The sequence below is a fragment of the Alexandromys fortis genome, unplaced genomic scaffold (assembly GCF_014885135.2).
Source record: "Alexandromys fortis isolate MF-2015 unplaced genomic scaffold, M_Fortis_MF-2015_v1.1 scaffold_31, whole genome shotgun sequence".
NCBI lineage: Eukaryota > Metazoa > Chordata > Mammalia > Rodentia > Cricetidae > Alexandromys > Alexandromys fortis.
Genome location: NW_026067974.1, coordinates 11,920,635 through 11,987,170, shown reverse-complemented (window position 1 = coordinate 11,987,170; position 66,536 = coordinate 11,920,635). Strand labels below are relative to the sequence as shown.

The 66,536-nt window shown below is 45.8% G+C and overlaps 4 protein-coding genes across 4 annotated transcripts; all 4 read left to right on the top strand.

Annotated features, from left to right (window-relative positions):
* The first annotated feature begins 22,158 nt into the window (after positions 1-22,158).
* LOC126510471 (keratin, type I cuticular Ha1) lies at positions 22,159-26,664 on the top strand. The gene is made up of 7 exons (XM_050157032.1): positions 22,159-23,219; positions 23,500-23,582; positions 23,911-24,067; positions 24,797-24,958; positions 25,050-25,175; positions 25,344-25,564; positions 26,229-26,664. The coding sequence occupies exons 1-7, from the start codon at positions 22,653-22,655 to the stop codon at positions 26,380-26,382; spliced, it is 1,470 nt and encodes a 489-aa protein (XP_050012989.1). The 5' UTR covers positions 22,159-22,652; the 3' UTR covers positions 26,383-26,664.
* Positions 26,665-30,849: 4,185 nt separating this feature from the next.
* On the top strand, positions 30,850-34,840 carry LOC126510475 (keratin, type I cuticular Ha4). Its single transcript, XM_050157035.1, has 7 exons — positions 30,850-31,197; positions 31,301-31,383; positions 32,198-32,354; positions 33,198-33,359; positions 33,451-33,576; positions 33,745-33,965; positions 34,456-34,840. The coding sequence occupies exons 1-7, from the start codon at positions 30,850-30,852 to the stop codon at positions 34,538-34,540; spliced, it is 1,182 nt and encodes a 393-aa protein (XP_050012992.1). The 3' UTR covers positions 34,541-34,840.
* Positions 34,841-44,010: 9,170 nt separating this feature from the next.
* On the top strand, positions 44,011-50,895 carry LOC126510473 (keratin, type I cuticular Ha3-II). Its single transcript, XM_050157034.1, has 7 exons — positions 44,011-44,358; positions 47,284-47,366; positions 48,200-48,356; positions 49,282-49,443; positions 49,535-49,660; positions 49,837-50,057; positions 50,778-50,895. Exons 1-7 carry the CDS (start codon positions 44,011-44,013, stop codon positions 50,893-50,895), a joined length of 1,215 nt encoding a protein of 404 aa, XP_050012991.1.
* A 9,971-nt stretch (positions 50,896-60,866) lies between these two features.
* LOC126510472 (keratin, type I cuticular Ha3-I) lies at positions 60,867-65,448 on the top strand. The gene is made up of 7 exons (XM_050157033.1): positions 60,867-61,217; positions 62,165-62,247; positions 62,752-62,908; positions 64,383-64,544; positions 64,636-64,761; positions 64,923-65,143; positions 65,331-65,448. Exons 1-7 carry the CDS (start codon positions 60,870-60,872, stop codon positions 65,446-65,448), a joined length of 1,215 nt encoding a protein of 404 aa, XP_050012990.1. The 5' UTR covers positions 60,867-60,869.
* The last annotated feature ends 1,088 nt before the right edge of the window (positions 65,449-66,536 follow it).

Below are 66,536 nucleotides of genomic sequence, written 5' to 3'. Positions count from 1 at the left end.
ATAACTGGGAAGTAATTACTAATAAAATAATTCTCTTGCTGGACATGGTAGTACAGACCTATAGTACCAGAACTTGAGAGACAGGCAGGAGGATTGTGAGTTGAAGGCTAGCCTGTCTTAAAACATCAACATCAGCAGCATCTACAATATTATCAACAACAATATTATCATTATTAACATCATCATCATCAACAACAACAATAGAAATAGTAACAACAGCAGCAGCAGCAACAACAACAGTAACAACAGCAACAGCAGCAACAACAACAGCTACAGCAGCAACAACAGCAGCAGCAGTAACAACAACAACGATAACAGCAACAGCAGCAGCAGCAACAAAAACAGCAACAGGAGCAACACAATAGCAACAGTAACAACAGCAACAACAGCAACAGCAGCAACAACAGCAACAGGAGCAACAGTAACAACAGCAACAACAACAGTAATAGCAACAGTAAGAACAACAGCAGCAGCATCAACAACAGCAACAATTCTCCTTTTGCTTTCCAATGCAATGGTTTCAATTGACTAACTAGAAAGTGCTTTGTATCACTTGATGTCTGTTTTTTTTTTTTTTTAACAATTGGTTAACTGTATCTTTTATAGCACTAATAAGGAAGCACATATACAATAGCCGTCTTGACACAATGGAGAATAACAATGGCTTTGACTTGAGATCCTGGGCTAGAATATCAATCTTGCTACTGCTGAGCTGTGTGGACTTGGTAAATCTCCTAGTCTCTGACCTCAGCCTCCAGGCTAACCATACCTGCTTTGTAGAGTCCCTGGGATATAAAGCCTACAGCAATACTTAAGCTCAATGAGGTGGTTATAGACAATCTACTTTGGCAGCAGTCAAGTTCCCATCTTCTGATTTCCTCCAATGACAATGACAGCTGGTTTATCTTTTGGAGTCACTCTGAGTCCAAGCTCCAAGAGCATCAAGAGCAGCCCACGGGCAGCCTCACATTGCTTTAGAACACCAAGATGTCCTTCCAGTCTTGTTTAAGAGTCTGGCAGAGTAGAGACCCCAGCATTCTAGCTTAGGGTCTGGTTCTGGAAACTGACTGGGTAAAGACCAAGTGTCCAGGCTCTTCCTTGGCCTTCTGTCACCACATCAGACTGAAGGTCTCCCACATACTCTGAAGGACCTGATTTTTCACCCTTACTAATTGTGCTGTGTAGAACAAGGGGCTACAAGATAGCGGATTCTCAAAGGCTCCTCATGTGGGTTCTGGTTAATGGAATTATCTGGGAACGTAGCCATAGCCTTCTATTCCACATTGCCTGTGCCAGCTCTGTGCCTTGATGGTGGAGTTGAGTTGCTGCAGTGCCGAGACTGTATGGCGTGCTACCTGGCTCTTTAACAGGAAACATTGGTTCATTATGGTATTGTGGAAACAATGCCGGAGTTAGAAGCCCAGAGAGCAGCCCTGGCTCTATCAGTATCTTTCTCCAGGCCCCCGAGGAATTTACAGCTTCCTGTTGGGTTCTGAAGCATGAGTGGATGCAACGGTTAATCCTGATTATCAGTTTTGGGTGGGATTCAGGATCACCTAGGAGACACACCCCTGGGGGCAACTGCAAGTGTGTTTCCATTGGGGGTTAATTAAGACCCGTCCTGAATTTGGACAGTGCCATACCATTGGCTGGAGGCCCGGACTGAATGAAAAGGAGAAAATGAGCTGAGCAGCCACACTCACCTTCACCTCTCGGTGCTTCCTGACTACGGATGCAATGTGAGCAGTCATCTCACGTTCTTGCTGCCAGGCCTTCTCTGCCATGGTAGACTGCACCCTTGAACTCTGAGCCCAGATACGCCTTTCCTTTCTGAAGTTGTTCTTGTCTGCTGTATGGTTTCAGCAATGAAAATGGCAACTCTCGTGGCTGAATGGGTTTTCCAACTTCATAACCCTTGTTATTGTGCAGGCTCTTTAGGGGTTCTCTCCCCGATACCAGAGGCCCCTGTGTTTGGGTTGGCAGAATGTCCTTCCAAGGGAATGCCACTAGACCTTAGAAGTGACTCAAAGGACACAGCTGAACTTCCTCAGTTAGAATTATCTTTAAGCTGGGCAGCGGTGGCACCCACCTTTAATCCTAGCATTTGAGAGGCAGAGGCAGGCAGGTCTGGGAGTTCAAGGCCAGCTGGCTTACAGAACAAATTCCAGGACAGCCAAGGCTACACAGAGAAATCCTGTCCCCCAAAACAAAAACAAATAAACCAAAAAAGAAAAGACAAGAGAAAAAAGGATTATCTTTAAGGAGATAATATGATAACTTTAGCAAGAGAGAGAAGTAACAGCGAATTCGGATGCTGGTACCTTCTTTTTATGAGCTAGGGGGCTATGACTGCTGAAGAGTTGTTCTGAATATGCAGTGTTTGGCGGTGAGTCTTGAGTACTGAACCGGTTCACACAGTGCATGAACAAAAGCTTCGGGATGCCCTAGCTGTTTGAACACTTGGCTCTTGTAATCCATCTGCATATCATTTTCCTAGGATCGTGGCTCTAGACATCACAAGAATCCCTCCTCTGCAAAGAATTCTTTGAAGGTTCTCCTTGCAGGTAGTGTTGGACAAAGAGTAACCCCAGAACTCTATGCATTGGTTGTCCAGCCTTCAGCACTGATACCCGTTTCAAAGACAGATACTGATTGAATTACCCTTGCCTCGCACCTGTGGACTCTGTCAATAAAAGCTGACATCTCAGTGCCTGGCCAGAGAAGAACAAAGAGAGAAGATTACTGATCAGAAAGCTATTGGCTGCATGTCTGCCTCTGTTACGGCAGATTCAGAGTGCGTCAGCTCGGTGTCAGCTGGCAGAGGCCCACAGAAACAGCTGTCTCAGGTGATGGAGGATGAGTCAGGTCTAGGTAGACAAGAGGCTCAGCAGGGGTCTCTGAGGGAGAAAGAACTGTGAGAAGTGGGTAAGCTGCTAGAAAGTGGCAGAAGCCTATTGAGGTTGACCAGAAAGAGCAACAGGTTTTTCTGGTTTGTGCTTGAGTGCTGTCCTCAACAGGCAGATCCTCTTAACTACCAGCTGACCATGCCTCCACTCCCAGACAATGACCTTGGAAAAGCAGAGCTGGGGAAGGCAGTTAAGGCTACGTAGGTCTCTAGCACGGTTCTGCTTAGTAGTGTGTTAAAGTAGATGGGACAGAGACTAAGGGGGGTGGACTAACTGTCCTCCCCCAAATGCTGCTCAGGACCCCATGGCTCCCTCCCTCTTGTCACAGGTGCCCAGCTATAGCGGTGCAGATGTGGCTCCCTAAAGAGTCCCCTGCTCTTCCTAAGTCCTTCTGTAGTCAATGATGCAGCAGAAGAATAGGATGAGGGGGAGCTGGCAGACAGGTGCCTAGAACATCTATGATGTCTTGGGCATGTGGCATGCTCCTATTGATTCCTTGACACATTATAAAGCTTATCTTGAATAAAAAGGAAATTCTCTGTGTGTTTGTGATGGACAGAGAGAAGGGAGACAGACAGACAGACAGAAACAGAGGCACTGAAGTGAAACTGAATGGAGAGAACCATTTTCACCTGAAAAATCAGGTCTCAATATGTATGTACGTACGTATGTATGTATGTATGTGTGTTTGTATGTGTATGTATGTATATATGTGTGTATGTATGTATGTATGTGTGTATGTGTGTATATGTTCTGAGTTTTGACATGCAATATATGGTTCTTATTTGAGTTGTACTCACAGGAGTTCAAGTGCATGTCTGTTCTGGAGCTTGCCTTCTCAGTCGGGGACCCAGGGTGTCTAGTTTCAGGCTATTTGCCTAGTGAGTTACAGAGCTACGGGCAGAACATTTACAGGAATGCCTCCCTCTTTAACGGCACAAATCCCCACTTTAGCCTGTTCAGCAATCCAGAGTGGGATGCTCTAACATCAAAGAAAGAAAAAAAATCCAGTCTTTCCTGCCTAGTCATCAGGTCTTGGGAACTGTCCCACTGGTCAAGAGCGATAGAGAACTGCTGGTGTCCCTGTGTGAAGGGTGGTGCTTCAGGGGACACTTAGAACCAGCAAAAGGGGTTCCATAGCTCGCAACTCTGGCTGAGGTGGCTCCCAGACTGCTTCTGAGTTCCCCAGACCTATCTCTTAGTTCTAGGAGGACTTGATCTTGTCTGAGACTTTCTCTTCCCAGATCCCACTCTTGTCTGTATGCAGGGTGTCATATTCGCCCTGCAAGACTAAGGAGCTCCATCCTCGATGCCAATTTCCTTGATGTCTGTACCAAAGAGGAGTTAAGCTGAAAGGTGCTTCCTCCCCCTCAGAATGCCTGTTCTCGGCGGATGATTGACACACCAGGTGAGTCTCTCTACGTACCCCAGGTGTGGGCCCTACCCACCCAGGCCTCAGTCATTCATCCAAATCAACACTCTAATCCTGGCATTCACGTAGAAGACATGTGTCCTACATACAGCAAAGGGGGGGCAGTCCTTTGCTGAGCCCCAATGTCTGGGCTCTATTCCAGACTTCCCAAGGGTGTGGGAAAGACCTTGTAAGCAAACACATTACTAATTCTTCCTTGGTGTATTGCTATTTATACTAGTTGGATAAATAGGCCCTGTCCAAAGACGAACGAGTAATGGGGAAAAAGCCTTTTGCTGTTCATCCATAAGCAGTTCCATTAGCAAATCTCACTCTGCGAGATGTGACTTCTCCCCATTATCTCCGAAACCGGGCTTTATAATCCTCATTTTCCCCAAGAGGAAAAAAAGAGAAATTCCTCGGCTTAAATAAAACCTTTGAGGAGGCTTGACCCTGCACTCAGAATCTCCAAACCACTGCTCTCCGTTCTAGGTCTTTCTCCATCCTCCTTTCTCAGCCTTCCAAGTCGCCACTTCTCAGCTTCCACTGGAGTCAGAGCCCTCTGAAATGCTGACATCTGGATTTTACTCGCAAGGATACTGAAGCCATTGGCCTTAACATGGCGGTATCAGACTTCCTAGAGGTTGCCCAGGGTAGTCTCATGCACCCCCCAGCCTGGAAGAGGTTTGCATTGCATTTTAGCAGGGAGCCAGGATATTTTGTTCTTGATGTTTCCACCCTGTATATAGGACTGTTCCCCGTGCTCAGAGAAGTGGTTATCACCTCGTATCACTAATTAGAAGTTCCTTGGACACATGTGCAAACCCCATCTGTTAGTCTCGACTTCACACAGTAGGTCCAGGTTGGGACCCGAGAATGTTTATTTCTAGCAAGTCCCCAGGCAATACTAATGCTGATTTCTAATGAGCATTGGAAATTCTGCCCTGGAGGATGACAAAGCCTGCTTAGAGAAGTGTCCAGACATGGGCCTTTTCCTCTAATGTGCAAAACCAAACCTACATCTGCAGTGAGTTCCTAGACTGTATTGACTTCGTCCTTGTAATGGTTGCTAGTGGCCTCGCATGGATCCATATCTTTCTGGAATCAGTGGCAGGATCAGAAATGGCGGGGGCTGGCTCAGGAGAGAAGTGGGCATCACTGGAAGAGAAGAACTGTTTCTAGTTGTGCACCAACTAACCAGTTGTTTCCACCATTTCCAGGGCAGAAACGACACGTATGTCAGAAACGACACGCGTGCCATAAACGACTCGCGTGCCAGAAACAACACATGCTCCAGGAATGGCAGGCGCACCAGAAACGACACATACGCCGGAAACGACACGCGTGCCAGAAAAGACACACATGTCAGAAATGACACATGTGCCAGAAACGACACGCGTGCCAGAAAAGACACACATGTCAGAAATGACACATGTGCCAGAAACGACACGCGTGCCAGACTTGGCATGCGTATCAGAAACAGCATGCATGTCAGGAAGCGACACAAGTGTCAGGAATGAGGCGTATGCCAGGAGGCCTCACGGTCGCCAGGAATCGACACGTGCGCCGCAAACGACACACATGGCAGAAACGACATATGTCAGAAACGACATGCGTGCCGCAAACGACACATATGTCGGAAACGACACGCATGCCAGAATGACACACATGCCAGAAAAGACATGAGCGCCCGAAACGACACGCGCGCCAGAATCGACACATATGCCAGAAATGACACGCATGTCAGAAACGACACACGCGCCACAAACGACACACATGCCGGAAACGACACGCGCCGCAAACGACACATGTGTCGGAAACGACACGCGTGTCATAATCGACACACGTCAGAAAAGACACGCGTGCCCGAAACGACACGCGCCAGAACAGACACATATGCCAGAAATGACACGCATGCCAGAAACGACACACGTGTCACAAACGACACATATGCCGGCAACGACACGCGTGCTGAAAACGACACATATGCCGGTAACGACACACGTGTCAGAACCGGCACGCATGCCAGAAATGACACGCGTGTCGCTTGCGGCACAAATGTCAGAAACGGCACGCGTGCCAGAATCGACGCACATGCCAGAAATGACACGTGTGCCCAAAATGGCACGTGTGCCAGAACCGAGACACATGCCAGAAATGACACGTGTGTCAGAAGTGACACGTGTGTCAGAAGCGACACGCGTGCCGGAAGCGACACGCATGCCAAGAGCAACACGTATGTCGGAAATGGCCCGTGTGCCGGAAACGACACGTGTGCCAGACTTGGCATAAGTACCAGAAACGGCATGCATGTCAGGAAGCGACACAAGTGTCAGGAATGAGGCGTATGCCAGGAGGCCACCCGCGCGCCAGGAAACGACACGCATGTCAGAAACGACACGTGTGCCAGAAACCACAGTGGTGCTGGGAGATGACGCTAAAGTCAGAGAGCCAATGCAGGGCATTACAGTAGTGGCGCCGGGGTCAAGGTGTGCCCATCTCTTAAGCTTCCTTCCAAAAAGACCAGACTGCCCTGGTGACATTTTCATTAAAATGCAAGTAGTAGTGTTGTTCCTTAAGTTTTATTGGAAAGACACTATTGTGGCAGGAATGCAGGTATCTTTCACTAAAGTTCACGCTGCTTCCAGTGTCTCTTCTGGGATGTGGGTTCTAGTCCGTTGTCTCAGCGCTTTTGAAGATGAAGCTGTGTGCCTGCATCACATGGCAAGTCACCCTGTGTCTCAGTTGCTGTCATTTGGGTGCTGCCATTCATGTGGTGGTCCTCAAGTTGTTGGGTCCTCATTGGCCTTGACATGCCATTGCAACTGGGGTCGGGGTCTTAAGTCTCTGGACAAACGCTCTTTCCTGACTCCGAATGTGCATTTTGTCTGTAGTTCTTTACAGACTGGTGGACGGAAATGATGCCTGTTGCCAGGCTTGAATTCCTTCAGAACAGCTCAGAACTAACATGTCCCTACCGTGCTTTTGGCATCTTCGGGCCTCTTGGTATTTCATCCAAGAGCAAACTCACCCACTTAGACTTCCAGTTTAGTTAAAAGGAGGTTGGTCATGTTGAGAATTGCTTTGGTCGAGTTGCCAGGTTTTATTTCTCACTCAAATTGGCCCTTTTCATGGACGCACAGAATTCTCCAGGCCTAGAGGCCCAGCGTGGGTACTGGGGACAATTGTCTTGGTTCTGGCTTGTTTCCCAGGTGTACTTTTTTAAAGAGACACTGCCACAGATACATCGATTCTCTGTTGTTATCTCACAAGTTCTGACTTTGAGGATTGCAGTTGCCGCTAGGGTCCTCTAAGCCTCATGGCCTCCCAAACAGGGCTTTGTCAAAGACCAAAGTGATTTCTCATCAGGCCATGATTGAACAGCAGGCATAGAAGCCATCTTGAAGGGCTGTGCTGATTTCTACACTGTGCCCGGCACGCCAGGTTTTTTTTTTTTTTGGCAGACACTGGGTATCTCCACAAGAACAAAATCTCAGCTCCTAGCTTACCTATGTATCTGGGTGTGAAGACCAAAGCAAAATTGGTCTTTCTTTGTGGCACCATCATGCGGAAGAAAGCGAACATCTGCTAGAGTCAGGCAGGAACTGATTTCAAATCCTGCCCTGGTGATGCGAGCTTGAGTCACTACAGCGATGCCCTCTGGACACCTGGTTCTCACTGGTGAAAGCAGATTTATCACAATACCTTTTCACTTGGTTGAGGGAGAACTCACACAGTGTTCCCGGCAGGTGGAAGACATCCAGTAGATACTGCATCTGGAGAACCAACGGGGACTGTCTTTCTCCAGCAGGAAAGAGGAGCTCCCGGGGTCCGTTTGAAGAGCCATAGCTGTGCGTGTTGGCGACCTTGGAGCTTAACCGTAGCTCTTGATTAAATAACCAGGATTGTTACTGGAACCTGAGTGGGCCACCTGACACCAGGAAAGGAAGCTTTTGTGTTGTCATAAGTCAAGAGTGTCTTGGTGTGTGTGTGTGTGTGTGTATCCATAAAGTACCCATCAAATTGCCTTACAAGTAATTGTGTTTATGCCCAGAGATTGATGTTCTGGTCAATTTTAGTCAGAGAAACTTCTTTGGCAGCGGGCAATGGTAACTACAGAGATTCATATTTGGTCAAAATGCCAGGAATAAGTGCCTTTTGAGTTCTCAGTCCTCAATGAGACATCTGTAACCCTAAGGCCCAGGAAGCATCGTAGAAGATGGGGGTGGGAAGAATGCAAGGGCTGGAGTGTTGTGCAAAGCCTCTTCTGGGCATGGCATAGCTGTGGCATCCTCATACCCCCCGGTTGCTGTGACTGCCTGCCCGAGTCTGGGCCCATTAGCACCTTGTCTCTTTGTGATGATCTATAGGCAGTTGATGGTTTCTGGGGAGACAGAAACACCCTCTTCAGTGGTGAGGTGCCGATGCTCCTTAGAACACCCCTGCAAACAAATTCTAGTGAGACTCATTGTATCTTTACTTTTTTTTTTTTTTTGGAGACAGGGTTTCTCTGTAGCTTTGGAGCCTGTCCTGGAACTAGCTCTTGTAGACCAGGCTGACCTCGAACTCACAGAGATCCGCCTGCCTCTGCCTCCCAAGTGCTGGGATTAAAGGTGTGCGCCACCACCGCCTGGCTAAATGTGTAGCCCAGGCTGGCCTCGAACTCGTGATCCTCCTGCCTCTGCCTCCTATAGCAAATCCTACCGGCGTGCGCCACCACAACCGGCTGTATCTTTAAAATAGACAAAAAGATGTGACAGTAGGAAAGGGATGAGTTGGGAAGAGGACCGGGGTCAAAGCGGGTGGGAAAGGGGGCAAGAAAGGGTAATGGAGGGTGAGCCAGGTCAAAGTGCATTGTATACATGCATGAACAGGTCATAAGGAAACCCATTACTATGTATAACACACTACAACAAACACTTTAAAAAAGTATTCTCAGGGGGCTCTTGGTGGGCTTCCTTCTAACAAGTAACCTGGAAGTATCATTTTAAGACACAGCCATGGCCTTTCCATGTTATGAAGAGCTACGGGATGTCCTTGGTACCAAATCCCAAACCCTTCTCTTCTTACAGGTTGACCGTCCCATCTGTCCATATGCCCGTCTCTCTGGCCTCCCTGTATCACGGCACCCACAGGCTGCATCTTCCTGTCTTAGGTGTGGCAGCAGGTATTGCTTTGACTCTGATGCTTGCAGCCTGCTGTTTTCAGGTGACTCTTATTTAGCTTCTCTGAGACTTTTGCTCCCTTGGTTTAGGATAAGGTCTACTTTGGGTCCATCTAGGGGTCAGGCCCATCAGCTTCAGGTCACTACTTCTGCTACTAGAATGACGAGTTACCATGTGCCTTGATGTCTCTTTCTAGGTGTCACAAGATAACACTTGTTGAGCCTTTCAAAGTGTGGGGGTTTGGGGGTCTAAATATTATTACCTACAAAGCCCAGTTGTGTAGAAACAGTGGCGCTGAAGGGCCTAAGAAGATCCCACTTCTGTTCCCACTGAAAAGCTAAGAACACTGACTTCTCTAGACTAGGAGAATTCCTAGTGTTTTTTTCTCCTTCCCACATCCCGTCTCTCTCCTTCCCCTTGTATTTGTATGTTCTGTGATGCTTCTGCCTAAGGCAGTTTTATATAACCCCTCACCTGTCTCCACTTTCTCTTTTCATCTTTCTGGCCAGAATACAATCAAATTTGTTCCCTCTCATGGGCCCTTACAGTAAGTTTCAGGGGCACAGCTTGGTGACTCGTTTGTAATCTTCTTTTTTTCATTCATTAATACTTCTCAACTATGCTTTCCCATTTGATAAATATAAAATAACCTCATCTTGCTTAATGTTATTTTAACTTTAAAAAGCACAAGTGCCAAACTCCTATCTAGGCTAGAAGACAGCTCACTCGGAATACAGGTTATGCCTGTTTTTAAGAGACACTCCCTGTAACTGAAATTTCTCCCTCGCCACCTGCTTCAGAGATTCTAAACATTACCTCCCCTTTGGGGCACAGGCTGTCCTGATGAGAATCACGGCTGCTATTCAGTTGTGAGCCCGTGGGCTATCTGCCTGCCAGGAGGAGAATGTCGTAGCATGGATGAGAGGAGAATTTCTCAGTGGGTCCAGATCTTCCCTAGGCACCTGTCTGGCTCCAGGCCTTCACCTCTGACCCCTGAGGGGCACATTTCCCTTCTGGCTGGCTTTCCATTGACCTCTTCTCTTCAAACACACGACTGTCCTCCAAGAGGGGTCCAGGCCCACTTTGATTATTCTCCCTCCTCTGAACCCCTATATTCAGATTGCTCAGCTCCAGGACATCTCCGGTTTCTGCCCTTCCTCCTGGTAGCACTGCTGGTAGCGTTGACAGGGTCTTGATAGGCAGCCTTGGCTAGCCTGGAATTTTCTATGTAGATGAGGCTGAATTTAAGCTCACACTGATTCTTGGTTTTCCAAGTGCCAGGTGAGCTCTGGGAGCTTAGGCAAGTTATTAAACTACTCTGAGTTTTTTCTTTATTCAACATTAATAACAATAACTTTTTAAATGTGTATGAGTGTTTTTCCTGAATGTATGTATGTGCCCTATTTGTGTGCTTGATGCTCTTAAGGTCAGAAGAGGGTTTCAGATCCCCTGGGAGTTACAGATGATTTGTAAACTGCCATGTAAGTTCTGGGATCCACACTGGGGGTCCTCTGGGAGAGCATCCAGAACTCTTAACCTCTGAGCCATAGCTCTACCTTCTATGTAGGGATATGTGTAGCAGGAGTGTAAGGCATGAAACATGTTCAGAGCACATGGTACCCAACTTGGTGGAACTTTGGAGGTAGTCAGCATGTCTGTGGTAGTATATGTCAACCTTGAGTTTATTAGGTAGGTATGGTGTGTGTGTGTGTGTGTGTGTGTGTGTGTGTGTGTGTGAGAGAGAGAGAGAGAGAGAGAGAGAGAGAGAGAGAGAGAGAGAGAGAGATTTATTCATGGAAATATTGCGATTCAATTCCCAGCACATAATAGATGTTAATAATATCATCTAGTCTCTATAAACACGGCTCTCTTTAACACCTGGCCTCCTCCAGCCGACTTAACAAACAGAACGCCCAGGCTTTTTCTGGTCCCTTCCTTCTTCTTTCATCTTAGAAGTTCTCATAAAACAAACCTTGGTCATGAGGCGTGAACTAGGGAAATAAACAGGCCGTGTTTATTATCCTGAAGACAGTTCACACACAGATTTTATTTATTTATTTATTTTTTGTGGTGCTGGGGATGGAATCCAGGTCCTTGTCCATGTTAGGTAAATCGTCACCCGCGAAGCTACACCCCAGCCCCTGAACTGATCATTGGTTCCTCATGGTCTCATCAGATGGCTCCCTGACATTTCGTTGAAGAGTCACTACTGAGTAGGCCTATTGCCACAGAGCAGTGGTCCCGCCCTCTCACTGTGGTCCTGAGTCCCGCAGCATCCTTGCTGGAGACTCTCGGACCTGACCTCAAATGTAGGGTGTGAGAAACTCCAGCCCGGCATCTGGAGCACTGCAAGTCCTGGCTGTGCCGACACAGGCGGAAGTTCAAGGGTCGCCGGTAGAGACGCTACAGAAATGGAAACAGCCCACATCGTCAGCACAGCCGAACACAGATTCTGATTGTACAGGACTTGACTATGCTGCTTCTACTCTGCTTTTTATATATATGATTTTTGTGTCACTCACACCTGTTTCTTCTGTGGGCCAATGATGGGCGTAGGCCAATTGCTTGCTGCAAACTTGCATTCTTAAGTACTCATATTTTTCACACGTTTTTTTTTTTTAAATAAAGAAAATCCTTTCTGTCTCTCTCTCTCTGCCTCTACAAGTTGTCTTTATCTTCAAGCTCCAGGTAGTCCCTTTGCTGCTTCTTCAACATTTCCCAAGCCCAGTGACCTTATGGGGCCCCATGGGTAGAACTAGGAAACAAATAGCTAAAGGGAAAGCCCCCCGACATCCTTGCCGACACACCACCTGCCTCCAGCATGAGCACCTGCCTGGTGAGCGCAGGCACTAATAAAGTATTTGTTGAATAAGCTAATGAAAGGACAAAAGAGGAGCAGGCAGAGGAAGCAAGGAGGCGGTTCGGTGTCTGCACGGAGGACTTACTATCCATTCCCAGGTACTGTGAGTGCCTTAAAGCAGGGCTTGCTGCTGGTTATTTCTGAATCCTAGTGTCTTGGTCAAAAACCTAGGAAACTGAGTCATGGGAAGTCACGGACCACCAGACCAGTGATTCTCTCTAATGCTGTTACCCTTGAATACAGTTCTTTATATTGTGGTGACCCCCAGGCATAAAATTATCTTGTTGCTACTTCATAACTGTAATTTTGCTACTGTTATGAATTGTAATGTAAATGTCTGATATGCAGGATATCTGATATGTGATCCACAGGTTGAGAACCTCTGGACTGGATATATGCATGGAGGGAAGTTATCAAAGGGATTTTAATGTCTGAAAGTCCGAGACTTGAGAACCCTGTGATCCATTCAGCTTGGAGATTTTTGCTGCTGTCTGAGAACCTACACAATGAATCAACTCACTACAGGAGAGGGGTCAGCAAGGTCTGGAAGCCAGCTGGCTACTCCTTTCCAGGATTTATTGGACAACTAGCCACTAGCTCTTTGTTTTAGAAGTAAAAGAATCTCATAAAGCGTCTCATGTTCTTGCGCATATTTGGAGACTAGGAAAATGGAAATTTTGTTGTTGAAATGAAAATTAAAACTGCTTTGAGATTCTATCTTATCCCAGTCAGAGTTGATACCAGCAAGAAAAAAAAATGGCTACAAATACTGGGGAGAATATAGGAAAAGGGGAACCCCCATTCCCTGCTGATGTGAATGCAAACTGGTACAGCCACTATGGGAATCAGTTGCAGGTTGTGAGCCAGCTGTATTACTACTGGTTATTCACCCAAAGGACTCCACATCCTCTTAGGGATGCTACACTTGCATATCCGTGTTTCCTTCTGCCCTTTCACACCAGTAAGGAAATGAGAGCCATAGAGACATCCATCAACAGATAAATGGATGATGAAAATGTGGTTCATATTCTCAACAGACTCTTACTCAGCTATAAAGAAAAAATTAGCAGATCCACAGGAAAATAGATGGAACTGGAAAACATCATATTAAGCAAGGAATCCTGGGTCCAGAAAGAAAGATACGGCATGCCTTCTGTCATAGGCACATCCTAGTTTTTAACCGATAAATACCTGTATCTAGGTGGGAGTAGATGTGAAACAGCAAGAAAAAGAGCCCATGGGTGGGTGGGTAGGTGGGTGGGTGGGGGAGACAGAGCTTCAGGGGAGAGGCCAGGGAGGACGGCAGTCCATGAGACATGGAAGTGGAAAGGTGGTAGACAGTACAGTGGGGAAACTGAGGCTGAAGGGTGGCGAAGGAGGGAACTAACTAAAACGTTTCAAATGTTGAGAAAAATTGCTACTTTGTGAGCTGACTAAAAAACAACAAAAATAGGGGCTGGAGAGATGGCTCAATAGATAAAAGCACTGATTGCTCTTTCAGAGAACCAGAATGCCACGCCCACGGCCCACGTGGAGGCTCACAAATGTCCCTGACTCCAGTTCCAGGGAACCTGACACCCTCTTCTGGTCTCTATGGGAACTGCATGCGTGTGGAACACATACATATATCCAGTCAAAAGAACCCATAAACATTAAAAAAGAAATGTTCTCAAGTTTCCCAAATAATGAACAAACTAGTTAGGTGCCCTAATGCAAGGACATTTCCAAAGAGACAAAAGATCAAAGTTGTTGAACGTGTACCATCTATCAGCAGGGCGAGGAGGAATCTGATGTAGTGAGAAGGTCAGGAGAAATGACTGAGACCCCGAGTACAGATGCCACAAAGCATTAGTTATTGCCCATCTTAGCATGTAGTCGCAGTAAAAAGGACCAGAGTTTTTAAAATTTAACTAAAAAGCTCTGAGGATTTCATACATGGTCCCACATGTGCATCGTTTTCACCCTTCCCCTGCACCTTCATCTGTGTACCCCAACTCCTTCTCAAATTCATAACCTCGTATTCTTTAATTATTGTTTCATACACATACATGTAAAATGCATATGTATACATAAATATGACCTGTGAAGTCCATTTTGTGTTGCTCATGTGTGCATTTGTTTGGGGCTGGATGACCACTTGAGGTTAGATAACTTATCAGGAGGCTCCATCCTGAAAAAGACCAATTGTCCTTCTCTCTTGGTTCTCTGTAAGAGTTGTCGGTAGACCACAGTCCTGGAGGCTGCTGGGAGGGGCAGACGCTGCTTCTTCACAGAGCCCAGAGAAGACACCGAGGAGCACAGTAAGTGGGAGCTGAGCTTTGAAAACAGCTTAGGGTGTCTTGGTTTATTGAAGAAGTTGGGGATTCTTAACCTGTTTCCCCATCTTCTGTGTCAGAACACCTTTGTGAGGCGGAGGCCCTGATGGTCTTATGCTGACCCAGATGCCACGTCTCATCAGGCCCACCGAGAGCAGAGACAGGATTATCAGGTGCTGCTGCCATCAAGGTTCAGCTCCAGAGCAAGACCAACACATATCAGAAACTTCTGGATAGCGAGGGCTGCCAGTACACACCCTGATACTGTGTCGATACCAAGTACGATAGCAGAGACCTCTTGGGAGTGACTTCAGAGTAGCCCTGGGTACCACAACAACCACAAAGAGTAGTGGCTGAGTCAAGTGTTGAACTCCAGTCTCTCTGAAGGAGGCCCAAAGTCCATTCCTTGGAAACTTTGAAGGGAGAAGTTATACAGAAGCTTTCGGGCTGGTTCTAAACTGTAGATCTCCAACCAGCAGCATCAGCATCAACAAGGACTGGTTGGGCATACACAGTTTTTGGCCTTTCTCAAACTCTCTGAATCAAAAGACTGCTTTTATCAAGTCTTTCAGGTGATTCTGATGCATACTCAAGTTTGGGAGCCCATGGACTAGGAACATGTTTAGAATAAGCCCCTGGTTGGCCAGACTCTATAGAAAGGTTTGGTCTTGTTTTCCCAATGCATCTCATGATGAGATGAGGAGACCATTGTGCCATGGAGATGGCGGGACTGCTGAGTCTCACATACCGTCAGTCTGGAAGGTTCCAAATACACTGCTGCACTCAAGCGCCCGGTGAAGTTCCCCTAGTGAGTTCTTCCGGCAGATGCCTTGGCTTAGAACGCACAGCTGACTGCTATGTAATCTGGAAGTTCTATATGAGGCAGCCGTGACTGAGAACAGACAGGCCTCCAGAACTCAGCATCACAGCCAACCAAAGATGAGACACATCTCTGGAGATATTTAAAAAGGAATTTTACAACCACTAAGGAGGGCATTTGGCAGGGCCGGGTATGATGGTGATGGCCAGTCTTCTGGCTCCTCCCACCCTCTGACTCCTGCTTTTGAGTTCTTAATCACCCACAAAACCACAGGCACTTGAGCAGACTCTGCTCCCCACCCTCTGCGTTGTAAACTCTACAGATTACAGTAGCTGGCCCGGAAGTGTACAAAGGACGGCTGCTGGTGGTTTAATCCAGCCCCTATCATGGCAGGGAGCTTGGGTGCCCAAGTGGCCATAGTCTCAAGCTCTATCTAATGGTAAAGGGAAGAAGTTAAATTCGAATGTGGCTGCTCTGCCTCTAGTTATTGTCTTCCTACGACTCCTGCCCAACAGGAACTATCCATGTGGACCCTGATTCGCTTGCAAGGACTTGGAACTTTTATCACGGGATGCTGAGGAAAGGTCAGAGGCGGTCACACCGTCCTCTCCACTGTAACTCTGTTCTATTTTCTAAGCGGTGGAGGGTTGCACAGGTAACTCATGCTTGAGGCTCTGACCAACAATAGTCTCAATAAGAGAGTGTGGTCTTGATTAGTCTTACTGTAGCGAGCATCTGGCTCAAACATCTTTACTCCTCCTTTGTACTTAAATAGCTCCTTTCATCTGGTAAGTTCAAAGCTGTCTAACAAAAGAAGCCATCTTATCCTTGCACTGGGACAGCATCAGTAAGCATCGCTCTGTCCATTTAAGGGAGAGAGAGGGAGGGTGAATCATTCTTCTGCTAGCGTGATGTGAGTCAGTGGGGCCTTGGGGGCATTGACCTGAGTCTATTAAGTTCATATCCAGTGACTTGACTGTCGCTTAGAATGAGACGATTCGGCGCGAGGAGGTTGTATGGGAAATGGTTTGGTTTCCTGGGAAGAAATACTGCTATCAGGGGTTATTATATGTGGTGTGTGTGTGTGTGTGTGTGTGTGTGTGTGTGTGTGTGTGTATGTGTGTGTGTGTGTGATGAAATTTCCCTGGAAATGCAACATCCATTATTACCAGCCCTGGAATCATGTTGGCAATGATGAATTATCCCTCAACTTCTCCTCCTCGTCAGAGGATACCTGCATTGAACCCTTATTATGAACTAAACACTGATCTAAGTGGATACGTCTATATAGAAAGCCCACTCAATCCTCAGCAGCCTCATAAAATCAAGATAGTTTTCCACTTTGAAGACGAGGCACCAAGGTTCCGCAAACATAAATAACACATTAAAGGTTATGTGGTTACTGAATGAAGAATTTACAAGATTCAGGCCCAGTTCAGGGGGGGCCTCTAGCATCTGTGCGCTAACCACTGCTTTCAGAAGCCGGGTCTCGGATTTTGTCAGTAGGATGGACAGAACCGTGATTGTGCCATTGCTTTGGTTCCTGTCCTTAGAGCAGTGGTTCTCGACCTTCTTAATGCTGTGACCTTTAATACAGTTCCTCAAGCTGTGGTGACCCAACCATAAAATTATTTTTTTTGTTGCTACTGGCTAACTGTAATTTTGTACCTGTTATGAATCGTAATATCTGTGTTTTCTGATGGTCTTATGTGACCCCTATAATAGGGTCATTTGACCTAGGAGGGGTCGTGACTCTCAGGTTGGGAGCCACTGTCCTAGAGGAAAGGAAGATGCTGCTTTACAGGAATCATTCCGAGTTGAGGACACCAAGGTGGGAGGAACAAAAGCTCCATAGCGTCTCCATGTAGCTTGAAACCTGGGCACAATTTTAATGAATAGAATTTGATAAAGACGCTTAATCCATGGCCACCCCACCTTCGATGCCATAGCCAAAAATCATAGCACATATTAGGGAAGAAGAAGCAAGGTCTGGAACCCTCATCTGTGTTCACCGCTTTTTACCATCTACAAAGAATATCATTTATCCCGTTTGAGTGTCAAACAACATTGAGAGAGGCAGGTAGGCATCATCATCTTTGCTGGGCAAGGGGGGAAAAGAGCTCAGGTCTAAAGAGGTGAGGAGTCTCCTTCCAGGCTCACAGAGGAGGGGACAACACTAGGTACTCAATCCTTGGCTCGGTTCTGGTCTATTGCTCTTTCTCTGTATGCAGCTGTTAGGGTTTTGGCGAAGGTATATGTGATTAAAACTTCACACTTCGATTACTCTTAAATATTAGCATAGACTTACTGGGGAAAAGACATTCATCCCAGGGCCCGGGACACCCCCCTCTCCCCCAAAGTTCATGTTTCCAGGGCCCTTCACACTCTGCCTTCTCTGTACACAAACTCAACATTTCAGGCCAAGCTTTGGCATTGGTCAGAACTATTGTCTTTTCTCAGCCAAGGACTATCCTTTATGTTGGTTATGATACCCAAGTTTCAGTGCCTCTCTTTCCCCTGGTTCGTAGACATCCTCTGTGTTGATTGCTCACGTTGGCTTCCAAGGTCCTTTACACCCATGAGATCTTTGGTCTGAAGAGGGCAGTGTGGTTTGTGCCCATCATCAGGTTCGTGGGCTGCCTCCCGCTTCCCTCTCTGACTCTAATTCCCTTTTTGGATTTCCTCTTTAAATGGATATAATTCACAGGGCCTCTTCTTTCTCTCTGCTGCCCCACAGGTTTTTTTTTTCTTTGTGTGTGTGTGTCCAGAGTATTTATTGTCAGATGCCCAGGGAAGTCTTCTAGGAAGAGCTAACATTTGAGGAGGGAAGGGTTTTTCTGGAAGCTTGGAGACGCAAATCAACATGGAAAGGTCTGTTGATTTCCACATTCATTGCATATAAACACCCGCTAAATACAGCATCATATTAGCCCAGCCAGGAGGAAAATTAAGGCAGAAAGGCTGCTGTTAGTGCTGGGTTTTCTCTAGAAATGAGCTCTTGGAGTCATGATTCATATGCAACAATCTGTACTCAGTCCAGCGACACAGTTCAGTGGATTTTGACAGTGTACACCAATCATTCATCACTACAGTCAAAATTGCTATGTGTAGTAAGCGCCCCTTCACTCTGTTCAACTTCTTGTTCCCCATCCTAACTAAGCATCCATCTGCATCCTCTAAATACACGTTAGTCTTGCCTGTTCAGAAAAAAAAGTTCTTAAGGGCATTAGAATTTTAATGCGATCAGTTCTTTGAGTCCTGCCTACACATCACCTTCAGAGCAGAGCACAAATGGGCCTTTGAAAAACTGGCAGCTAGGGCTTGAAGGCTGTCCAGTGGGTAGTTGTGCAAGCATGAGGACCCAAGTTCAAATCCCTGTGGATTCTCCTAAAAAACTGGGTTTGATCACATATGCCTGTAACGGTGGAGGCAGTGACAGGAGTCACTGGGTCTTGCTAGCTGTAAGCCTAGCTCCAGGTTCAGTGAGAGACCTTGTCTCAAGAGAATAGGGTGAAGAGCTATAGAGCAGGACACCTGATGCCCTTCTCTTGCCTCTGCACATAGATGGGCATGTGTGTGGGCATACATGTGTGTGTGTGGGGAGAGAGAGAGAGAGAGAGAGAGAGAGAGAGAGAGAACAATAGATACTAGTCAGAAAGGGCTCCACCCCTTCACTCTGGGTTTGAGAACCATGAACTGGGTTTGAAATGGTCCAACTGGAATATGAGGCAAGTGACAGGTTGGGGGAGAAGTGGCGGTGGGCAATAGAAGGATATTTTATCGAGTTGTCCAATTACATGGCATTATGCACATCTGAGAGCTCCAGGAGGGGCAAGAACACACCATATCCTCCATGACCCTGCCCGTAGGACTATGCCACACACAGAGTGGATAGTCTGCAAATGTCGCTGCTCTGGACATCATATGTATAATCTTAATACTATGTCAAATACAAATATATTTCCAAATGTCACCTTACGCTTTTAAAATACCTCATCCCTTTACTTCTGTCTATTTCTTGTTTACTTTTTGGGTCCAAATTGGGACTGATTGGCCTGGATTACCCACAAACAGGGAATCCCTTACCAGCTATGATTTTTCTGTTCTAATTTGGTTCTGTTTTTAGTATAGAAAAGGTGCCTAGTAAATGCAGTTTGAATTAAACTGAACCAGATAAAGAAAGGTAGGTTTAGCCGGGCGGTGGTGGCGCACGCCTTTAATCCCAGCACTCGGGAGGCAGAGGCAGGCGGATCTCTGTGAGTTCGAGACCAGCCTGGTCTACAAGAGCTAGTTCCAGGACAGGCTCCAGAGAAACCCTGTCTCGAAACCCCCCCCCCAAAAAAAAAGAAAGGTACGTTTGAGGGTTCATAGAGAGCTCAGTTTCTCTTAGAAGGATTACAATATGCAAATAAAACATTCCAATTAGTAAATCAAGAAAGCACTTAAATCTACTGCTAGCCTGAGGGAGATCCTGGAAACCTTTAAGCCTGGGGTCTCATTTCTCTTACTAGTTCAAGAGGCAAACACACTCAAGCTGGTCGATATTTTGAAAACACTGCAGAGGAGGCTAGAATGTCCAGGGGTGCCAGCCTTGTGCTTACTCACCAGACAGTCGGCCTGCGGTCTCCATCCGGAACTGTTCCACATCACCTTCTGCAGGGCAGTCAGTAGGGAAACAAGTTATCTCCAGGAGCAGGTTGCAGGCAACAGAGGTAACCTGTCCTTCCCCCATCTTCAATGTGGCCGATGTTTGTTCAGTCCCTGAAGCCAGTGCATGTTTGACTATCCTCATTGCTTTCCCCCGTTGTCCCCCAGTATTCCATACGTGTAAGTATAGCATTGCTGGGCAGAGTATTTTAGCTACAAACAAATCCGAGACTGGATGCTGGAGAAGATACTCTGCTTCGGACACCGTGGGCCAAGGTTGATCTTTCAGAGGCTTCAGAAGCCTTGGTCCCATGTCTGCAGGTCTTGCAGGGATTGTCTCCATTTATCTCTCACAGGACACTCAGCAGGGTAGGCTGTGTTTTCTGACCATCGGTTTTGGACATCTTGGCTAATTTTCAGCTGTGTATTCTTGCGGGTTAGCCCATTTGAAAGTGGGCTAGCTCTGTTTGATTCATGTGGCTGTGCAAGTCTGGGGTTCCCATTCCCTTTTCTTCCTTGTTGCTTTCTTCAGAATGTTCTTATCTTTCTTATTGGACAGCCTCCTCCTTGTGTCCACCTGGCTCCATTTCTTTGATCTCTGTGTACTGGGGGGATTCTGTTATTGCCCTCCTGGATGATCCAATTGGCAAATCTTCTCCTATATAAACACCTGGGTGTTCTTCTTGGCGGAGGCCTTGAGGGGGCGACACTGGGCAGCCCATAGAAGGCCAAAGGGATTGGAGGGTGCTGCAGGCATTCCATCTGTGCTCAGGGCAAGGTTTCCCCGGATGGGGAAGAAGGCAGGTTGAGAAAGCAGCTCTTTTCTGGAAAAGCCAAGGATTTGGAGCAGGCTGACAAGCATTGGGACATCAGAGGCTTCTTCTGGTCTTTACCCATTGGTTCTCATCTTTGTATGTAGTCACTTCGCCAGTCTTCCCAAACCCAGACGGAAGGTATCAGAAGCTCCCTGCCGACTGCCAGGGCTGGCCTGGTGTCTTTCTGATGGAAAATCTGGGTGGTACCTGTCTCCAGACCCGCCTATTTCTCCTACTTCATAGTCTTTGGAAAAAAACAAAGAAAATTAGATTTTATTACAAGTCCGAGGCTGCTTTGTAGTGGTCTGGGTCTTTAAAAACACGAACACTTTTTATAATAAGTGGGGGTAATGGTCCTGGAGAGTACAGACGTTGGATCTTTGGTTGGAGACTCCAGCCACATGAAGACTACCATGAAAGCTCACCGGGGAGCAGGACTCCAATAAGATGTCAGTAAAGCAGAAGCTCTGGCTGCTGGCCAAAGCCACAGGCACTTGAGATGATGCTCTGGAGATGCAGGCAGTATGTGGCAGTGCCTATAATTACATAACTTTTATACTTCCAGTTTGGACCATCTCATCCTTAGATCTCTGGTCCCATCCACTGCCACCCATTTTTTTTTTTTAGCTCGTCTCCATCCCTCTTCCGCCCCTGCCCTGGCCAAATCCTATGCTTACAGGGTACCTCAGTATGTTTCTTCCTAGCATCTAAGCCCTTGGATTCAATGATATAACATAGCTTTCCTTTCATACTTTTGAACTCTTAGTCCTTAGAACATCTGTATGCAGCAGGACTGGAGCTGGGATGCCCAGGGCAGAATGTTGCACATGCATACACCGAGTGCAGAGAATGGGCAGAATGTTTGAAAGTTTAACTGGAAATTTAAAAGTGGTTTTTAACGTTAAGTCTGACACGGATATGTTACATACTATAGAGTCAATTTGTTCAAGTTTAAGATAAAATGATTTCTTGCCTGGGAAGACCCCTTTTGGACTACCTTTTTGCCTTGCTGGGGTTTGAACCCAGGACATTGCATAGAGTAGACAAGTGCACTACGTACTACAGACCTGTATTCCTAATCACTTTGGATTATCTCTTGACACTCTTAAATGAGCCATTCCTTCTGTTTTGACTCATGCCCCATATTTGATGAACACATCCGTTTTCTTTTCCTAGACAGTTTAAATGAATCTACTGACCCATCAGCTAATATTTTTTTCGGACCTCTTTCAAAACTGTCTCTTCTTCCAGAAACTTCTCTGTTGTCAAGGTGATTATTAAAGTCCCTACCATTCTCTTAAGTGGTCCTGTAAACCACAAACATCTCTCCAACCTTCAGAGCTAAGGTTCAGGTCAGCCCAAATCCCCACCACTGTCACCCATCTTTGGCCTGGAATATGGCACCATGCAGAGAGTTGTCTCTCGTCACAAGGAGAAAGAGTTGATGGTTGTAACTGAATGCAGTGTCTTCCTTCAAGCAATCCATCTTTCTGTCTCTCTCTCTGGAAACGTCAGGTTAGCTAGGACATAAGGTTGACTATGGGCCTTCAGCATCTTGTAACACAAAAGAATGCCACTGGCTGGACCAACACCCGAGTGACCAGGGCTGGACCATGTGGCTTCTTTGAAGCTCTACCGCAGAACTCTGATTTCATGGGTGTAATGGCTGACGAAGAGTCCTGACTTAGCAGGAAGCTCGAGTAAAGAATTTTTATGGGATCAGGGACTCCTCTGAGGGAGGCAAATGACAGACTGATGGAGAGGGCGTCTGAAAACCAGCGAAGAAGTACAAAGAAAAAAGATTTTACATACTGTGTCCACACCCTCTGGAGAAGGGTTATAAATTCTCACCAGAGGAAGGACACCCAGAGCTCTGAGGCTTGGAGAATTCACATTGTGTCTTCAGCCAGGCACCTCACTCCCTCCAGCACCATGCCGTACAACTGCTGCCTGCCCTCCTTGAGTTGCCGCACCAGCTGCTCCTCCCGGCCCTGTATACCCAACAGCTGCCACAGCTGCACCCTGCCCGGGGCCTGCAACATCCCTGCCAATATCGGCAACTGCAATTGGTTCTGTGAGGGCTCCTTCAATGGCAACGAGAAGGAGACCATGCAGTTCCTGAATGACCGCCTGGCCAGCTACCTGGAGAAGGTGAGGCAGCTGGAGAGAGAGAATGCCGAGCTGGAAAGTCGGATCCAGGAGAGGAACCAGCAGCAGGACCCTCTGGTGTGCCCTGCCTACCAGGCCTACTTCAGGACCATCGAGGAGCTGCAGCAGAAGGTGAGGGGGCCATGCTGTCCTGTCTAAGTGACGGTAACTTGCTATGGTTCTCAGCCTGAGGTAGAGAAGTGTTTCTCATTTCCGACCCACAATGATCTGTCAGGGTCCATCAACAAATGCCGTAGATGACAGCTGATGTTCATAAGGTCGATCCATCAGCTAGACAGCTGCCACAATGATCCTCGCTTTCCCATTTTCCTTGCTAGTGATTTTAAAACAAGCTGATGGTTTTGTATTTATTTTTCATGCTCACTGATTCATGTGGTCTCTTCTTCCTTAGATCCTGTGCAGCAAGTCTGAGAACGCCAGGTTGGTGGTGCAGATTGATAACGCCAAGCTGGCTGCCGATGACTTCAGGACCAAGTGAGTTGTTTGGCATTCACATTAGTATATTTTCTTTGATTTAACCTCCAGTTAAAGAAAGGGATTTCCATAGTTTTTCCGAACAGTAGACAATCTGTTAGTTGTGAATGGTTCTGCAAAAAGATGTTGGGAGCAGAACCAAGAAAAGGAATCACAAAAAAAATGGGAAAAGGATGAGGTTGGGGTTTGATGGAGCATCCGGAACTCTCTGTCCCCTGCGTCTATGCATTGCAGGAAGTAGGGAGGCAACACAAGTGGTTTCTAGCAAGGATTATTGTTCTGGATCTTGAGTTTCACCAGTTGCTGCTCTGACCCTGTCCTTTTTCAGGTATGAGACCGAGCTGTCCCTGAGGCAGCTGGTGGAGTCTGACATCAATGGCCTGCGCAGGATCCTGGACGAGCTGACCCTGTGCAAGTCTGACCTGGAGGCTCAGGTGGAGTCCCTGAAGGAGGAGCTGCTGTGTCTCAAGAGGAACCACGAGGAGGTGAGACCAGATGAAGGACCTAACTCAGCCTCAGGCTTTGGGGTCAGGAGAAGCAGAACAAAGGGTATTAATATGAATCTCAGAATGTTTTTATGAATTCCTTTCAAAAACCATTAGGACCCAATGAGAAAATAACTATAGACGAACTTATCCATATTCTCAGAATATACCTCATGTTAAAAACTCATGTATGATTTCCCAGACACCTCCATTTGCTGGCAATTTGCCACCCAGCTATAGAGTTCCAGACTTGCTATGTTGGTGATCTGATTATTCTCTTGCTAGGATAAATAAGACAAGGTAGGCAAATGATGCCTCCACTCTTCCAAAGTCTTGTGGAGCAACGAGTGGCTTCTTCTGGGACATGGCATGACAGTATTTTGTTTCTTTTTTTGGTAGCAAGAATTGTTTAATGTACAACTTGAATCTGTCTAGCCATCTTTTTGCATTCGAGGGTCTCAGTTTCCAATCTGGGAAACTTGTTTGTTAGCCTGTTCTTCAACAAAAGCTCAGAAAACCCTTGTGATTTCTTTTTGAAGACAAGTGTCATGTCAGGGTAATGGTGAGGAGGGAGTTGAGCCTATGGAGATTATTTGCATTGCACTAATATAATAAACGGCTACACTCCAAGGTTCTTTTTTTTACAAGGAAATAGACTTAGGGCTTCAACAGGCAGGGTTATCTCTGAGACTCACTGAGAATAGTAACTGGGAATTTACTCATCTGTAGGAAGTCAACACCCTGCGCTGCCAGCTTGGAGACCGCCTCAACGTGGAGGTGGACGCTGCTCCCACTGTCGACCTGAACCGTGTGCTCAATGAGACCAGGTGTCAGTACGAGGCCCTGGTGGAAACCAACCGCAGAGAAGTGGAGGAATGGTTCACCACACAGGTGGGCATCTGAGCTCATGGTCACCCAGGAACTGAGTTCCCCAGGACTCTAAGGCAGGATCTGATCCCGTCTCTGCCCTTGCTTCTTGCAGACCGAGGAGTTGAACAAGCAGGTTGTGTCCAGCTCAGAGCAGCTGCAGTCCTGCCAGGCAGAGATCATCGAGCTGAGACGCACAGTCAATGCCCTGGAGATCGAGCTGCAGGCCCAGCACAACCTGGTGTGTAGTGTCCAGACCTGCTGCTGAGCAGTGTGGAGTTGGGAGGCAGAGTCACTGGGATGCCCTGGGGCCACTCCCTCTCCTTAGCTCTTGAAGGCCCTTGGAGGGCCATGCAGGGACCTTTAGAGGGGACAGCTGTGTGATAGTCTCTGTCTTCTCCCCCCACAGAGAAACTCTCTGGAAAACACCCTGACAGAGAGCGAGGCTCGCTACAGCTCCCAGCTGTCCCAGGTGCAGTGCCTGATCACCAACGTGGAGTCCCAGCTTGGTGAGATCCGGGCTGACCTGGAGCGTCAGAACCAGGAGTACCAGGTGCTGCTGGACATCCGGGCCAGGCTGGAGTGTGAGATCAACACGTACAGGGGCCTGCTGGAGAGCGAGGACTGCAAGTGAGTGCACAGATGGACGGGTTTGATGAGTGCTCGGAGGGAAGTATGGGACTCTGTTGGAAATGTCACAGATTGTCTACCTTGGGAAAGAAAATCATGCTTACCACTTGACATGCTCAAACAGAACTCCCGATACACCACAGCCATCATTAAAAACACCAAGCGTCTTGTTAGCACGGTTCCTGGTGTACAAACTGAACTGGCCCAGTTATCTTTGTATTCTAGTGTGATAACATGCAGAATCATGTGAGCTGTCTCTTTACAATACTCCATTGTATAGACAGCTTAAGATAGAAACTATCTTATCTGCTTGTGTAATCACCCTCGGGTAGGCGGGCACAGTATTCTTCCAGGTCTCTATGTAAGGCCGCTAGGGCTTGGAGAAGGCGGTAACCCACTCAAGGTCAATAGCTAAGAGTGTGTAGATCTGGGGTGTCTGCGTAGTACTTGTGGTTCTCTATAGGAGGCAGAATTTTAGTGAGTTAAAGGTTTTGCAGTAGAGGGGAGCGGGGTCTTCTCTGTTCTAGGCTAGGCCTTCTCTTACAAACTCTCTGATATGTGGTCATATATAGATAGGGTTATATGTGGTTACTCTTTGGGACTCTCTGATATGTGGTTATGCATCTGGCTCACCTCACCTTTCTCTTGTGTTCTTCCTTTCTAGGCTACCCTGCAATCCCTGTGCCACAACCAATGCATGCGGCAAGCCCATTGGGCCCTGTGTCTCCAATCCCTGCACTCCGTGCCCACCCCCTGCCCCTTGCACACCTTGTGTCCCACGTCCCCGCTGTGGGCCATGCAACTCCTTTGTACGCTAGAACCTGGGAGATGCCAAAGGCGCAAGGGTACAGGGCTTAGCGCTCCAGAGCTCTGACCTGGTTCTGGTTCATTCCACAAAACAGGCGTAAAAACACAGAATAGCCAGTGCAACCCTGGAATGACAGCCCCAGAAACTGTGCCTTCAGCTGCTGTATCCTCTCTAGACCATTGTCTGCCTGCTTTTTCCTTCAGAGGGACCTGGCTCTCCCTTGGCTCATCTGGAGGACTCTGAAGTGCCAGCTGCCCTCCCTTGTAATCTCACAATAAATGTTTTCCTGCCAAAAGCAGATGCCTTTCTTATTGCTCTTTGTTTGTCGCCATCTGCTCCCCACCTTAGGACTCTATAAAAAGCCACTTGAAAGTCAAGCTTTATAATGGGCTTCTGTCTTAATGGGCAGATGGCTGGCCTGATACCCCGCACCCATGGGTGAAGTAGAACAGCCACCAGGAGGGAGTGTGAGGCTGCTGCAATGCATGCTGCTGTCTCCCTTTCATTATTTCTATATTTCTCGCCGGGCATAGATTCTCCCAGAGCTGTTGCTATCCAAGCCTGAACTTGAAGGCATGAACTAGGGATAGCAAATCTGGAAAACTCATTTTTTTTTTTCCTCAGCAAGATCCTTGGATCTAGTGTTTTATGATTCTGGGTTATTGTAGTTCAGGAAACCTCAGGGGTACACTGTGAAGGAGCCCTCTGTCACCCTGTTTTTTTTCTGCCATACCCAGACCGTCTTCCTTTCTTTTATGTGTGTTTTCATCATTGGCCAGGCAGGGCTTCCAGCCACTGACCTGGAGGATCCATCCGTTCTTCATGGGATATTTGTCCTCTCTCATGTCAATCTAACCAGTTCCTGGCGAACTCCTACTTTGTAAATGCTGGGTGGTGCAGCACGGAGAGACTCTAGCAGGCAGCTCTCAACCGCAAGCTACTCACAATTTGTTAAGAGCATAAAGTTAGACCCACAAGGAGTGCTATCACCCTAAGACACAGAACCCTGATTCCTGAGAAAGTGTCTGACCATTGAAAGAGACAAGCTCTGGAGACTGAGGACAGTGGTATGTCTCAAGAAATGGCAGCTTCTTTTAACTGGAAGGAAAATCCACAGAAACGATAAGTGTTGACTGCATAAAACCCCAGAGGACCCTCAGGATGTTATCAGCCTGTTTTTATGAACCACGGTCTCGTGAACTGACATGATCAAGACACTGTGTCTTCGCCAGTGTCCGCACCATTTAAAATGCTCTCCTTCACCAGAAGAGCACAGGGTCCCAATTTTTTCATGTGCTTGCCAACGCTTCCTATCTTCTGTTTATTTGAAGCAATAGCCATCAGAATGGGTGTGAAGTGGTACCTTATTGTGCTGTCCGTTTGTATGAGCCCGATGACCAAGGGCATCGAGCATCTTTTTAAATGACCATTTGCACATCTTCTTCCAAGACTTGTCAGTTGAAGTTTTTACCCATTTTTAAGATTGTTTCTCTTGTTTTTTTAAATGTTGTAGGAGTTCATAATAAATTCTAGACCTTATTTCCCACCATATATATGATCTTTAGATATTTCCTCCCAGTTTGTAAACTCCTTGGTTTATCCACCCCCTTTCTGGGCCTTGGATCCTGACCTTAGGGCCTCATATATGTTAAGCAAGTACTGGATCACCAAGTTATATTTCCAGACCATGTTTCTTTCCTTGATGGAGATTTTTTACTTTTTATTTTTAAATTTAATTTATTTTATGTGTGAGAGTGTTCTGCCTGCATGTATATAAGTATATAAGTGCATCATGTATGTGCCACGCCCATGGAAGCCGGAAGAGGGCATTAGATTCCCTGGAACTGGAATTACAGAGGGCTCTGAGCTGCCATATGGATACTGGGGGCTGAATCTGGGTCCTCTTGACTGCTGAGGCATCTCTCCAGTCCCTTGGCTGAGTATCTGATGCACAGGAGTTTCATTTTGGAGGAAATCTGTTGAATTTTTCTTTTGGTTGCCTGAGATCTTGGTGTCAAATCTAGATTCACAAAGATGTTCCTTTACAGGTTTTTATAATTTTAGCTCTGATATTTGAGACTTTAATCCTTTAATAAATCTTAAAAAGAAATAAATTTCTTTACATATTTTGTGCGTATATGTGTGCACAAGAGAGTGGTCCTGTGCCAAGCTTGTACGCGGAACTTAGATGATGATCTGCAGCAGTTGATTCTCCCTTTCTGCCACGTGAGTCCCTGGGACTGAGCTCACGTTGTCAGGTTTGGCAGCAAGTGCCTTCCCCACTGAGTCTACTCACCAGTCCCCTTTCAGGTTTTCCATGGTTGGTGTGGAGAAATGCTTCCTGATCTCTTGATCTTAGCGCAACATAAAACTTGGGTTTGAGATCAGTTTTGGACCTCTAACTTAGGGGATCCTAAGGAGTACATTTGAGTCATTTTAAGGCCTTAACTTTGTGGGAACTCACGGCAGCAGGAACAAGAAGACAATATAGTTCTTACCTAGTGAGGACCCTCCACGACTTAGGATGTTATCGCAAATGAATGTTTATAACAGTGCTGGGATCAAACCCACTTTACAGATGAGGACACTGAGGTTTGGACACCGGCTTAAAAAATCACATTTGGTTATTAGAATCCGGTTCCACCTATTGTTATAGCCAAGACTCGACCACAGAGTATGGAGAATGGAATGTTTACATCCAGGTTAATGACATTCTTCAAAGCGGCCTCCTATGCACAAGCTCCGTACACGGGTACATTCCAGACTAATTTTTTTTGTCAAGCTCCTCTAAAGAGAATAATGGATCATAATTGATATAATTATACCGTTTGTTTGCTTTTAATTATCTAACTTGTCTACCTTACTCCCAACTCCTCTTTGAATAGCTTCACAAGAGTCAAGCCAATCCTCAAGCAGAAAGGTTTGTTGTTCACAACAAGCTGAGTATTGAAGGAAGGCAGCCCCTCCCCCCTGAAAGCTCTGCATATGGTTTAAGTAGATATAGCTTCTGCAATAGAGGGGCACTGTAGTTATGAACAAACCTTATAAGATCCACAAGTCATAATATGTTCTTCGGACACATCTTAATGCTTAAAGAAATGTGCTCTACACTTCCCCGAAACCTTGGAAATGTCTTTTAATGCTCTCTTCTGTTCCACTATCACCAACAGACCTATGGCAAAACAACAGTTCTCAGTGTTGGGGGCGCTTTGAAAAACCTGGGGGACACAACATAAAAACTTTTGAGAGTGCAGTCTCCTCTTACACAGACTGATTTAAGCGACTCAAGAGCCAGCAGTCAGTTTGGTCCCAGGGGTCTTGTAGAATCCAGACAGGTGAAGCATTTCCAATGGCTTCAATGAAGCCCACTCAGCAGGACCTGGATGTGGGTCAGAGCTATCAGCTTGACATTCTTGGACAGGACTTGTGACTTTCCTGAGCTTCAGTTTCCCCAGGGGTAATGAAGGGACAACCGGCCCATCTTCACCTACTTGACACACATGTTGAGGAAAACACAGAATGTCGTGTTAATGCAAACATTGTCAAATGAAAATTTTCTTTAAAGACTATTAATTTTGATTATTATTGACCTAACACATGCCTTGACTTCTTAAGGGTAGAAAAGTATAGTGTGTGTGTGTGTGTGTGTGTGTGTGTGTCTTCCTGTCAGTGTTAGAGAACCCACCCAATGGCTCCACCTCTTAAAGGTTCCACCAAGAGTACAGCTCCACATTCTATGCAGGCTGTGGCCTATAGCTGGCCAAATCTCCTTTTAGTATAATCCCCATCCATATGACTGACTGTCTGTCCCATCCATCCATCCATCCATCCATCCATCCATCCATCCATCCATCCATCTTTCATTTTGCATTCTCATTTTCCAAACACCATCACACAGCTGTTTCTAGACTGCCTATCTGGACATTTCCCAAGATGCAGCCAGTATCCAGGCTGAGGTTCTTCTATAAGGATTGCTTCTCTAAATTCTGAAATGTGTGTAGATTTGAGAGGAGAGGCCTATGGGAAGGCTGTTCACTCACAGTGCCTTTTCCATAGCTATATCAGCAGAACCTCCCGGGAAAGGAATCTCTGACTGCCAAGCAACCCCACCTCATGTCCCATGCTTTCCTTCCCTCTGAGTAATGGGGTGATCCTTTCAGGATGGTGATGAATATGCCTCCTTTGAAGCCATCTGACCAAACTCTGATTTCATCAACCACTTGTACCCAGCAAGAGGCTGCCGTGACACAAGCTGAATGGAATAATTTTATAGATGAGGGGGGACTCTTTGGAAGCAATCTAAGTAGCTTATTTTGAAGAAAAATTAGCTGAAGCATTAGGAAAGGAAATTATGCTATTTTCCAAGCCCCCGCCCACTTTTAAGGGTATAAAAGGACCATGAAAGAGAGAGAGACTCAAACCTCATCCACATCTACCTCCAGCAGCTCACTGCTCTCCCGTCACCTCTCCCAACACCATGTCCTGTGAATCCTGCCTGCCCGCCTTGAGCTGCCGCACCAGCTGTGCCTCCCGGCCCTGTATACCCAACAGTTGCCATGGCTGCACCCTGCCCGGAGCCTGCAACATCCCTGCCAATATCGGCAACTGCAATTGGTTCTGTGAGGGCTCCTTCAATGGCAACGAGAAGGAGACCATGCAGTTCCTGAATGACCGCCTGGCCAGCTATATGGAGAAGGTGAGGCAGCTGGAGAGAGAGAATGCCGAGCTGGAAAGTCGGATCCAGGAGAGGAACCAGCAGCAGGACCCTCTGGTGTGCCCTGCCTACCAGTCCTACTTCAGGACCATCGAGGAGCTGCAGCAGAAGGTTAGAGGGTGGCCTATCTAAGAGCCCATCATCAGTTGCCTTTCTTTGACTGGGGAGGCATACTCAAGTTCAAGTGGATCTTACATTAGAACCATTGTTTCAGATTCTGTGTGCTAAGTCTGAGAACGCCAGGCTGGCCGTGAAGATCGACAATGCCAAGCTGGCCTCTGATGACTTCAGGACCAAGTATGTTGAACCTTTTGAGTTGGGTGACTTCCAAACCCTGATGGCTCTTTCATGGCATCTTCATGGCTCTGTGGGTTTAATGTTGCCTGGCAGGGCAGGCGGAAGGGATGAGAAAGACACTTCTTCCCTTTTCCTGCCTTCTTCTCAGTCTGGCTATAAAAGTAAGCTGTAGACAGATATTCAGACTTGAGCCCTGCAGTTGATACGAGTTGACTGTCCTTTATCAGAAGTGCTTGGGACCTGAAGTGGTTTTTGGGTTTTGGCTTTCCTTTTGAGTTGTGGGGTATTTGAACACTCATAAAGAGCTGTCTTAGGGATGGGACCTGAGTCCAAACTCATTTGTTAAGGTGTTTATATACCGTAAACACAGACTGAGTCCCATTTTATACACTGTTTTTAGTGCACCTGCACTTTGTCTGTCAATGGAGTCAGGAAGCTCAGTTTGCACTGTGGTGTTGTGTCCCTCAAAGACTTTCAGATTGTTCTGGTTTTGGATTTTTCTAGTCAGTGATATTCAACCCATATCAATGTTTCTAGTAAGTTCTTTTTATAAAACTCCCAAATCCAGAGACGGGAATGGATCCATTTGGTGCTTTATTAAGCAATAACACCAAGAACAGAGTGAGGACCCCATCTTACAGGTGTCTTAGGGCCCCTTGTGGTGTGAAGTGGGTCCAGACCTCCTGCAGCTGATCCACACATAGTAGGATGGAAACAGAGGAGGAAAGGCACACAACTGTATACGTTCACGGAGTTTGTGGTCCAGCCACATCCTAAGAAGATGCTGGCTGATCTTCCCGCTCTGTGTGTGCAGGTACCAGACCGAGCTGTCCCTGCGTCAGCTAGTGGAGTCAGACATCAACAGCCTGCGCAGGATCCTGGACGAGCTGACCCTCTGCAAGTCTGACCTGGAGGCTCAGGTGGAGTCCCTGAGGGAGGAGCTGCTGTGTCTCAAGAAGAACCACGAGGAGGTATGGAGAAGTGTTGTCAAAGCAGGTTTCAGAGCCTTAGACTGAAGTTGTTAGCATTAAGAGAGGGTCCCTGGAATCAGGTACCAGCTGTCAGGCTACCTGGTGTAGGACCATTCCCTGAAGGACTTTAAGCTAAGATCCTAGGAGGATGGCGCTGTATCCTTATCAAGGAGTACAGTGAGCTATGGATGCCCATGCACATAGGTGAGTGTGGGCAGTGAGGATGGATGTCCATCTGCTGAACTCTGACCTCTCCTGGTTACTACTGTTAGGGTCCAAGAACTGATGGTGGAAATGGAGGGTAAAAAAATATAAAATAACCCATGGTTCCTCTCTTTAAGAACTCTTAGTCCAATATGATGGGACAACCATGGAGCCCTAGTGATCGAATGCAAGGCTGAGTGAAATCAACGCTGTGCGGTGTGAGCATAGTAGGAGGAAGCCAGTTTTATAGGGAGGAGCAGGGGAGCACTTCTAGGGGCAAGGGGAGGATGCTAAAGTGCTGCCATGTGTGGGTATAGGCTGAGCAAAGAGGCGCTTAGGTAAGGCATATTTAAGAATGGCTAAGCATATAGTACATAAAGGGGTGTGGCAGAGACAGGAGGGTTTGCGAGTGCCAAGGACTCAGTCTTAGAAGGATGAGAAGGTGCTTCTGCTTTTGTCTGAGATAGATAATGACGTGGGTCCCGCTGGAGCTTTGCAGTGATAATCTTCATCTTTGGAGCGATCAGGATGTTGTTACAGCCCCCATCCCTTTGTAGGCGGGGTTGTACTCAGTTTCCCTCTAGCAGGAAGAGAGCAGATCTGCTTTCATGGTGTCATTCTTTCTCCTTCTTCCACCAGGAAGTCAACACCCTGCGCTGCCAGCTTGGAGATCGCCTCAACGTGGAGGTGGACGCTGCTCCCACTGTCGACCTGAACCGTGTGCTCTATGAGACCAGGTGTCAGTACGAGGCCCTGGTGGAAACCAACCGCAGAGAAGTGGAGGAATGGTTCACCACACAGGTGGGCATCTGAGCTCATGGTCACCCAGGAACTGAGTCCCCCAGGACTCTAAGGCAGGGTCTGAGCCTGTCTCTTCCCTTGCTTCTTGCAGAGCGAGGAACTGAACAAGCAGGTGGTGTCCAGCTCAGAGCAGCTGCAGTCCTGCCAGGCAGAGATCATCGAGCTGAGACGCACAGTCAACGCCCTGGAGATCGAGCTGCAGGCCCAGCACAACCTGGTGTGTAGTGTCCAGACCTGCTGCTGAGCAGTGTGGAGTTGGGAGGCAGAGTCACTGGGATGCCCTGGGGCCACTCCCTCTCCTTAGCTCTTGAAGGCCCTTGGAGGGCCATGCAGGGACCTTTAGAGGGGACAGCTTTGTGATAGTCTTTGTCTTTTCCTCCCACAGAGAAACTCTCTGGAAAACACCCTGACAGAGAGCGAGGCTCGCTACAGCTCCCAGCTGTCCCAGGTGCAGTGCCTGATCACCAACGTGGAGTCCCAGCTTGGTGAGATCCGGGCTGACCTGGAGCGTCAGAACCAGGAGTACCAGGTGCTGCTGGACATCCGGTCCCGACTGGAGTGTGAGATCAACACATACAGGAGTCTGCTAGAGAGCGAGGACTGCAAGTGAGTACAGAATGGATTTCTGGGATAGCATGTGTGGTGGACATGTTAGACAGGAGAAACACACTTGGTGGCCATGTTTCAGATGCTCACATAGTGCATCGAAAGCCCACAGTGGACGCAGTGATTGGCATTATGTCAAGTAAATGCGTGTGAGCAAAGGTGAAGGGCATAGCTTCTGTCTTTGAAAGTTATCAATAGAGAGGAGAGAGGTGTGTCCAGATATTGCCAGTCACAGCCTTACATGTTGGGTAAGGCCAATCTCATTAAGTTCCATGAGAGGGAAGAGTGTGAGATATTTTTTTAAAAGCACAAGTTTCCAGTTTGGCCCAAGGTATTGTGGGTAAGAGAAAAGGGCTTGGTCACAGCCACAATTCTAATTCCAACCACTGACAGTTCTTAGGTTGTTTCTATCAGTAAAAGATACTGTGCGTGATTTAGGGTTCTCTGATTTATCCTCTCCAACTGTATGTTTGCTTCTGTGTCTTCCCAGCCTCCCCTGCAACCCATGTGCCACCACCAACGCTACTGGTACCTCCTGTGGACCTTGTGGCGGCTGTCAAAAGCGTTGCTGTTAACTGAACAACTTAGATCCCCTTGGAAAATGTCAATGAAGCCATTTAGTTAAAATGCAGGAACAGTCTCCAGGTGCCTACTTAGGCTGGACTTCCATCGCCATTAAGAAACATCACCATGACAACGGTGTTTGCCAGAAACTTACAGGTTTTGCAGAACCAACAAGCAAAGACAGCCATCTTCAACTTCCGGACAAGCTCCTTCAGTTGAAGGTTGAGCCTGTTTGCTGCTGAAGGTGTCAGACCTCTGCAATCTGAGCTCTGGGGCTTACCATAGAGGGCGTTTCCTGTACATGCCTCCATATCCTGCCTTCCTTTCTTCTCTGGTATTCTCTGGAATGCAAGGAGGCAGCTTCATTTACTTCCCAATAAACTTTATTTCTCTGGCATAGTAAAGATGTTTCTCATTCATATTCATACTTTGTAAAATATTCACGCCTGTCCCATAAAAATACCTCTCACCAGCAGGGCGAGTAAATGGATCAAATGATTGACCTAGGTATTATGCTCAGAGGGAAACCTTGAGGGACAAGGGAGAGGTGTTCTTTGGATGGGTGACTCTCATTAAATGCTTGCCATACAGAAAGCTTGGTCATGAACACCAAGGTGCTTTTGCTGCAGCTAGGGGGCCCTTGGCTATTTTGAGAATCCCCCAGCCTGCAAATTTCTCAATTTGTCTCCTTAATTAGGATTTTTTTTCTTTTTCCTAAACTACCTTACCACTGGAGGTACCTCATCTCACCTCTCTGGAGCCCCTGCCTCACCTTCATTGGTTCCCACAGTCCATCACAGCTTCCAACACAGCTCTGCTTACGTTGCCCTGGCTTCCAGCTTTTCTCCATCTATATCCCTGTTCCTGGATTATTAGCACCCCAATATGACTTCTGAATTGGCTGATTTCCAAATCTCAGTCTTGTTAGAACACAAACTCTCCAGCTGCCTCCAAATCCATAAACCCAGTCAGAGCTCCACAAAGCTTGCTCTCTAGAACAGAAAGTAAAGAAACCATCAGAGCTGTGGTTCTGTTGCTCCTCCCTCTAACAGCTACAAGATAATCTTATTGTCCCTTTCAGAATCTGGCTCCACATATGCCAAGTGCTATACAGATGATGGTACTTAGCGTTGAACTATCCACAATCTCTTAAAAATTTATTCAGGGGTTTTTGTTTAGGGGTTTTCTTTGGAGGCCCCCCTTTCCTTCAGATTCCCTCCCCCCATTATGGTGTCCACAGTGGAGCTCTCGTTCTCTTTTACTTTAAGAAATCTCTCTGGATGAAGTTCTTGGAGCTTTTCTATGGACCTTAGGCCAAAGTCTGTCTCTCTTGCTGAAGTTCACTCTGAAGGGTAATTGGTTTAACTTCCTTTCCCTTGAAACTGCTGTTTTCTGTTTTTCTCATTATAATACCAAGTCTCAGCTCAAGTTCCATGCTTTCGTATACTCATAAGACAGCTTCAGTTCATGTCGGTCCACCCCATCATGCCTAGCTTGGCTGAGACTTAGTGAGCAGCTTTGTTTTGTCATCTACTTGGCTTTCTTTTTTTCTTTTTTAACTTTTTTTTTTTTTTTTTTTTTTTTCCCCCCTTTTCTATATAAATAGACCAAGAGTTTGGACTGGCATGGGCTTGGCACAAATATAACAGCAATAAGTTGGAACATATCCTAACGACCATAGTCACTGTCCCAAAGTCTCCACCAGGCCTGGTACCAACTGGGTTGGAGTGATGCACCTTTCGCTGCCGCTGAGAGCTGGGGTGGCAGGCGGGCTCAGAGACCTTCCACAGCTGTTGCATGGGACCCTCAGGTCAAACTCTTGGATGTGCAGAGCCTGGGACTGCTGCTGCCTCCCTGTTGCTGCCTTCTGGATGTCTCCATGAGCACTCGGCAGTTGGCTGTCACTCTTGCGAAACTCTACTCCAGTCACTGCCTCTCTGTACACTGCTCATGGATGGGCAGCCCAGAGGTCTGGGTGACTCACCTCGGCTTGCCTCAGCTCCAGTGCTGTGGTTGCTGATGCCCCTGGTACTGCCACTGCCTATGCCATCCCCCTCGGCCCCACAACCTCCAGTAGGGAATTTTGGCGTAGTTCTCTCTCCAGACTACTTTCTGCTGATTATTAGGTGAAGTAATTTTTGGGTGTATTCACAGAGACATTTCAGGGGATCTTGGTCCATCAAACCATGTTAGCCTTGAATGATTCCACATACTCTCATCTTCTGTGGAAACAAAATCAGAACCTCTTTTCCAAAGCAACATATCCTTAGTCCCGTATTTTAAAGTCAAGACACCTTTTTTAGTAGTTCCCAGAATCAAATGTCTTTCTCCAGTCAAAAAACCAAAAGAGAACACAATATACATAATCCAAATTCTCTGTGCACATTCCATCCTTTTGTGGCTTATAATCTGACTGTCTATACTTTGTTTCTTTGAAGACTCAAACACACATAATACATATACCCATCTTTAATCCACCCTCACCATTCCTGAGGGTGATCTCACTGGGGTCTCCACTTGTAAAACTACACCAGTTCCGTACTGCACTCTATTCACTATATGCTATGGGAACTAGGCTGAAAATTTAAAAACATATACACACAGACAGAGACAGACAGACAGACAGACAGACAGACAGGGCCATGGGAATATCCTTGAGACAAGAATGCCAAAAATTCCCACTTTAGTGTGTTTAGGGGCAGCTTATATAGTGCTCTGGCTACACCCCAGCTCTCGGGATCTTTCAGCTGCAGTCACCAGAAATCACTCACCTGCCATCAGGGTTTTATGCTCAGAGCAGAGGAAAACAAATTGTTTACAAGGAATTCAGAGTCTGGTGGTCTGCATTCCCCAACATTTGTGTCTTTCACATCATACATCTTAATCACATTCATTTCTCTGTCCCTTGATATCCACCCTCTGCCCTTGTAATCTCCCCCCCCCCACCAAAAAAATAAAATTTAAGAGAGAATAAAGAAATAGAATGAAATAAAATCAATCTCATTGTGGAAGCTGTAGTGAGACACTGTGAGTTATGCAATGAACCCTTTAATTCATAAATCTTGATGTACAAATGTCCACCACAGTCATTGGTCTGGTTTTAGGCCTCTAGTATCTGCTATGTTATTGATGCTGGACCCTCAATGGGATGCCTCTTGGATATCCTGTTGTTGCCTTGTGTTGTGGAGATCCTGCAGCTTTGGGTCTGCAGGACTAGCACTTTCATGTACTCCAGGAGACCACAGATGGGGTGGATGTTGGGGTGGGTCAACTCATAATCTTGGTTCTGGGCCTGGGTAGTTGCAGGGTTGGTCAGCCTGCCAGATTTTCCCTGTCCTCACCACCTGTGTGAGCTCTCCAGCATTACCTTGGCTAGTTCACCCCTTTGTAGCAATGAGAAATGGGCGGGGCCAGTTCTCCTGCTTTTGCACCCTCAGGGTTACCTGTCTCATACCTACACCATCAGGGACCACTCTACTGTGTTGCTCAGGTGAGGTGCAGGGGCTACTTTCTTGGGTTCTGTAGTTAGTGATGGAGCAGGGACAGCTCTTCCACTCTTATGACCTCAGGGCCAGCTCTCCCACCTGCCACAGGTGGTGAGGGATGGGGGGGGCATTTCTCCTTTGCCCACCCCACCATGTGGCAGATGAGAGGTAGGGCCATAAATCCCACGCTCATGTTCTTGGGGCCAGTTTACTGGCTCCCCTGTCAATAGGGTCAGCTCTACTGTGCAGACAAGGTCCAGGACCCACTTTCCTGAGTGCTGCAGCTGGTAACTAGGAGGGTCAGTTCCATCCTCTGTTGTAGGCAGTGAGGGGAAAAGGGTAAGGGGGCATCTCTCCCTTGACCATCCTGGGCATGACTGCTCTCCCACTGCTTGTGACTTTGGGGCTGGCTTACCCATACCTCTGCCAACAGGGTCAGCTCTATTGTGCTGCCCAGGTGAGGTGCAGGGCCTGTTCTCCCAAGTGCTTCAGCTGGTGAGGAGCAGGGGGAGTTCTCCAGCTCTTTTGGCTTTAGAGGTAGCTCTCCCACCTGCCTCAGGTAGTATGTGCGTGGGAAGGGGGTCTCTCTCTTTTAGAGCTGCATGGAATAGAAGAAGGAAGACCTTCCAGGTAGCTGCTGAGAGAAATCATGAAATGAGATGGGTGGGGTGGGGGGAGGATGAGTGGAGTTTGGACGCATCTTCTAGCTGTGGAAACTGATTGGAGATAAGGAAAAAGGAAGAAAAGACAGGGGGAAATTATAACTATACTGGTTGGACACTGGATTAGTCTGGATCTTAGATAACCAACCAATAGGATCTTTATAGAAACTGAATCACTAGGATATCTCTGTCTGTCTGTCTGTCTGTCTGTCTGTCCGTCCGTCCGTCCGTCCATCCATCTGTCATCAATCTATCATCTACCTATCTCTATCTATCTATTTAGGTATATATCTATGTTCTATTTAAGTCATAGATGTATATAAAATTGTTATGCAGTGTTGACTCATGTCATTAAGGAGATTGAGAAATTGTGTGATCTTGAAGATGATAGCCCACAAAAAGGCAATTGTGTAGCTCCATTCTTAGCCCGAAGACCTAAAAACCAAGAGAGTCAACGTTATGGGTTCTAGTCAAGGTTTGAAGGCATAAATATCTGAGACCAGGATTGGATTGGCACCCTAGGTCAAGAAGAAAGAGTTAACCCAACATCATTGCACACCTATTTTCATTCTTTGAGCCTTCAGTGATTTAGATGATGCTCATCTACACTGATAAAAATGATCTTCAGTATGTTTTTCAGAAACACTCCATAAATCCATTTAGAAGTAGACTTAATCAGCTATCTGGCATCCCTTACCAAAGTTGAATAAACATATAAAATTAACCATCAAAACACCTACTATGGGTATAAAAGTTTTTCTCTTTTAAAAACTGATTCTTTCATTTTAACATGTCTGAATTTTTAGCTTACATGTATGTATGTGTAATAAGTGCACACCTGGTATCCACGGCTGTCAGAAGAAGGCACTGAATCCCCTGGAACTGCAGTTACAGATGATTGTGAGTTGTCATGTGCATGTTGGGAAAAATTTCAGGTCCTCTTCAAGATCAACAAATGCTCATAACCACTGACTCAACTTCCCAGACCCTGGGTCTGAAGTTTTTGAGCCTCCTGAAAGGAAACAATGGTGGTACAGCCATCCTAAAAAGTATGTTTTTAAGTATATTTCTTTTCTTTTTACATTTAAATAACATTTTCCCCATTTATTTTACATACTAAACAGTTTCCCCTCCCTTCTCCCTTTCTTTCCTCCCTCCCTCTTCCCCTCCCTCCCTCCCTACTCTTCCTCTTTCCCATCAACCCCCTCCCCATCCACTCCTCCTCCATCTCCACAGATGGCTGGATTTGTTAGAGAGTTATTTAAATAAGGGTGGTAGCCAGAGCTATAGGAGTCATAATATAAAGAGTCTTTCTCTGTCCTGCCAGCCAACTCCCAAATAATGACATGGAGACTTCTTATTAATTATGAAAACTTGGCCTATAGCTTAGGACTTGCTCCTAATTAGTTCTTTTTTTGTGTGTCTGTTATTAGATTTATTATCTCTGCACTAAGTGTCTTACAGGGCCAAGCCTTGTTATTTTTCCTAATTAGTTCTTATAACTTAAATTAACACATTTATATCTCTCTTCCATCTTGCACCTCTTGTTTCCTCTCCCTGTCTTCCCCTTTTCTTCTCCTTCCATCCTCTCTGTCTCTGGAAATCCTGCCTAACTTCTTCCTGCCTAGCTATAGTTGGCCATTCAACTCTTTATTAAACTAATCAGAATGGAAGATGGTAGACTACAAAAGAGCCCTGGGGACCACTGATGGAAGTGACAGAGATGACATAGTGTGCTTCAAAATTCCCAACATGATGTTCACAGCTTCTTTTTTTCAAGTTTTTGAGGACATCTGGGTACAGAAATTGGGGAAGAAAATAGAGGAGCAGCTTAGGTGACATAGAACCAAAAGAAGCCAAGAACTCCACTGAGGGGACGGCCAACAGAATACAGACCTAAGGAGAGGAGAATCATATTGGACATACAAAGAGGGAGTTCACTGGTGACTGTGAAGGGCCATGGTCTGTAGGATGCTGGGGAAGAAGCTGTTGCCTCAGAGCTCCTTCATGCTCACCTCAAATTATCACTTTACACTGAGTGTAATGCAAAAGCTTACCACGCAGTCACACTAAGCCCCGAGCTACTTTATCTGCTGGGCTTTGAGAAACTGTGCTAGCATTTGCTCTTTCTCTCGACCTGTAGAGCACTCTACACACCAGATTTTAACCTCTTCTCCTCAGAGTTCCTTAATCTAGCCATCCCGGGTGGAATAAAACCATTGTTAGGGCTGGTGAGATGTGTCAGCTAGCGAAGTGATTGCCATGCAAGGCTGATGAGTTGATATCCACACAGAGGAGGGAAATAGCTACTGAAAGTTGTTGTCTGACCTCCACACACGTGTGTGTGTGTGTGTGTGTGTGTGTGTGTGTGTGTGTGCCTACACTCACGGACACACACACATGATAACAATAAGTAAGTTATCATGAAGTTATGTTGTTTTGGATTGTTGCACCTTCTTCTGTTCTAGAGTTAAAACCATAGCATGGGTGAACTTGGAACTTCTTGACTTAAACTGCACTGCTTCTTGATATGAGAAATCCTCTTGCTTGCCCAGTGTTACCATTCACAACTTCTCACTGCCATTTGTATACAGTAACATGTAATAAATAAATTTGTGAAGAACCCAATGCACCTTTTTGCATTTCCGAAAAAACACATCCTTCATATGCTGTGTCCTGATGAGAATTTCAAACAGTAAATTCTCACCATCATGGACGTGACATTGGGAAAGAGAAGGGAGGTTTCCTCATGACTTTAAAGACAGGACAGGTGGCTCCAGCAAAAGACTTGCCCTGACTTCACTCCATGGTTAAATACTACTGCTGAGTTTGTGTGTGATCTCTGGCATGGAAATAGCCTTGGCTTCTATAATGAATAGTGTCCTTAAACCTCAGATGCCGTTGGCTCACATCTTGAAACCAGAAGCCTCAGCCACAGCGTCTGACACAATGATACAGGTAACTATAAAACCTTTCTGGTTGTTAGGATTCCATCTTCCCATCATGTTTATTGAAGGGCCATTGGCCAGGGACAATATCATCATTTATGTAAAGTTGTGAACACACAGCATATCGTAAATGGAACCAACGAGAAGGGCTTGCTTCTAAGAATTCCTAGGAAACAAACTGAAACTCGTTTCTTTTCTTACCAGATCCACACCCTTTCAGCCCTTCGTTATATAATAGCCACGTCACTATTCAGCAAATGCAGCTACCTCCACCCAGGATGTGTGTCTTTTTCTAACTCTATCATGCATTTTTGAATATAGTAATCTTTTCCATGTATTATCTCAGTCTGACTGAGGCAGAAGCTGTAGAAATAGTTATACACGCTTCATGGACATATTTTCTACATCACACTATCCTTTCTTTTTAGAAAATAGCATTGCCTGGGATCTTTGTCTTTTGAGGCTGGTGGTATAGAAGAAGAAGAAAAGAATGGATGATACTTTAAAAAGAAATTAAAAGTTTCACCTATTTTCTGGGTTCTGTGAGCTCATCCAATTGGGCTTTGATCAACTCGGTACTGATTATAAATCAGCACACCTGATCCACATGTCACAGTAGAACCATTTACAAGTAGGGTTAAGTGGGAAGGCAGAGGCTGTGAACATGAGGAAGGAATAGCCTTAAAAGAAGACCCATTTGCTTAAAGCTTGCTTTCTGTCGAGAACCATGCTTGCAGCTAGCTCTCCCTTGGAAATGACTGTCAGAATCGTCCAGGAAAAATACACATTGTTGTTCTGTAGTCACAACTTGCTTCTGACCCATTAAAGAAATGGCTTGGCATGGATGTCTACTTCACTTAATAGGTTTAGTTTCAAATAACATCTGGCTGGCTCCACAATGTGATACAGTCTTAAAATACGTCTTCCATGAGAGTAACGAAAAGAGCAGGGTCCCAGCGCACCTTTGAATGAAGGAGGATCTGAGCATTAACTGTGTGATAGGAATTAGCTCCGTGTTTCCAAGAAGTAAAACGTTCAGAATGCCTTTTGTGCTTGGCACACTGATAGATTAGACATACAATCCCTACTGTTCAAAGCTCCATCTAGGAAGGTTCGAAGGCAGAAGATGTGTTTGCCAGAATGTGCTGGTGGTCTTGAGACGTCACCTCAGCACGTGACGGATGCAGGCACTGAGGGATCACACCCCTTGGAGGACTAGGCTCAGGTGTTTCTGCACTAGATTGACTAGGAGTTGGCTTCTCTCCAACTTCTAGTGGGAGCGATGTGGTCTTGTTAAGTAGACTTTCATTAGAATAGAAATGACTTGGGCTCTGAAAGGAAGAATAGACTTATTTCTCGGTTCATATTGATGGGTGGAAGGGCTGGGAAGAAGCACTGCCAGGCAATGGCTGAGTTTGCCTGAATTCTGTCCATCACACATTATTCCATCTTATGGGAAGTGGGAGAGTTGTATGCTGTTGTGAGAACATGGTCACTGGAACTAGGGAAATCTGCTTATGATCTTGGTTCGACCACAGTGGACCTCTAGGATCTTGGGAAGAGTCTGAGGCCACCTCACAAACTCTTACAAGGCTTTATGGTCCCTGGAGGAGTTAATGCATAGGAGCTACCTAACTCACTCAGTGTCTGGTACCAAATGGGCACTCAAGCAAACAGCAGTCAATTACAGCCACATTGTGTGCAAATACTTTAATACTTCATGCTCAATAGCTGTCCCAAAATGTTAGTTTCCTAAGCGTTCCTATGAGGACACAACAGCACAAATGGACCCCAAGAGACTCCTGTAACTCCCTAGGAAGAGGCTAGCATTGTCCCCACCCACTTGGATGGTAGGGCGGCACTGAGCCAGCTTGTATTTTTTGGTGTTTGCTTTTGGGATTCTCTACTAACCAGTTTGGTTTCCAAAAAAATGCTCAGATGGTCTTCCCCCCAGACACTGCACTGAGTTGACTCAGACACAGCCCTTTCCTAAGCTCAGGAGAAGGAGGTCAGAAGTGCCCCCAAATCTGAGGGCCAGAAGCTACTGTAACTTAATGCCCAGTAAGTTAAGTGCTGTTGTTGGCAAAGTTGGTTGCTTTGAAGCCAAACCATGAAGCTCGTCTGAACTAACCAGCGTGATTGGTGAGGAGTCCTGACATAGCAGGAAGCCAAAGTAAAAGATTTTATGAGCTCAAGGACTCATGCGAGGTGGCTAAGTAACAAATGGAAAATTGGTAATGAGAGCAAAAGGGAAATAAATATTTTACACGGTCACCACACCCACCACTGACAGGATATAAAGCTCTGGAGAGCACGGGGAGACAGTACCAGAGACAGAACATCAGGTGTAGAAGCCAACTCTCCTAGCTCTGCTCCCTCCAGCACCATGCCGTACAACTGCTGCCTGCCCACCATGAGCTGTCGCACCAGCTGCTCCTCCCGGCCCTGTATACCCAACAGCTGCCATTGCTGCACCCTGCCCGGGGCCTGCAACATCCCTGCCAATATCGGCAACTGCAATTGGTTCTGTGAGGGCTCCTTCAATGGCAACGAGAAGGAGACCATGCAGTTCCTGAATGACCGCCTGGCCAGCTATATGGAGAAGGTGAGGCAGCTGGAGAGAGAGAATGCCGAGCTGGAAAGTCGGATCCAGGAGAGGAATCAGCAGCAGGACCCTCTGGTGTGCCCTGCCTACCAGTCCTACTTCAGGACCATCGAGGAGCTGCAGCAGAAGGTGAGGGAATGAGCATCATAATGTCAGTTGAATGAATTATTTTTTCCAATTGAATATAATGAAGTCAGAACAGAGATAAGGCTGCTTACGGTTAGAAGTGATGTAGAATTCACTGGCCTAAAGAGATATGTCTTTGAAAACCCCTTTTGGAATCACCATAATGGAAGTATGCAGATTCAGTATTAGTGCCAAATTAATTTTTTTTAAAACATTGCTTCTTACCCCAAACCAGAAAAACTAGTTTATTTTTATTTTTAAGTAATTTTTAAAAATTTCAGTTTACATCCCAACCACAGTTCTCCCTCCCACTCCCTTGTCTCCTCCCCCAGTTCACTACCTTTTCAGTCCTCCCAACAAGTAAAGGCTCCCATGGGAAGTCAACAAAGCCTGGCACATTAAGTTGGGGCAGGACAAAGTCCCTCCCCTACATTAATGCCGAGCATGGCATCCCACCATAGGGAACGGGTTCCACCAAGCTAGCTCATACACCAGGGAGAGATCCTGGTCCTACTGCAAGGGACCCCTCCGACAGTCTAAGCTTCTCCAATGTCTTTCACATATGGAGGGCCTAATTTGGTTCCATTGAGGCTCCACGTCTGTTGGTCTAGAGTTAATGAGTTTCCATGAACTTGGTTCAGCTGTCTCTGTTTGCACGCAAATGGATGGAACTAGAAAAACCACCATCCTGAGTGAGGTAACCCAGACTCAGAAAGACAGACACAGTATTTACTCACTCATAAGTGGATACTAGATGTAAAGCAAAGGATAACCAGAGTACAATCTGCAACTCCGGAGAAGCTGGGTAACAAGGAAGACCCTAAGAGGGACACATGGATCACCCTGGGAAGGGGAACTAGATGAGATCTCCTGGGTAAACTGGAGACAAGGAGGGCAGTAAAAGGGAGGGAATGGGGGATGAGAACATGAGGGGATGTGATGGTCAAGGGGGGAGAGGAACGGAGTAGGAGGGCAATGAAGGAGATATCTTGTCAGAGGGGGCCACTATGGCATTAGGGAGAAACCCAGTGCTAGGGAAATTCCCAAGAATCCACAAGGATGACCCCAGCTAAGACTCCTTGTAGTAGTGGAGGGAGAGCCCGAACTGGCCTTCCCCTGTAACCAGATTGGTGAATAGCCCAACTGTCATCCTAGAGCCTTCATCCAGTAACTGATGGGCCAGATGCAGAGATCCACAACCAAGCACCAGGCCGGGCTCTGCGGGAATCCAGTCGAAGAGAAGGAGGAGGGAATATATGAGCAAAGACCAAGATCAGGATGGAGAAATCCACAGAGACAGCTCAATAGCTCATTTTCAAAGGCTTTTTATGATGCCCCTTTCTTGCTTTCAGACAGATTATATCATTTTAAAACAATACTGTGCACTTGAATTAGTTCTTTGCAACTACTTTAAAAGATAGCTTTAGTAAACCAGGAAAACTACCAGCTCCAGAAGCCCCCACCCCCACATGCACACGCACACACACACACGCGCACGCATGCACGTGCACACACATTAAGCATGCATGCACGCACACACACACACCATTCACTAGAATAGGTATGTAGGCAAATGGCATACAGGCCCATGAAGACAGGAATAGAGGCCACAAAAAGTGGGAATTGGAAGGATCCTCAAAAGAACCAGTATCAAAGTGGTATTTGAGTGACAAGCAGGATTTTTTTTTTTGTGTGTGTGTGTCTATGTGTAGAACATATGTATTTGCGGGTGCCTATTGATGTGTGTATGAGTCCTCGTGTGTGCATGCATACATGCATGCGTGCGTGTTGGTGTGTATGTGTGTGTGTATGTGTGTAGGGCAGAGGACAACCTGGTGCCATTCCTAAGTGCCATTCACCTCTGTTTTTTTTTTTCCCTGAAACAAGGTCATCTACTGGCCTGGAACTTGTCAAGTAGGCGGGTCAGCAAGCCACAGGACTCTGTCTCTGTCTCCTCAGTGCTGGGCATGTCAGTGAGGGCTACTACTCCATGATTTTTTTTTCTTTAAACTTGAGTTCTGGTGATTGAACTCAGGTCCTTGTTTTGCAAAGCAAGCACTTTTACCATTTAAGCTCTTTTTCAGTCCCAAACAAATAGGAGTTTATGTCTGACTGTGCAGGTCATTGGTTTGTGGAGGGAATTGTCTGTCTGCTGTCCCAACACAGTGAATGCCAGAAAGGATTAGTATGACTTGAGTATCATTTATTTATCCACTCATAGTTTGTGAGCATTAGGCAAAGTGCTAGGGTAGGGGCCAGCGGTCAGGGGTAAAATTCTGAGAAAGAAAATTTCATTCCAGTAGGAGATCACAGCTTCATAGGGTAGAGAGGTGTGGGGAAGAGTGACCACAGCCAAGGTTGTAAGAAGAGCTATGGAAAACATATAGTGTACATGGAAGAAGTGGCCACTTGGAGGAACTGGAAAAAGAGGGGATGTGGGCTCTACACTGTGCTCTCTAGGTGGGGGAAGACATTTCACCTAAAGTAAGTGCACAGTGCCAGCGGAGTGGACAGGGTCAACAGGGTTTTCCAATGGAGGTGGTGTGACTGGGTTACCGCCTTGTCCCGATTGTCTGCACACGCCTCATTTTAGCGTCCAAGAATGCTTTCATCCTAAGCATACAGGGATCCCTGGTCACCTGACCTTAGGTTTGATTACCCAGTATGCTCAGTTCCTACAGGAACACTAGAAGAAGCCCCAGAAGTCCTGACTGTACCCACCGGCTGTGGGTGAATGAGCCACGACATCCAAATCGCACTCTTGCTCTCTGGTATCCAGGCTAGGTTCTGCCTCAGCACCTTTGGTTGTCACGTGATGGTTCACTGAAGGAATCACATGCTTGTGTACCGGATGTGACGATCTGAAAGGACACGGAGCAACTGGGTGAGAATAATAACGTAACTCATGTCACAATCGCTCCTCTGCAGATTCTGTGTGGCAAGTCTGAGAACGCCAGGCTGGTGGTGAAGATTGACAACGCCAAGCTGGCAGCCGATGACTTCAGGACCAAGTAAGACATTTGTAATGACCAGAGCAGCCTAGGGAGAGACTGGGGTTCCAAGCGATAACTCCTTGTTCCAGGCTTGTGCCAGACACAGCTTCTAAGTGCTATTGCGACTTGGGTTAGAGTTAGGTCAAAAGCCAAGGTCTCTTCACTGAGAGCTGAGGGTCTATGTTTTAAGTCTATCTGGAAGAAGTGTATTATCATTACATCCCAAAGGAGTTAGTATGTCATAAAAAGAGGCAAAAGCTATTTCTTTCAGTGAATTAATCAGTATTTTCAGGTAAAATTGTAATCATAATAATCTTTTGAATCTTCTATGCAACCTTATATAGGTCCCATTAAAGACCTATAGGAGTTGTAACAGTATCCCACAAGTATCATTTTTTTTCATATTCAGCCCCAAACAATAAAGTGTTAGCTTTGTTTTCATTTTACATTCAAGGCTCAGGGAGATTAAAGAATCCCACCTCTAGACATCTAATGGCAAAACTGGATCTAAGTGACTTTGAGTTTCAGGATCCTCAGGGTAGTTGGAAAGGAAGGAAGACAGGTTACAGCAGAATTGGGAAGTGTAGCAACCCAAGAGGATAGAGACGGTAGACTTCCTTGGTAGCAACCTGTGGATGGATTCTTAGAACCAATGCAGGGAACAAAGGAGGAAACCACACACAGCTCCTTCTCTGTGGGTCCTGGAAGGAGACAGGTCGCCTCACCACAGTGATGCTTTTCTTTCAGAACATTTAAAATGGAACAAACTCAAAGTCTGGTGGGTTTGACTGGGTGATCCAAACGGAAGCTCTTTCTCATGGATGTCTTCTGACTTTTGACTATGTGTGCAGGTACCAGACCGAGCTGTCCCTGAGGCAGCTGGTGGAGTCGGACATCAATGGCCTGCGCAGGATCCTGGATGAGCTGACCCTCTGCACGTCTGACCTGGAGGCTCAGGTGGAGTCTCTGAAGCAGGAGCTGCTGTGTCTCAAGCAGAACCATGAGGAGGTAAGGAAGTCCCGGTCACTAACATCTCAGTACTGAGGATCCCTCTCAACAGGGGAAGGTAGGTCTTGGGTTACGAGATTAATGCAATGTTTTTGCCAGTTGAATAAAGGATAGCTTTGAGAGATGATTGGGCAGTGGGGCCCAGGTTGATCTCTTTGACAGGAGGAAGTTGACCTGTGTTCACACGGGATCAGATGCATGGGCCAAGACTCACATGAATTCTGTTATTTTCTGAGTAGCTAACAAATCAATGATGAAGTTTAGAAAGAGACAAATAAGGCATTTGTCCTTTGTGAAGTCCAGGCAAATGGATACCAAACTAGTAGACGGGTGTGTGTGCGGATGGGTGGATGAGAAGATGGGAGAAAAGAAGAAACTTACACAATGGTTGCTTCAGACCTCATGGTTGAATGAGATTTGAGGAAGTCAGCTGCATCAGATCCTTTCCCAAGGGGGAAACAGTTCTAACAGACAGGATATGACCTTAGAGGATGCAGAATGGACATTAAACAGTTTCTCCATATTTAAGTAGCAATCATTGCAAATCGCTTATCACACAACAAATACAAAACCAGAAGGGAATGGCAGAATCTTGGAGTTCCGAGAAATATTAACAAAACTTATTCAAGAATCTTCATACAGAGATGAGGGAAGGGACTCATATTGAGTCACCAGGAGTGATTTCCAGCCACTGGACTCAGGTTTTCTAACTTGGATGCAATGCTTCTTCCACTACAGTTCTTGATACTCTCATAATATTTACGCTCAACTTCCTTTCCTCTAAAGAGCGTTCATGATAAACTTGTTTCTGACAGGCATCCATATTTTAAAAGTCTTTTGCATTAAAGGTGCACTCCCAGCATGCTTCTTAAAGTACAGAGGCCTCCTTAGATCTGTGGCTCATCCTTTGCCTTTCCCCCACCAGGAAGTCAACACCCTGCGCTGCCAGCTTGGAGATCGCCTCAACGTGGAGGTGGACGCTGCTCCCACTGTCGACCTGAACCGTGTGCTCAATGAGACCAGGTGTCAGTACGAGGCCCTGGTGGAAACCAACCGCAGAGAAGTGGAGGAATGGTTCACCACACAGGTGGGCATCTGAGCTCATGGTCACCCAGGAACTGAGTCCCCCAGGACTCTAAGGCAGGGTCTGATCCCGTCTCTGCCCTTGCTTCTTGCAGACCGAGGAGTTGAACAAGCAGGTGGTGTCCAGCTCAGAGCAGCTGCAGTCCTGCCAGGCAGAGATCATCGAGCTGAGACGCACAGTCAACGCCCTGGAGATCGAGCTGCAGGCCCAGCACAACCTGGTGTGTAGTGTCCAGACCTGCTGCTGAGCAGTGTGGAGTTGGGAGGCGGAGTCACTGGGATGCCCTGGGGCCACTCTCTCTTCCTAGCTCTTGAAGGCTGTGACTCCCTTGGAGGGCCATGCAGGGACCTTTAGAGGGGACAGCTGTGTGACAGCCTTTGTCTTTTCCTCCCACAGAGAAACTCTCTGGAAAACACCCTGACAGAGAGCGAGGCTCGCTACAGCTCCCAGCTGTCCCAGGTGCAGTGCCTGATCACCAACGTGGAGTCCCAGCTTGGTGAGATCCGGGCTGACCTGGAGCGTCAGAACCAGGAGTACCAGGTGCTGCTGGACATCCGGGCCAGGCTGGAGTGTGAGATCAACACTTACAGGGGCCTGCTGGAGAGCGAGGACTGCAAGTGAGTTGCTGGAGGGTGTATCCACCCCTGTGGGGCACACACGGAGAACCTTAGGAGTCATACTGCACTTGGAGGATGCGGGTCAGAAACCAGGGCATCTCTAGAGACTGGTGTATGGTGCTTGTTGCCAGTGTGACCCAGACTAAAGATACTTTATGTCCTGAAAAATAGTCATGAGGCTGGTGATTCTTTGACTGATGGTTAAAATTCTTTTTATTTTCATAAATAGTTTCTGACATGAAAAGGAAATAGAAAACTCCAGCAATCATTGCTTTGATTAAACCAAAATTGTAGGTCTACCATTTCTTTGGATCCTTGTTAGAAGCATTCATTCAGGGGGAAGGAATTCTATTCACTATAACCATCTTCTTGCATTTGAGCATCTCCAAGAAAGATGACTTAATCGTAAGTAGAGCAGGCCAAGTGGCAGCTCAGGCAGTTTTCTATCTGTGAGGTGGGCATCACCAATGCCATGTTCTAGGTTTGAGGCAGAGGCTTAGAAGTGAAGTGACTTCCCTGTGTCCCTAGGGTTAAACAGAAGGCCTGACTCCAACGCCAGTGGTTTCTACTCCCTGCTACCACTGTCTCTGAACTCTGTAGAGGAGAGATCTGAACAAGGCTTACTCTCTAAAAATCAGAGAATGGGCTCCCTGTTTTTAGTGGACCATGCTTTTGGAAAACTTTCTTTCTCATGCTGACTCTAATGATCTTGTGTCTTAGGCTGCCCTGCAACCCCTGCGCCACCACCAATGCCTGTGACAAACCCATTGGACCCTGTGTCACAAACCCTTGTGTTACACGCTCCCGATGTGGCCCCTGCAATACATTTGGCTGCTAAACACCCCAAGGCCAGCAGGAGGATTGCGCGAAGACACGAAGACAGAAAGACCATTGATGGATCAGCTCAGCCTTTCTGACCTCACAGCCAGCACTGTACAGATCATAGTCTGGAAGGAGAGCAAAGGCCTGGTGCTGTGGTTTGGTCCTGAGTCCAGGCCTATTGGGCCATCTTCATCTAGGGCCTCTTCATGACCAACCACTTGTGTTCTGGTGGTCTGAGAGACCTGAGCTGTGAAGGGGCCACACAAGGTATTTTGTGGGTCTCTCTGCCTCTTCCGTCTTTTCTTGTAGTCCCCCAAACCTAATAAATTTTCCTCTTGCAAACAGAAGTGAGTTGCACTTGTATCCATCCTTTTCAGAATAGTTGTTTTTTGTGTGGTTTTTATAAAGCCACTTGAAAGCATAAGGGGACTTTATGGTTTAACCCCGTCCTGTCCTATCGTTCCTTAGACACAATGAGTGCCAGCATCCATGCAGGCTGGCATTAAATGGGCAGAACAGTTGGGCAAAAGGTCTCATGTGAATGTGATAAACACATCCATTACGGGCTGACACCTCCAGAGTTCTTATTATTTTCTTGTCTAAGTCACTACAAGACAAGGACAGGAGTTTGAATCTACTAAACCACTAAAAGGAATTCTGTTACACATGGGCTTAAGAAGCTGGAATTTCCCATGGATTTCATGCCTGCAAAAGAGAGAACCTAAAACCAGAGGGGAAACTTTTCTCCCTGGGAAGGGATTTGCAACTTGTCAGAGAGCCTTGCAAGAGAGTGGAGCCAAAACAACGGTGAACCAGTGATAGGCAGGACTACATTTTGACCTAGACTGCCTCAATATGCTTAACCCAGCTTTCTACTTAAACTTGACTTCAGAAGCCTGAAGAAGTTCTTGGGGGTGCATTACTGGATCTCCTTGTTCCTCTTCCCAATATGGTCACATTGAATGAATCTCTCTCTCTCTCTCTCTCTCTCTCTCTCTCTCTCTCTCTCTCTCTCTCTCTCTCTCTCTCTCTCCTAGCAATACAGCTGATTTAATTGGGTTTACTGAAGATGGATAGTTGAAACTGGCTTTTTGGGGCTCTGGGTGTGACCCTAAGTCTGGTAATAATACGAGTAGAATCATAGGATATGTGATATTCTGCAACTGGCTGCTCTGGTATAATCTGGTGTCTTTAGATCAACCCATTCTCCAAAATATAACATGTACTGTGAGCATTGCGTTCTTGGATTGTTTTCAGTTTTGAGTTATTAGAGTATCATTGTCTTAAATCTTTGGGTTCAAGTTTGGGTATAGACATGAGTTTTTTCTGTATACTCCCTCCCTCCTTCTCTTCCTTCTTTCTATGTGTATTACTTGTGACATGTGTTCATACAGATATGCATGCCCGTATGTGCACTTATGGAACCCAGAGGCCAATACTGTCCGTTTTTCTCTTTTGCTTTCCATTTTAGTTTTGAAGATGAGGTCTCCTGTTGAGCCTAGAGCCCACTGACTTGGATAGACTGGCCAGTGGAACTCTGGAACCCTTCTGTTTAGACTTCCCAGTGCTAGAATTATGGGCACGAGTCATCCTCCAGCTCTTTTATGTGGGTACCGGGGATCTAAACATGGATTCTCACTTAGCAAGCTCTCTACCATGGGAGTCATCTCCTCACCCCCTTTTGTTATTGTGGTACAGTCTTATTCCACAGCCTAAGCTGCCTTGGCATTCATCCTGGGCCTTCATTTGTGAGTCTTCACACCTTACTTGGGCATATAGTTTCAATTATTTGAGGTATAGATACACAAGAATGAAATTGCTGGGTTATGTTAACTGTATACTTTCACAAACCTAGTAACTGCTAGCTAGACTCGTCTCTGGTCAGCTGACATTCCCACCGACGGAATACAAGAGTTCCGGCTGCACATTCTCAGGAACACCTGTGTTTTCCCCTTTCGTACAACAACAACAGCCAAAGCCCAGGTCATCCCAGTGCACGTGAAGTAGCATTCATTGTGGTTGTGATTTGCATTTCCTTGATGACTCATGGAGTTGTACTTCTTTTCATGTGTGTGCAAGCTGTTTATAGATCTTTGGGGTAATGTTTACTCAGATCCATTGCCTGGGTTTTAAAGCCTGGCTCACTTGTCTTTTAAGTTGTAAATGAGTTTTAATGTTCTGAACACAGGGTTCTTATCTAGCAAATAATTTATAAATGTTGCTTTTTCCCTTCAGAAGTTCTTTTTTCAGTTTCCTGATGAAAATAAAATATGTTTTTGCTATAGGAGAGCTTTAAATTTTGAAGTCCAACCTAATTTTGTTTTAAATATTTAAATTATTTTAAATCTTGTGTGTGTGCATGTGTGCGTGCGCGCGTGTGTGTGTGTGTTCATGAAAGCAGGTGTTCGTGGAAGCTAGAAAGGGTGTCAGATCATCTAGAGCTGGTGTTAGTTGTGAGCCTCCCAAAACAGAAGCTGGGAACTGAAGTTGGGTCCTCTGGAAGAGCAGGAAGTGCTCCTAACCACTGAGCCATCCTTCCAGTCTCCTAACTTTACTTTCATCACTTGTGATTTTGATGTTTTATATAAAAAACTATTTCTTTCAGTTTGTTAGGTTATTTGTTTATTTATTTTTGAGACAGAGTCTCACCGTGTAGCTCTGGCTGTTCTGGAACTCACTCTGAAGACCAGGCTGTCCTCTAACTCATAGAGATCCACCTGCCTCTGCCTCCTGAGTGTTGGGATTAAAGATGTGTGGCCCCACCAACTGGCAAGAAACTATTTCTTAGCCCAAGATATAGAAGATTTGTGCCTATTTTTCCCTCAAATTTTCTAGCTTGAGTTCTTACAGTTAGCCTCTGAGACAGGATCCTTATCCTTGTCAGGACACGAACTCACCATCCTCTCCCTTCTATGTCTTGAGCACTGGGATTGTAGGAATACATAGCCGTGTCAGGCTCTCTGCTCCTTTCTGGTGTAAGCGAAGGCCAAACTTGGTTATTTTGCATGTGGCTGCCAGTTACTTAGACATCACTCATCAAAGCCACCGTTCTTTCCTCTCTCAGTTGTGTTGGTACCCGTGTTGACGACAGCTTTGTAGTGAGTTTGAAAGTCGGGAGATGTGACGCCTCCAGTACCTTGTTCTTTTTAAAGACTGTTTTGACCATTTGACTCCATTTCCACACCAATATAAGTCAGTTTGTCAATTTCTATGAAAAAGCTAGCAGGGACTTCATTCAGCCTTGTGTTAACACTTCAGGTCAGTCACAGGAGCATGGTCTTCGGTCTTGTTCCTTGTGTGACTTGCTGTGACAAAAATACTTCAGAAAGGGAATTTAAGGAAGGGATGGCTTTGGCTCACAGCTCCAGGGAAGCAGAGAGCGGTGCACAGCTGTCTTCCGCTCCTTGTCTCCTTTTTATTCAGCCTGGGGACCCCATGCACACAATTGCATCACTCATATTTAAGGTAGGTCTTCTCACCACATTTAACTTCGTCTAGAGAATTCTTCACAGACATGCCTAGAGATTTGTTTCTGTGCTGATATGAAATCTTACCTCTATGACAAGATTAACCTTCACACCGTCTTAGCTCTTGAATTCACACGGATATCTTAGCCACCACCTTGGGGTGTTAGAGGGACTGGACCATTCGCTGGCCACCCTATCTGGGTTCTTCCAATGTATAGGAAACTGGTGGTGGGTTGTGAAAGGGTCAGGTTGTGAAAGGGCTGCTGAGATGGTTTGGGACTGCCACGCAGCTGCCAGGCCCATGATGCTAATGGAGACAGATCTGTGAAGAATGGGCACAGGCCTTCTTTAGACACTAGAACCTCCAGAAGCTCTTATGACATTTCTATGAGTATTTTGAATCCATGCACCTCAGTATCATTGTAAGCCTTTTACAATAAATCTCTAGAGACATTGTTTTTCTTTATCAATTTTGAACAGTTTAACAAATGTCTTCCAGAAGGAGGAAGGCTATCCTTGAGTTCTTCAACCATCACTTCTAAATTCCTTTAAGTAGATCTTGGACCTTTATAGCTTGTCTCTCATTTCTTCTTTAATGTTTTCTGTTTTAAGCCTGTGCTGTATGCTATTTCCTCGTCTATGATTTCTAGTTCACTTATTCTCTTTTCATCATTATCTAATCTAACCTGATGCTTAATAAATCAGTTGGGCTTTAAAATTAGTATTAGCCTTTTAGAAAATAAGAACATTTTATTATTAATTTAAAATTAGATTTGGCCTTAATACACACACACACTATGTGTGTGTGTGTGTGTGTGTATGTGTATGTGTGTGTGTGTGTGTGTATAGGCCATTATGCACATGTGGAAGTCAGAGGAGAACTTAAAGGAGTTAATTCTCTCCTTCCACTGTGTGGGTGTCAGGAAGGTGGATTTGGTGGGTAGCCTTGGCAACAAACTTCAACCTTTACCTGCTGTGCTCTCTCTCTGACTTCAATAAATGCAATTTTAACAGAGATAGCCATGATATATTTGGATTTATTACAAATAATTCTTAGTCATTAAAGCTAATATTACTTTAGTAATAAAATAATGACCAAACACATAAAAATAAGAAAGAAAAATGATGATGTGAAAATGTATGTTTTTTCTTTTTTAAATTAATTTTATTGAAAAAAAAGAAAGAGGAAAAAACAATTAAATTAATTTTATTGAGCTATACATTTTTTCCTACTTCCCTCCCTTCCACTCTCCTCCCCTTCAACCCTCTCCCATGGTTCCCATGCTCCCAATTTTCCCAGGCTGTCTTTTTCTACTTCCCATGTAGATTAGATCCATGTATGTATCTCTTAGGGGCCTCATTGTTGTCTAGGTTCTCTGGAATTGTGAATTGTAGGCTAGTTTTATTTGCTTTATGTCTAAAAGCCACTTATGAATGAGTACATAGGATGTATATCTTTTTGGGTCTGGGTTACCTCACTCGATATGATGTTTTCTAGATCCATCCATTTGCCTGAAAATTTCAAGATGTCATTTTTTTCGGCTGTGTAGTACTCCATTGTGTAAATGTACTACATTTTTCTTATCCATTCTTCAGTCAAGGGGCATATAAGTTGTTTCCACGTTCTGGCTATGACAAACAATGCTGTTATGAACATAGTTGAGCACATTTCCTTGTGGTATGATTGAGCATCCTTTGAATATACAGCTAAAAGTTGTATTGCTGGGTCTTGAGGAAGGTTATTTCCTAATTTTGTGAGAAATTTGCCATATTGACATCTAAAGGGGCTATACCAATTTGCACTCCCACCAGCAATGAAGGAGTATTCCCTTTACTCCACATCCTCTCCAGCATAAGTTGTCATCAGTGTTTTTGATCTTGGCCATTCTTACAGGTGTAAGACGGAATCTCAGAGTTGTTTTGATTTGCATTTTTCTGATGGCTAAGCATGTTGAACATTTCCCTAAGTGTCTTTCAGCCACTTTAGATTCCTCTGTTGAGAGTTCTCTGTTTAGGTATGTACTCCATTTTTTTATTGGATTATTTGTTCTTTTGATGACCAATTTCTTGAGTTATTTATATATTTTGGAGACCAGCCCTCTGTCTTATGTGGGATTGGTAAAGATCTTTTCCCATTCTGTAACTTCTGGAGGCATTACAATCCCTGACTTCAAACTCTACTACAGAGCTACAGTACTGAAAACAGCTTGGTATTGGCATAAGAACAGACAGGAGGACCATTGGAGTCAAATCTAAGACCCAGATATTAATCCACACACCTATGAACCTCTGATTTTTGACAAAGAAGCAAAAAATATCAAATGGAAAAGGAAAGCATATAAATTAAACAAATGGTGCTGGCATAACTGGATATCAACATGTAAAAGAATTGAAATAGATCCATGTCTATCACCATGCACAAAACTCAAGTCCAAATGGATTAAAGACCTCAACATAAAGCCAACCACACCAAACCTCAGAGAATAGAAAGTGGGAAGTACACTTGAATACATTGCCACAGGAAACTACTTCCTAAATATAACCCCAGTAGCACAGGCACTGAGAGAAACAATTAATAAATGGGACTTCCTGAAACTGAAAAGCTTCTGTAAAGCAAAGGATACAGTCAACAAGGAAATGTATATTCTTTAACTTAAAAGAAGGATACATGTGATACAAGTATCACATGCACTTACTCATAAGTGGTTTTTAGACATAAAGCAAAGAAAATCAGCCCACAAATTACAATCCCAGAGAACTTAGACAACAATGAGGACACTAAGAGAGACATACATAAATATAATCTACATAGGAAGTAGAAAAAGACAAAGTCTTCTGAGTAAATTGGGAGCATGGGGACTTTGGGGGAGGGTTGAAGGGGAGGGGAGAGGCAGGGAGGGAAACAGAGAAAAATGTAGAGCTCAATAAAAATCAATAAAAAAGAAGGATACATGGAGCTCTCCACCAAACATCCTACAAAATGAACATCAATTTCTAGATACCACCAAAACTATTTGGAGATCCATTTAATTTTAGAAAAGTGGATTTGTCATCTGGTTAAAATGAAAAACTCCAAACTAAAACCCAGTGTACAGACTCCTAAAATTCTATGAAGGTCTGTAGAGCAAATCTTAATAAAATTACATTTATAAAACACGTTGACAAAGAATTGTTGTGCCTTTACTCACTGAGCCATCTTATTGGCCAGCCAGCTATAATCTTTAAGGTAATATACAGTCAAATTTTGTCATGGCTATCTCTGTTTACCTTTTTGGTGGAGGGGGTTGTGTGTACTACTGTGGAGTAGGGTCTCATTGTTTAACCAATTACCATTCTAAATTACTCTAAACCAACTAGATAAAGTTCTATAGCAAATAGGGTATTGTTGCATCCAAATTTCTGGGATATAATTATACTGCCAACTTAGAAAGAACATTTTAAATTAAAGAGATACCAAGGAAATCTGATATTGCTCGGTTCTATCATTGCATCTTTAATTCATCAATAGTACATAACCACAGAAAATGTATGAGCTTTTGCTGCCCCCTCTCCCTACTGCATTTGACTTCTGGTTCCAGGTTATGTCAGATCAGATTGTGAAATTATCCATCACTTTTGTAGTGTGTTGATGGGCCTGGGAATGCAATGAGGATCAGCGGATTAGGGTGCCAGTGATACGATCACGAAAAATCATTTTTTTATGCTGAGGCTCAGTTTCCCCAGTAGTAAAGGAGAGCAGTGCGGAAAACAAGATCATAAGACCCTGGCATCTTCTTGTTCAAGATCTCCATTCTCTCTTTGGATCATCTTGGCATTTGGGGTCTACATGAGGAGGTGGAAGAGAATTCAGATGATTTTGAGGTGCAGCTGTAGCTGAACAACTTGGATCTGTCAGGGAGTATCTCTCTCTGAGGTCTACTTTGTCACCTGTTGTGAGGACAGTGAGAAGCCCTTCCTCTGCATGGATAAGGTGTCCCCCTTGACTATCAAATAATGCTCTTCTTAATAGAGTAGAAGTGGTGTCTTATGCACGGGCAGTGCACGCTGATGTGCTTCTTGGATGATTGTTCCTAAATCACAAACTGTTGTGAGTCATTGAGTTCAAACAAGCTCGGCATCTCTGAACTGTTTCAAGTGCAATTATCTTTCAAGGCCCAAATACTGTATAAAACTCTGATGGTTGAGACCAAAGCCATCTTTGTAATGAAGCGTACAAAGGCAATATGGTGGAAAGACTCTACAAAATGGACATCTTCACTCTGCGTGTTTAAGAACTGTTTACTAAAGTTCAGTGTGGCTGTTCCTTTATGAACATAGGTGTTGTACATAGTAGGCATACTTGGAGGGTCCTGACAACTTTTTGATTCACCCAGCACCCTCTCCATGGTCCTGATTGTGCACTCATGATCTTGTGGATGTATTTGGCAGTTCTCACGCGATGCTTTCTCTCTCTGTCGTCTCTGTCCTTGTCTGTCTCTGTATGACCCAGAGGTTGACATTGGGTGTCTTCCTCAACTGTTCTCCACTTCAGTGTTTGACACGAAGTCACTGAACCTTGAACTCACTAATTGGCTAGGCTAGCTGGCCTGAGAGCCTCGGAGATGGTCTGCGTTCATCTTCCCAGTGTCGGGATTGCAGCTGTGCGCCTCTGTGTCCAGCTGCAGATGTGGGTGCTGGGGATCTAAATTCATATCTTTATGCTTGCGTGGTAAGCGTGTTACTGACACCCATCTGTCCAGTCTGCATGGCCTCATCTTTGATAAGCTTTCTTCTTTGTTCATCTGGGATGCTGTAAACTCATTTCCTTCATTGTTTCTCACCCTTTCTCTGTTTCTCTGAAATTTCCAAAGTTCAGTCCTCAACTATTGCTCTTCGCTCTATACTTTTTCCCTTTGTCCATTTTTTATAACTCTCATACCTGTGCCCCGATCATTACCATATCTGTGATTATCACCCCTACAGTTCACTCCATCCTTCTATGCTTTGACTTTCCTGGACTGGTATAATAATCTCCTTGCTGGTCTGTCTGCGTCTAACCCTTTCCTTCTCTTTCTAAAACTGACAAACATCTGTGGAAATGGTGTCTCAAAACTTCAATCACACTACAGGGTGTTGATACCAGGATGGTCCAAATCCTTAGCTCTTCCACGGAAGACTGGTGGCATATGGCTGTAGCATCTATAGACAGCTTTATTTTTCTACCATTTCCCTTCACTGACACCTAGACTTGCTCGAGGTCATCCGCCATGCTGGATTTCCCTGCTACGTTATTGTGTACGCACAAAACCCCACCCAGATGTCCTCCTTTTACCTTCTCTGTTTTTTAGACATCACACCATGCTCCACCCCAGCACAGATCCATGTCGTGAACCCCCGATCCTCATGACGCTTGCTCTCCCTAATTTTCTATCCTTGCATATGTTACCTGTTGCTTCCTGCCTTGGCTTACTGCTTCCTATTTGTATCTTCATCTATTTGACTCCTACTCACTCAATATGTCCATCATGTGGCAAGGTCTTAGAACTGGGGCTCAAAGGTGAGTCGAGCCTTATCCTTCCCTTCAGGAGTTCAAACAGAGAGATATAGAGAGAGATAAACACACAGGTCAGGACAATGTCATGCTCAGGGTGAAGCAAGAGGAGAGCTCAGAGAAGAGGTTCCAAAGGCAAGTGGGCTGTCTGAATAACAGCAGTGAGAAATGATGAAAAGAATAGAAACTGATGTTAGATACACAGCTGCATAACCCTACCTTCTATACTTTAATTTACCACTGTAGAATGAGGATGCTATCATTGGCTTTGGAGACCCGTGCGGAGGGTGCCTAGGTCTAAGATTTGTGAGAAATGCCAGCGTTGTCTGGGAACTTGCAGACTTCCAACAAGTGTGAGTACCCTCTGCCAGTACCACTAGTCCGCCTTCCACTCTAGTGCCCTGGCTGAGCCAAGCCGTGATCCAAAACCTATCTGTAATTTGGTTGGTGGAAGTGTCTAGAATCTATGTCACAAGAAGCCCGGCTGTTTTAGCACCTGGTTCTCTCTTTGAGAACTGTGAACTTGATGTTTGGAAATTGGACCTAGGAAGAATCCTGTTTCTCTGTTTCAGCAAGCAGAGCCAGAGGCTCACCGAAGTGTCAGGGCGCTCGTGGAGTGGCGACACTCTCCCTCCACCTGCCACAGGTTATTAACGAGGGCCGGGCCTTTCATGAGTCTTGTTCTTTGAAGTCCTACCACGAAGCTCTTACCTCATGATGTACAGCATGGCAGAGGAGTCCTGACTGAGGGAGAAGCCCGAGTAAAGTCTTTTATGAGGTGAGGGAATCTTCTGAGAAGCATAACAAATGCATGGGGAAGCCTTTGACCATCACTAAATGAGCAAAGCCAAAGGGAAAAAAAAGGGACTGCCCTATGTGTCCACACCCTCTTCGGAGTGAGTATAAATGCTCACCAGAGGAAGGGGACCCACAGCTCTGAGGCTTGAAGAATCCACTCTGTCTTCAGCCAGGCACCTCACTCCCTCCAGCACCATGCCGTACAACTGCTGCCTGCCCGCCCTGAGCTGCCGCACCAGCTGCTCCTCCCGGCCCTGTATACCCAACAGCTGCCACAGCTGCACCCTGCCCGGGGCCTGCAACATCCCTGCCAATATCGGCAACTGCAATTGGTTCTGTGATGGTTCCTTCAATGGCAACGAGAAGGAGACCATGCAGTTCCTGAATGACCGCCTGGCCAGCTACCTGGAGAAGGTGAGGCAGCTGGAGAGAGAGAATGCCGAGCTGGAAAGTCGGATCCAGGAGAGGAATCAGCAGCAGGACCCTCTGGTGTGCCCTGCCTATCAGGCCTACTTCAGGACCATCGAGGAGCTGCAGCAGAAGGTGAGGGGATGGGCGTCACAGTATCCCTAACAGGAATACTTGAGACACAGAAATGACTTGAGCTCTTGTTATGGTGGGAAAATTTGATACCCATATTTCCAGTTTCTTAAACATCTTTCTGGAGGACTCCTCTATTTTCAACTGGAAACTGTTAGTTTTGAATCTTGGTATACATTAGATGAGGTAGAAGTTTAGATAACTCCCCACTATTACTAAGAGTGGCCTCTGGGTGCTTTTGAGCTTTGAAAATATTCCCTTGAGTTAAGGGAAATGAACTGAGCCCAAGAAGGAAGCCACCAAGTAGAAAGGACCATGTTTTCCTCCCTTAACTGAGTGTGTGGGTTCTTTGACCTCTTATTGCCCTCCTCATCTGGACACCTTATAACCCTGACCCCATTGTTTTGACCTGGACACCCCTGAGTTCCCTTGGTGCACAGCATCCACTGGAGAACTAGTGTATTTGGCTAAACGTAGAGAGATAGGACAGTAGATAGAAATGGTACCAAGTCATCCAGGATGGCCAGGAGACTGGAACAACCTCCCTTGCCTAGGCCCCTACCCCTGCTGCTTTGTGTTTATCTTGTCTATTTGATGGAAAGTTTCTTACACAGTGTGATTTTTTTTTGCTCTTAGAGCTATGCCAACTGAATTGCAGCTGTTTTTCACGAATGTGAATAGATTTTTAAAATCAGCTTCTAAGTATTGTTTATTAAGAAAGGGAAAGAAGACCATATGCTAATGTTTCTTGGTGTATTTGCATGTCTGTCTTCAGATTTAGTCCCACAGATAATTTTTGAGCATCTGTTGTACATGGATAACTTTTTAATAGATACAGGATATACTATGCTTTTCTTTTTAAATTCTGATGTTTCCATATAAGCAAATCAACAGGATTTCTGGTGATGAAAAAAAAACAAGCTAATTTTATTACCCTTTGTAACTTCCAGATCTTGTGTGGCAAATCTGAGAACGCTAGGCTGGTGGTGCAAATCGATAATGCCAAACTGGCCTCTGATGACTTCAGGACCAAGTGAGTGGGCGGATGGTGGAAGGGGGCAGGCATTGTTGCTTGTGTCTTCCATCTCCTCTCCTTCCCCTTAGTTTGTTGTTCACACAGGCAAATACTGACCAAGATTTCCCCTAGGCCTTTCCCTTAGATCCAAACTCCATCCTCTTCCCCATTGTAGATTGGTGTTTCTACCCCAAACCTCAACTCCACTGAACTGTGTGTCTGGGATAGCATGGTCTCCTACCGTGCACAGAACTCAATGAGAATGTGGGAGGTGCATTCCTTCTGGAAGCCTCCAAATTTACAAGTTCTTATCTCCTTAGATTCATTGGCTTTGTGAAAGCAATTGCTGTGCTTTTCCCTTCAGGAACTATTGCTTACTTAAGTGGAAGGAGATGGTTGTAAAAACTAGTATCCTGAATTCCTAGTTAGCCAACAAACCAAACCAAACCAAGCCAAACCAAAGCAGAGTCGAGGCCAGGCATATTCCTACCCAGTCTTTCCCTAATTCTCCCGTAATTGCAGGTATGAGACCGAGCTGTCCCTGCGGCAGCTGGTGGAGTCAGACATCAATGGCCTGCGCAGGATCCTGGACGAGCTGACCCTGTGCAAGTCTGACCTGGAGGCTCAGGTGGAGTCCCTGAAGGAGGAGCTGCTGTGTCTCAAGCAGAACCATGAGCAGGTGAAGTTTCCCAAAGTGAAGTGCGCGGTCAAACTGGCTAGGACACGTTTCTGACTGCCACAGGCTGTGGGAGGGGCTGTGGGTTGAACCTCAATTAGCCCAGAAAGCTGTTCTCTAAACAAAAAAGGATTTGTAGAGAATGAGTAATCTAAAAAAAAAAAAAATCGTGATAGGAGATTAGGATTTTCTGCTAGAGGCAGGAACAAGAATAAAGGAAGTTGGCTAGCTCAGTCAGGACCGAGGAAAGGTCAGAGTCAAGGCAGCAGCTGTCTCTCCCTGGTGAGAGCATAGGGGGACATGGACGCCACTAAGATTCTCTGTTTTGTAACTTAGGGCCACCCAACAAGAGGGCTGAGCTACCCTCAAACCACAGCTCTTCGTTCCCATCCAAAACCCTTTCTGCTCTTTGTGTTGCTTGGCAGAAGCATGGAGTAAAGTGCTCCCCAGTACACACCGGTCGCTGGCACACAGGAAGCAGATTTGTGCAAAGTATAAATCCGGGAACCTGCATGTGGTGACCGTTAACACTCATGAAGAGCTTGTCATGCACCAAATTTGTACACACACTGAGAGCCTCTGAAGTCATTCTTTTTTTTTTTTTAAAAAAAAATGAAAACTTTATAAAGATTCTAGAACAGTGGTTCCCAACCTGTGGGTCGTGACCCCTTTGGGGGTCGAAGGATGTTTCACAGGGGTCACCTAAGACCATTTGTATATCAGATATTTATATTTCAATTTATAACAGTAACAAAATTACAGTTATGAAGTAGCAACAAAAATAATTTTATGATTGGGGGGTTGTATTAAAGGGTCTCAGCATTAAGACAGGAACAACTGCTCTAGAAGCTTCTAGAAGTTATATGGGAGTGGTAAAGATGAAATATAGGTGAAGTCTGTTTCATGGCTCTGCAAGGTCGGGACCAAGTTCTGTTGGCTCCATGAAGAGATCAGTAGAAAAATGTACAGATATTCACTTCCTTCACTAAAATTCACACTGGCAGGACCAACACATTGCTAGTTAAGGCTCTTTTATCCAAGGTTGACAGGTTTTGAAGCAAATGTTCTATATTTTCTTTGTAGCTAGACTTTGTCTATGGTTAGAAGATTAAAAACTTAAGGATACAGTGAGATATTCTATCAAGACTTGGGACCTGGGCTTTTATGGAGTAGAATTTAAATGGTTTTCAGCTGTGTCTCAGCTCTGATGTGAAATGACCACACCCCTTTACATAAGAAGTGTTATGTTGAGTATGAAGGGCAGAAAAAGAATCGACCAATCACTGACAATAGAGAAAAGGATGCTGGGAAGGCAGGGAATTGAGATTGTGTAACTGACCATAGGGAAAAGGATGTGGGGAAGGAAAGGAACTGAGATTACAGAATGATCACATGCACCAGCAGTCCAACTGCATTCTCTCAAGGAGAGCATCAAGACCCTTTCTGATATTATGAATTTTTCCCTTTCCCCCACCAGGAAGTCAACACCCTACGCTGCCAACTTGGAGACCGCCTCAACGTGGAGGTGGACGCTGCTCCCACTGTCGACCTGAACCGTGTGCTCAATGAGACCAGGTGTCAGTACGAGGCCCTGGTGGAAACCAACCGCAGAGAAGTGGAGGAATGGTTCACCACACAGGTGTGCATCTGAGCTCATGGTCACCCAGGAACTGAGTCCCCCGGGACTCTAAGGCAGGGTCTGATCCTGTCTCTGTATTTGCCTCTCCCAGACCGAGGAGCTGAACAAGCAGGTGGTGTCCAGCTCAGAGCAGCTGCAGTCCTGCCAGGCAGAGATCATCGAGCTGAGACGCACAGTCAACACCTTGGAGATCGAGCTGCAGGCCCAGCACAACCTGGTGTGTAGTGTCCAGACCTGCTGCTGAGCAGTGTGGAGTCTGGGATGCCCTTGGAGTCATGCCCTCTTCCTAGCTCTTGAAGGCTGTGGCTCCTTTGCAAGGCCATGCAGGGACTTTTAGAGGGGACAGCATGTGACAGCCTTTGTCTTCTCCCCCCACAGAGAAACTCTCTGGAAAACACCCTGACAGAGAGCGAGGCTCGCTACAGCTCCCAGCTGTCCCAGGTGCAGTGCCTGATCACCAACGTGGAGTCCCAGCTTGGTGAGATCCGGGCTGACCTGGAGCGTCAGAACCAGGAGTACCAGGTGCTGCTGGACATCCGGGCCAGGCTGGAGTGTGAGATCAACACATACAGGGGCCTGCTGGAGAGCGAGGACTGCAAGTGAGTATGGGCTGAAAGGCTTTTCTAGGGGTGAGTTGTTTTCTTCGTTAAAATGAATGTATCCCTTCAAACATCTGCTTGCAGACATTCAAAGACATGTCTGGATACTATTCTGACTCTTTTCAATGTCTTCCCATGTGTTTAATGCACCTTGCTCTAACTTGCTCCAATAAATATCTTTCTCCAGGCTCCCTTGCAATCCCTGCGCCACAACCAACGCATGTGACAAGCCCATTGGGCCCTGCGTCTCTAACCCCTGTGTCACAAGACCCAGGTGTGGGCCTTGCAACAGTTTCGTGCGTTAGAGTTGCCATTGCCAGAAGGGGACAAAGATACCAGTTACAACTTAACTCCGGCTCATCCTAAGACCTCAAAAATCAACCACACTGGACAAAGACAGACTGGTTCTTGGAGTCAGCTGCAGACTGCAGAGCACTTCCTGGCTTGATCCTTGAGCACAGGAGATGCGAAGTCTGTCTTTTAAGGAACCTACAATAGGATCAAAGACTGTCCACCATCACAAGGCTGTGTCTACATACCCAATGTTATACTTTAATGAAACTTATTGGAGTGTGAATTGAAAATATCCCATTGAGTGTGGGTGAGTTGGTTGCCATGCTTATGAAACAGAGCATAAGTGGACTTAATTTTTTTTTTGTTCCACTTTTTGTCTTTGTAGTTGCAATACAAATCCTTTGTTTGTCCTCCCAATAAACTCTATTCTGGCATGGCAATCCTAATTGTCTGTTTTGCTCAACATTAACCGGTGTTTTCCCATTATATGAAAAGTCCATTCACCCCTCTGCCCTGTGTGTAGCCTGTGGTTTCTGTCCAGGGAAAAGACCCTTTTCGATGTCATCCATTGGCCAGAATCAGCACCAAGAGAACAGGAAGAGGAGGCGGATCTAGGCCTGGGTGGTGGTAGTGACTGTGGTCCAGGTTGGTTTCACCAGTAGATAGCATCTGTGTTGAGACTTAAAAATAGAGAAGAAACATCCAGAGGGGAAGAACATTCCAGGAAGAGGCACCAGCAAGTCAAGAGAGAGAACAAAGCTGCATCTGTAGAGCATGAAGGGGCCAGCATGACAGCAGCAATGGGAAGCAGTGGGGCGGAGTGGGAAGTGGCTGGGGGTGGGCAGGGCTCACTGGTTTGGGGAGGAACTGATTCTATCTGTCTGTCTGTCTATCTATCTATCTATCTATCTATCTATCTATCTATCTATCTATCATCTATCTATCTATCATCTATCTATCTATCTATCATCTATCTATCTATCTATCTATCTATCTATCTATCTATCTATCTATCTATCTATCTATCATCTATCTATTAATCATCTATCTATCTATCTATCTATCTATCTATAAATTATCTATCTATCTATCTATCTAT

Coding starts and splice junctions, on each gene's coding strand:
- LOC126510471 (XM_050157032.1), top strand. CDS start 22,653: ATGGGATCAGGGACTCCTCTGAGGGAGGCAAATGACAGACTGATGGAG. Junction 24,959..25,049: donor AGGAATGGTTCACCACACAG/GTGGGCATCTGA, acceptor TGCTTCTTGCAG/ACCGAGGAGTTGAACAAGCA. Junction 25,176..25,343: donor TGCAGGCCCAGCACAACCTG/GTGTGTAGTGTC, acceptor CTCCCCCCACAG/AGAAACTCTCTGGAAAACAC.
- LOC126510475 (XM_050157035.1), top strand. CDS start 30,850: ATGTCCTGTGAATCCTGCCTGCCCGCCTTGAGCTGCCGCACCAGCTGT. Junction 31,198..31,300: donor TCGAGGAGCTGCAGCAGAAG/GTTAGAGGGTGG, acceptor CCATTGTTTCAG/ATTCTGTGTGCTAAGTCTGA. Junction 31,384..32,197: donor TCTGATGACTTCAGGACCAA/GTATGTTGAACC, acceptor CTGTGTGTGCAG/GTACCAGACCGAGCTGTCCC.
- LOC126510473 (XM_050157034.1), top strand. CDS start 44,011: ATGCCGTACAACTGCTGCCTGCCCACCATGAGCTGTCGCACCAGCTGC. Junction 48,357..49,281: donor TCAAGCAGAACCATGAGGAG/GTAAGGAAGTCC, acceptor TTCCCCCACCAG/GAAGTCAACACCCTGCGCTG. Junction 50,058..50,777: donor CTGGAGAGCGAGGACTGCAA/GTGAGTTGCTGG, acceptor CTTGTGTCTTAG/GCTGCCCTGCAACCCCTGCG.
- LOC126510472 (XM_050157033.1), top strand. CDS start 60,870: ATGCCGTACAACTGCTGCCTGCCCGCCCTGAGCTGCCGCACCAGCTGC. Junction 61,218..62,164: donor TCGAGGAGCTGCAGCAGAAG/GTGAGGGGATGG, acceptor TGTAACTTCCAG/ATCTTGTGTGGCAAATCTGA. Junction 62,248..62,751: donor TCTGATGACTTCAGGACCAA/GTGAGTGGGCGG, acceptor CCGTAATTGCAG/GTATGAGACCGAGCTGTCCC.